Below are 65729 nucleotides of genomic sequence, written 5' to 3' on the forward strand. Positions count from 1 at the left end.
TCCCTCCCCGTACCCTCCCTGTACCCCGCGCAAAGCAGGAGGCTGGCATCATTTGTGACGATTTAGTTTATTTAAAAGAGGGAAAAGAACGAATGAAGTTCCACGCTTTTGGATCGTCATCCACGGAGGTTGGTGCTTTTGGTCTTCATTTATCCCACAAGAAAAATCATACAAACAACGTGATAAACCTGGCAAAAAGAATTATACCAAGAATTTTTTCTCTATTTGGCTACATATATTTTGGGCGATGCATGAAAGTTTCGTTTTTGCGGGAAGTATGAAAGTTGACATAGTAGCAAAGTAAATTGAATGATAGTTAGTGGCAGCGATGTATAAGTGTGATTAGTCATGCAACTAGCATTTTCTTGGTTAAATGGAAATAGAAGACATCCAAAAATATGTGCAATTAACCTTTTCGCGGTGTATAAAGAATTTTAGGTTGGTAAAATTAAAGCTGGTGTTGTTTCATTCATCAAGGTTTCTTCTCCATGGTATTATGAAATATATAAATATATGAAAATAATCGTAGTGCGTATAACAACATCAAGTGAATCTTGCTTGTGAAGTAAATATGTGGGTCATGATCCAGTTTGTTAGATGAGAAAAGCTTAAAATTTTAATCTGTGTTGCTATTATCTAAACATCAATATCTAAAATGTGAAAGAATCATATTTCCAGAACAGTGATTTGGTGTGACCAACTAGAACAATAAAATCATCACTTTCTTATTTGTTAGGATCTCACTTCTTATGGTGCCTCAAACTTGTGTGATGAATAACTAATCAAGTGATAAAGTGCATGATCGTCGCGCTATATAAGAGCTTTTAGAGCTCTTCCAGGAGGTATGATAGGATGCCTCACTATCGTTTAAATATAAGATGTTAGTACTTGAGACATTGGAGATAGCCAAACAATTCAATCACAGACTGCGAATCATGAGGCGTTGGCCTCCATGCATGCCATGGGACGGTGACCCTGCTTGCCGAGAGGCCTTTTGGTGCAAGACATGCCATATATAGTTGGTGGCCTACGTCACTCAATAATGGAAAGATCGAAAGTGAGTCTGTGCGCATGTCGGTGTTTGGTGCGGCACTGGCTACGTTCTGCAGACACAGTCATTGCATCCACGCGGTACTCGCTATGTGCGTGTACCATGCTTCATCGTTCCTTCGTAAGCGGCTGCAATAGAGATGAAAAGGAGGATGAGCAAACCCTTGGCGTAGATAGCGACACTGCCAACGCAACTCACTACAGGAGCTGCCATCGATTCCTGGAATGGGATCCATAACCTACAATCGATCAGCCCTGAACCTTTGGTGGGTTGCGGGCGAAGTAGAACAGAAAACCGTTGGTGTCACCTTCACAATTTAGTGCTATTTTTCCAATAGCGCACCATGATAATGAACTATCTACCGAAAGATTTCACAAATTTCATTATGGTCAGCAATGGCAGCTCCGCCTTGCAAGGACAATGGTTTATGTGCGAGCTCTACAAAAGTGCATGTAGCGTCCTGAATTCGATCCCCGAAAAGCGCCCATGCCAGAGGGTTGATTGGCAATTGGTGCGACAAGTTGCCAGTTGTTTTCTTTTTCGAAGACGGAAAGCCTAACCTCTGCATCAATCGATGCATACGGCATTTTATTACTTTATTCAAGATCTTATAAAGGATTACAGTTTCATAGATCACATATATGGTGTCTCCACCCGAATAACACATCGGAAAACCACTAGAAATATGTAGGGACTTGGCCCTATCATGTCAATCGTCGCTCATCATGCTAGCCATGCCTACTGTAGAAATTCCGTTCTACCATCGCTAAACGGTTGCACCAAAAATTTATGGTCTGGCATTCCTCCACCAGCTGGAGAAATGACATCATATGGATCCAATGTGTAGTCAAATATATAACCTGAAAAAATAAAGAGAAACTTTCTTTTTAAAGATAAAATAATTGCAAACATTTCATATAGCCCAAAATAAATCACACAGACCAACTTGATTGTGTCCTTTATCTTTTTTAGCTACCCCATTTAACCAATTCCAAAACAAATATGTAATATTAGTAGGAGGTGGGATATTGAAAGTCATATAAACAATTATGCATAATTTGTTAGCAAATGGACAAGAGATAAGAGATGTTGTATTGTTTCATCTTAATCACAAAGACAACATTTAGGGCATCCACACCAATTACGTTCAATCAAGTTGTCCTCTGTGAGAATAGCCTTTCTATGAAGGAACCACATAAAGATCTTGATTTTCAGTGGTACCTTCAGCTTTGAAATATATTTCTTAAGATAGATTGTGAGACCATTAAGTCAATCTAGGTACATCTATATCTTCTAAATAGGAGTTCCCCACTAACTCATTTTTTCTAGCTCCTCCTTCATCCACGTCATCTCAAATACACATCAAGTGGAAAACGCACCTGCTAAGAAGAAAAAGGGAAAAGTAAATATATGGTAATCATATCTTTCTTCTCTTCGTCTCCCCTATCGTTTTATTTCCCCTCTACGATCTCCACAAATTCTGAGAACCTCTTCCTTTCTTCCACAATCTCCGGCACGAAGCAATTAATAGGGTGAATGCGAGCAGGCGTTTGTGCTGAAGGACCACATGGAGTAGGAGCAGGGGCGTTCATCAGGTAGATGCTCCGGCTGGCCGGCGATGGAGCCCTGTGGCGTCAGCAAGGCTGCAAGTAGAGTAGTTCTCCACAAATCAGAACTTAGGGAAACCGTACATCATGAATCCCGCCAGATGGGACTAACCGGCCAAAATATTTTGAAATTAGTTATCTCTGATTGTTTCGAACTTAGGTAAAGTAATATGTTTCAGGTTCGTCCAGCCTTACGCAATTTGATTCATTCATGCCTTTTATTTTTGCCAGGATTCCATCCTCGGGAGAGAGATGATCGGCCGGATTTCCTGTTTTGTGCAGGTCCCGCGGAAAGACACCATCTGTCCGTGCCGTCTACGCTCGATCGTCCATATCAACCACTTTTGCTGGTGTGGGAGTTTTGCTCTCTTTCTTGGCTTCTATACAGATTGCATGATTAATCCAAATATGTGTGCTATTGAAATATTATGGTCTCACTACAACATGCTCATTTCAATATGTACGAGTGCATTTTTTCTCTCTCATTTGCACCTGCAGTATATCCAGATTACTGCCATGCCTTCTACTTTTCCTAGACAGCAACTATTAGTTTAGCTAAATTTTCATGTTTCTGAATATATTACTAATTTGATATTTTGGTGCATAACCGTTAAAACAAAGGGAAAACACTCTTTGCAAGTGGGTTTCAGTTTTCCTTAAAGTATCTTTAATTTTCTGTATCTCATATCTATTATTCACATCTTAAAGCATTTCCCATCTTAATTTTTAATTGTGTTTGCATAAAATGCAGTGGTACAAGAAAGGTATAGATCTAGGGTACTCCTCACATTTTTTTTCAGCCTGTTGGTGCTCAGCTTAAGTTCATTGCTTGGTTAAAGGTCACCAAAACATATTTTTTTGCTTTGAATATAAAGAAAAAACTATATATCAAGTTAATTATGTATGCTTCTTAATTAATTGCATTCAACATCTATTGGAATCTTTTATCCCCTCTTTCGGGAGTATCAGACTGACATATGCCACAAGGTCAACATATGTGGTATGCTGCAATGTCCAGTTCCCCTCTGAATAAGGAGGGCGGACCACAATGTGTGAGCCTCGGATACAAGAGCGTGGGAAAGCCATGAATGGCATTTTCAACTTTGATTTGTGTATAAATATAAAAATAGACTATGGTTTATTTCTGTTTGGTTCATTCATGGCTCAACTTTGATTTGTGTATAAAAACATAAAGAATGGATTTTTGTGATTACAAAATATTTCAGAACCATATGCTCATAGGGCAAACTCCACTCCGAGCATGCAATCGGTGACGGCACCCCTTCCGTCGAACGACGAGGGGGTGAGAGGGTCTCCACGGCGGCGTTCCATGGGAGGTGATGAAGCGCCGGTGGAGGAAGCTGGGCAGCACGGCTACTTGGCCGGTGGAGGAAAGCTTCGCCGGCAAATGGAACAGTGCATATTTTGCCTGAAGTTTGCTGGATCGGGTGGTATTCGGTCGCGCGCATCCTTTTTTATTTTGACCATTTGGTTTCGGAAGGAGCGGCGCAAAGCTCTATTCTGTGTTGACATCAGGTGACTTTTTGGTCCATGGTGAAGTCAAAAGAAAGAATATCATGAAGACCGGATTGGTGGACTGGCTAAAGAAGGTTCGAGTCTTCGTGATGCTGAGAGATTTGCTTGGCGTTCCGAGCTCCGCAGCAGTGGTATGCATGTGGGGGAGGCAGCACAGGTGAAGTTCAGAATCTTACATCTCAGGGTGAAAACTCAAGGTCTGGTCTTAACTGGTTGTGCCTGGCAATGACCTTGTTGGAGGCATTATTTTGAGAGTGGAGACTATCTTCAGGGTGAAAACCTAAGACCTTTGGTCGGGCTACGACGGCGCTGGTGCACTGTTTCCTTCTTGGATGCGTCGCTTTTGGAGAGTAGGTCTTTGGTTTTCACCCTGAAGATAGTCTCCACTCTCAAAATAATGCCTCCAACAAGGTCATTCCCAGGCACAACCAGTTAAGACCAGACCTTGGGTTTTCACCCTTGACCTTGTTGGCTACAGCGGGACTGTTATTTCTTAGTTTTCTTTACTCTTTTTTGGTTGTGTACATCTGTACTGCCACTAGGGTGGGCGTTGTTGCAGAGGCTGGATGTAATTAGTATCTTTTGATATTAATATATTCCTTTTATCTAAAAAAAAATATGACATTTGATGCTATGAGTTTCCGCTGCAACGCGCGGGGTATCATCTAGTTGACTTAACAGTGAATAGCCCAAAGGTGTTTAGATTCCACTTGAAAGTATCAACATTATCGGCTGAACCAATATTAGGCGATGAAGAAAGTTGATCCATATGTCCCATTTATTTCCATATAAAGTTTTTCTAAAACCTATGTTCAAAGGATTCGAACTCAGTACATTTGTAAACGGTTATTTTTATGGTAGACAATATTATAGAGACATCAGTACTCCTCGGCTATTGGTTAATCCCCTAGCCAAGTATCTTCCTAACATCTTGTGTACTCCAGCGAATCTTGCTAGAGAATTATATATGTGGGTCATATGTAATCCAGTTTATTTGATGAGAAAATCTTAAAATGTCACAGAATCGTACTTCGGGAACAGTGATTTGGTGAGACCAACTTGAACAATAATATCATCACTTTCTTATTTGTTTGGATCTCACTTCTTATAGCTACCTAGTGCCTCAAAAATGTGTGATGAATAACTAAGTGATAAAGTGCATGATTGTCGCACACTAGTAGAAAAGGGGGGCTTCCGTCTAAGCCTTTAGTACCGGTTCCCTTACGAACCGGTACTAAAGGGTGCATTAGTACCGGTTGTACTGCGTAGGTCTTTAATACCGGTTCGTAAGGACCTTTAGTACCGGTTCATGTCACGAACCGGTACTAAAAGGTTAGCGTCAGCCGGAAAACCTTTAGTACCGGTTCGTGACACGAACCGGTACTAAAGGGTAGACCTTTAGTACCGGTTCGTGTCACGAACCGGTACTAAAGGTTTTCCTGCTCCCCATTCGGTGAAAATGATAGAAATTTTGCTTTTGTAAAATACAAATGAAAATGATAGAAAATTCAAAAAATAAAAGATTTTTAGATTCTTGTATGTTATGCAACCTACTATTCGGTGAAATTAAGAAATTCAAATTTTGACTTTTTTTGCAAAAAAAGTTTGAAAATGGTAAAATCGCATTAATTTTTGCATACGACGTCGGAAAAATGCGTATAATATATCAAAATCATCGTGAGAAAAAGTTACATCCGAATTCACCTGGGTTTACCCGGTTAGCCAATTTTTAGATTCTCAAAATTCCAAATGAAAATATGAAAGCATGAAGATTTTAGTTTTTTTTCCAGAAATTTAGAATTTTATGTTTTTTTTTTATTTTTAAAAATTAAAATTAATAATTATAAGATTTTTTGAGTACTAAAATATTACTATTACTTTTAGCAAATTATAAGATTTTCAAATTTTCAGGTTTTAGGTTTGGCAAAAAAAATTAAAATTTAAAAAATAATTAAAAATAATACAAATTAAAAAATTTAAATTAATTTATTTATTCAACATTATTATTACATCATTACTTTTGTTTATTAAAATAATTATTTGGATTTTAAACAATAAAGAAGTGTGACATCGACCAACATGTTAATAGGATTGATATGATAGTACTATCAACAACATGCGCGCGAAGCACTTGGAAGTGGAACGGGTTGGAACTCGGAAGTTAAGCGTGCTAGTGCGGGAGTAGTGTGAGGATGGGTGACCGACCGGGAAGTTTGACCACGGGTAAGTAATTTGACTAGAGATAAAGTGTAGTTAGAGACTAACGAAAATACTAGAAATTCTGAAAAAATAAAAAAAAAAGGGAGTGAAAAAAATAAAATAAAAGAGAGAGTGAAAAATAATTAGAAAAAAATGGATAAAAAAAATTAAACGAAATAGCCTTTAGTACCGGTTCGTGTTACGAACCGGTACTAAAGGTCTTCAGCCCCGCGGGCTCCTCCGTGCCCACGTGGAGGCACCTTTAGTACCGGTTCGTAAGGAACCGGTACTAAAGATGGGAGGCCTTTAGTACCGGATCTTTAGTACCGGTTCCAAAACCGGTACTAAAGGCCCTTTAGAACCGGTACTAAAGGGGGGTTTCTCTACTAGTGGCACTATATAAAAGCTTGTAGACTTCTCCCAGGAGGTATAATAGGATGTCTCAATATTGTTTAAATATATGATGTTAGTACTTGGGACATTGGAGATAGCCAAACATTTCAGTCACAGCCTTTGAATCATGAGGCGTCAGCCTCCATGCACGCCATGGCACTGCCATCCGATTCTCGAGCGGTTGTTTGGTGTAAGACAGTGCCGTATTTGGTGGCCTACGTCTCTCAACAATGGAAAAATGGAGGCTGGTATGTGCGCATGTCGGTGTCTGGTGCCGTACTCGCTACGTGCTGCAGACACAGTCGACGCATGCTCCCGGCACTCGCTACGTATGTGTACCATCCTTCATGGTTCCTTCGGAAGGGGCTACGGCGGTGATGACAAGGAGGACGAGCAGAAGCTTGGAGCGGACGGTGAGAGTGACACTACCAACGCCGTTCACTACAGGAGCTGCCATCGATTCTTGGATCGGAACACGTGACATATAAATTGATCAGCCGTGAACCTTCAATTCTTGCCAGCTCTATGAAAGTGACTGTAGCGTCCTGAATTCGTTCCCCAGAAGCGCGTGCCCATGCGAAAGAGGCTAGCTGACTGGCAATTGAGATTTGGGAGGTACCAGTTGTGTGATTGTATAAGAACAAGATACTACCGCGTCGTGGTCGGCTTCCATTTCTTCCATATTACTCTGGATGATAAGAACAAGGAGGAAGAATAGGCAGCATAGGCCGGGCTATACTACAAAATGAAACGACAATATGTATAAGTACTCACTACAATCTTGAACTGTTGATCACTGAGAATGTGCATGCACATGGATGTATGAGCTTAAGTGAACAGTTGTGTACTTGTGTCTTGTATGTAAGAATTGCTGCAAAAATGTGACAACCCGAGGCTCGACAACTCTTGGACAACGAATTGCACTTTTTTCACACGTGCGACACATTAGCTTGGTAGATTTAGAAAGAATGGACTAAATGTATGCAATAAACAATCTCATAATCATGCATTAATTTCCAAACGGAGAAGAGGAAGACATAATACAAACAATGTCTTGTCATATGACAGTCAAAACCGGTTTAGTACATCTTTAAAAAAACGGTTTAGTTATTCAGATTACAGACTAAACTGTCAAGGACAAAACCGCTACGATTGGTACACTAACACTTCATTCCTAAATAAACTACAAATAGAGTTCAGATTCAGTGACCACTAATATTGTTGTCATCATTGGTTCCATGTTTTGTGTATCTCACAAAGCACCAATGTCGATGATACTGCAGTTTTGAGCCAACTTGTGACATCTTTTAATGTTACCACCAGGACAGTGTCTTCTTAAAATGTTCATTTTTCCATGTACATCGACATTAGCTACTAGCAAGTAGCAAGTTTATCAATATATGATGGGACCCAACTTTGGTGCTTCTCACCTATTTGTAACTGGTCTCTTCTCCAGCAATCATGGCAAGAAAGCAGAACATAGTTGTGAGAAGCAAAAGAACATGAGATGATCCGGTAAATATATTTTCCTAAGGTCTCTTTGATAAGATACATGGAATATCTGAAACATGTTTCTTCAATACCATGTTCGGAAGTTCTCATTTTTAAAATAAAATTCAGTGTGCCTTGAAAACAAAATCAGTTTGCGCATTACAAATGGCCAAACTAAAGCACAAACTCCTACTCGAATTCACACTTTATCTTTCTTACCAACACCCAGAAATAGGTGGATAACATGGGATGCAGAAGATCACCTACCATCTCCACAATGGCAGCTGTAGTATGTGTGGTGGCGGAATTGTTGGCTCGACCTCTGTCCATGCGGATTGTCCCACTTCTAGCCCTAGCTACGAGTTGGGTATGGCTGCCTGATGATCCACAAGTGGATGACATCAATTGTAGTGCTTTTCAATATAGCAAAGGTTGTCGAGCCCACGAGAAGGTGAAGGTATTGGTTACCGAGTTTGAACAGAAGAATAATAAAAGATGCAACGATTTTGTATTTTTGGGTTTATAGCTTGTTTGAAAGTAAATTGCAAGAAAGTAAATTGCAAAAAAGTAAATGATTTTTTAGAGAAACCACAATAATACTCTATGTAGAAATAGGACAAATTCAAGTGTGTACTTATATGTGACAAACGTTTTAGAGGATGGCGTGGATTTCCGTAGCACATAGATTTATAAAACAACATGGTAAGCATCTTGTAAACTTTTATTCTCGTTGGATAGAGATTAAAATAGGTGCAGCATCCCTAATGATAGACCCTAAGGCCATTTATATGTGCAAACAAAGGATTCATTAAGACATAAAAGTCCAACCATGTTCCCGATCAAAAAACCCTGTAATGCAACTCAAAAGTCTCAGGACGCGGTTTATGTCGTTCTGTCCCTCCCTACTGTCTTCATTACACTAAGGTGCATCCCTATGAGCCCATATAGTTCAAGTAACATGCAGTCGATGTTTGCATATTATCATCATAGAACCACCAAAATAGATTAAAACTTGATCAAATACTCTTGCATACTATATAGAAATCATAGCCAATTCATCCTATGCTCTCAGGAACATGGGAAACTACTCACAACGGTGAAACATAGCATGGATCAGTGCCATATGAATGAAAACATAATCTAAAAGTATAACTTCACTATAAAATAATGACAATTCACCAAGCACAAGCATGCCCACAACACTTAAACAATATTCCAGGGTTCAATCTACCACAAACTATGAGGAGGGTGAAGATGATCTCCAAATGGAGATGGTGTTGATGGTGGTGGTGGTGAAGATGGTATTGTAGACACTGTCCCCTATGCCAAGGAGGAGTTGGTGATGATGATGGCGGTGATTTCCCCTTGGCGGTGGCTATGGGGCAGCAGGATTTGCCCTCTCTCGGGGTGGAAGAAGACTTTTGCCTCTGCCACAGAAAATTATCAGAAAAATATGGCGTAGGTTTTCTCGTGATACTGAGCTTCCCATATAGAGACAGAGGTGGAGGGAAGCTAGCACGAGAGCCAAATGGTCCTATGTGGCGCGACCAGGGTATCAGGCCGCGCCACATGGTCTATCTCGGCTCATGGGTCCAAAGTGCTCAGAGTCTTTGTTTTGATGAAAAACTTTCGTGGTATTTTCACCTGAACTAATTGTGGTCCTAAATATCCCTAAAATATCAAAATACAAAAAGGCAGGTTTTCTGCCTCCCAAATATTGAATACCAAAACAAGGGACTTTGTAGGAAAGTCCCATTAATCATCTAAATAAGTTAAAATAATGAAAGATCAATGCAAATAACAATATAAACTAGTCATATATGCTGCTACTATGATGATACAAAATGCATGTATCACTTCCGGTGAGAACCGAGCTTCGACGAATGATGGAGGCGTCTTTATGTTGTTACCCTGCTAAAGGCACTGTCATTGTAGCCATTATCTAATCGCTCGTGTTGCGCCAGAGAAACACTAGATCTGGGTCTCATGGATCAAACCTCTCCTTCCTTGTGGTATCTTTTTATTGGAGTAGTTCCTCGATGGAGGATACAAGAGGTGGAGCGGTACTGCATCTACCGTGTAAATGACGGCAGGTGATGACCACGTGGCCAGCGGGTCTCGGTGACGGGCTTGACATGGTTCATAAGGTGGGGGCATTGTCTAGCACCGTGGCAAGTCGATGATAAGGCTAGCGAGGACTATGCAGATCTCTGCCCTGAAGATGACTTGACACTTAAGGTCTATTGGTCTAGGTCTCTAGGAGTCTGTATTTGTCTGGATTTACTATCTTTGTACCTAAAGTTGGATGTACTATAGAATATGTCCTTTGGCCACCTGGTAACACAAGTTGATGTTTTCTAACATGATATGAGAGCCCGGTTAGGTCTTTCTGCATGCAACTCTTGTTGTGATTAATTTTTCTTGTTTTACCAATGATTTTCCTTTAGTTATGATTTTTTGCACAATGCTTGATTCTCCTGATGTGCCATCTTTTGAAAACTCACCTCCTCTTTTATGCGATGTGTGTACTTCTGTGACGCGCCATTTGTTGCATTTTTATTGATCTATTGACTTCCTTTTGCCGTTGAGCTTCTATTGTTGTTGGCTTATTGTGCTATGATCTTTTGACCGTCTCTCGGTTTCTATTGAGCTCTTATTTGATTGATTGTGGCTTGACTAAACGGGTTTTGAAGACTCTCCGTGCATCGACAACACTCTTAAGGTGCAGATTTTGATTTTTTTAGTTTCGCCTTTCTTTAAATACAATGCTATTGCATACACTTTGCATTTGAGGAGGCAGTTTTAACAAGTATTAGTATCGGGAGTGAGAGTGGATTTGGTGATTAGGAGGATACGTGAGCACGCCCTAGCCACCGTTAGATCAACATTGAAATTCAATTTCTGGCTCACGGCGACCAAACGGCGTGAATGCCTTTTTTGGCTGTTGTTTGGTACTAGAAACGAGCGCACCCTCCTTTTCGTCACCAACACCGCCCCGATTCATCTCCCCACAAAACCAGCTTCCCGTTTCTGCTCCTTCTCCACCAGTACAGGGCCACGGGCCACCGCACCGTGTCTGCTCTGTCTCTCATGGCGGCCGGGCGCGTGCTAGCACAGGACGGTGTGGCCGTCGACCTCGGCTCTCTCGCGGCGGCTAGGCGTGCGCAAGCAAAGGACCACCTCGCCTTGGTTGGATTCGTCCGGCAGGGGAGCGCCACCCCGATGGTGCGGCCGCCTCGGCGCGCAAGCAAAGGACCACCTCGCCTCGGCTGGATTCGGCCGGCAGGGGAGCGCCGCCCCGATTCGTGTTGCTTCAGCGGCAGCGAATCCGTCGGGATCCAGGGCGGAGTGCTGAAATCGACTAGGGTCGTAGTTGTAGAGGAGGACCAGCTGCAGCAAAACCGTCGGGATCCAGGGGCGGCGCTCTGATTTAGGGTGTGGTCGTCTCCTACCTCCGCCTCCACGCCCATCCACGCTAGGGCAAGCGGTGGCTTGATCCAGAACAAGCAAGCGAGCAAATCGATGCGGATGCGTCTTGACCGTGGGAGGCTACACTCTGCGTTCTCCATCGCCGGGCGACGCAAGGCCTAATGCGGTGGCCTTTGTCCAGGTAAAGCTGGAGCGCGATGGACACGGTGACCTCTGTCTCCACTGCTTGTCATCGCCATCCCAGGCGATCCGCCCCTCCCTCTGCAGCGCTGCTCTGAGATCTGGTGCGACCATGTGAGGCACGGAACGGCCCTCACAGCGCCTCCTTTTTTCTGATTTTTCTGGTTCCCCGCGCGCGGATGGCGCCTCGCTGACCGAGAGTCATGCCGGACACACAGAGGAAGTCTAGGGGCGGTGCCGTCTGTCCTCGAACGACCACCATCCTCATCTACATCTGTGCGTCTCCATCCGGCCTCGCTCGAGCCCCGCCATCTCGGCTAGGTCCAGGCGACCCCCCAGTCGAGGTGATGCTGGTCGAACTGACCTCCGCCTCTCGCGCGCCTCCAAGGGTCGCGCCCGCGACACTAATTCGCCGCCGAAGAGGCCGCCTAGGCTGTCGTCGCGCCGATGATTGAGAGAGAGAGAGAGAGAGAGAGAGAGAGAGAGAGAGGTGAGCAGCTGCACAACGCGTTGGTTGTGTTCAAGATGGAGAAAGTATAGATGGAAGACAAGCGGGATTACTTTCACACATGACCACTTGCGATTTCCCCAGCTTAACGTTTTCCTGAACGGCGTTAGACACGTGTTGAATAGCCACCGCGTGCTCACATATACATGTGATCACCGAGCTTCATTCGGGAGTCTGTATTTGTCTAGATTTAGTATCCTTGTATCTCAAGTCAGATGTACTCTATATTGTGACATTTAACCATTTGGTAATACAAGTTGTTGTTTGTCTAACGGTGACAGCTTCTGGAGCATGTGCATGAGGTGCTTGTTAAGGTTCTGCTTGAACCGGATGTGTGCACCTGGTTTGTCGTAGGGTGACTTGGTGATGTCTGGTACTAGTTGTGTGTACGCGTGCGTTTATGTTTTAGGGCACAAGACACTGATAGCATGATCTTTCCCCCTTGTCAGGTTTATAGGTCCTCATGGTGGCTTAGGTTATTTTGATATATGTTCTTTGTTGGATAAAATATAAATAAAGGCGCATAGGCCAGACCTTTTTCCCCTTTTACAAAAAATCTAGGATCCATCTTGTGCAAGGCATGTACGTGTAACCTAGTAGCTTATATGTTTACACGAGATTATGTATCTTGGTTTTTTTACGTACCTTGTTACCCTTTCATTTGGCCTTTTGACCGCACCGACAAGTTGGGAACTCAGAGACATGCCCAGCGCTCGATCTTGACCGACCAAGCCGGGCATTTGTCCATGGCTCCATGCTGTAAACAAAGTCGCTATGGCGTGTTACGGCCGAGTCCCCGCGTGAGCTCCACGACCTAAAGCTAGTTTAGATCGAATTGACCGCACCTATCTAGTATCGATCGATCTTCTTCCCCAAAATCAACCTCCACTCCACACGCACGCACGTCAAAGACTTTGTACAGAGGAGTGCAAACTTGTGGCCGGCCGACCCGTCCCCAGATAGCAACACGTAAGTACGTTTGCCGAAGTGTCAAAGCCCACTACTGACCATTTCCCAAGTCACCTTACACACGCGTACGTACGTTCAACAAACCGATTGCCAACACGCACCAGCAACGTGCCCTTTCCTTTCATCATCGCCCGACGAACCGACCCAAAAGTATCTCCATGTGGGTTGACTCTATAAATCGAGCTGTTTGATTTTGCTGTCATCTTAGTAGTTGTCAGTGGTGTGTGATTAATTTGATTGTGTTTCTTGAACAAGTTTTCGTGCGTTTTATTATATAAAGAAACTGACCGATATAAGATGGTGAAAACTAAAAAATGTTCTTAGGGCATCTCTAACCGAAGTAAAAAACCGGTTAGAGGAGTAAAAAAACGGTAAGAGACGCACCTAACCGAAGTACAAAACCGTTAGATGAGAAAAAATTAGGAGTATTTTTAGGAGTCGGGCGCCACTTCACATAATTAAAAACTCCCCCCTGCACCCCGTCGCTTCCCGCCCACATTCGTTCTTGCCCGCCCACCTCCTCGCCGGCTCCGATGTCGCCTACGCAAAAGTGACACCAAGGAATCTTGTGGTGGCTGTCCGTGCTTGGAAAGGATCGAGTATGGGAACAGGGGATAGAGAATGGAGACGGGGATGCGCAGTAGGACCAGGTGGCGTGCTTCTGCCGGCAAGCACGAGGAGCTGGGCGGAGTTGGGAGAAGCCAACCCTAGCTTTGCCTCGGTGCCGCCATACGAGAATGACCAAAAGAAAAGATTGCATTGATCGGGATGGGAAGAGAAAAAAATAGAAGAACCAACCGGTACGACTTGGTGGGTATTTTTCTTGTAAAGTTGTCCAAAGCAGCCGAGGCAGGGGTATACCTGCTTTCAAAATAACACTACAACTGCTTTTGTGGAATCTACTACAAAAAATATCCCTTTGGTTAGTGTTTGGCTTTTTGACAGCAGAAATAAGTTGGAAAAGCAGAACCAAACACACCCTAAAAGAAACAACAAACCATGAAGATGGTGATGAACCACGGATTCCAAGTTAAGCAACAAAACTGAAGAAGCACACCAAGCACCACACCAGACTAGCAAGCATGAACGAAATCGCGCGTCCTGAAATTACGTTTGCCCCAACCCCAAGTGTCAAACTCCAATACTGACTACTATACTAGTATTTGCCAAGTCGCATCCACATGTTCCGTTCGAAAATACGGATGTTTTTAGCTGGACGTAGTTGAGTGTGTACATAAATCCGTATCACTATAGAAAGGTACCCATGTTCAAAAAGAAAAGTGGTTGACTCGATGCATAAATCGGTCGAGCTGTTCGATTTGGCCGTCAGCTCTGTACCAGCTGCGAGTCGTGTACGGAGTATGATTTTCTGAGACGATGGAAGGGAGAGTGATGGGTCGAGTATGACAGATGGAGGGCGGACGTCATGTGGCTTCTAGAAGGAATGCCGTGGGTCAACCCTTCTAGAACCACGCTGGGGCTAGTAGCCTCTCTATCTCTATCCGGGCAGACATGGCACGCACACGCCAAGGATTGATGAAAGCACATGGGATTTGTTGGACATCGCGATGCCGATGCCGCTGCGGCTTGGCTTATCCGTCTACAACTTTTCAACCCGCCGTATACCAAGAAGATATACGTACACATTTTGATGTAGACGCCGTACTTTAAAAAGGAATACATCTGTTAGCCGTATTTTGATTCTTCAAAATTCTACAGGCTGCGTTGGAGAGAAGTAGCAGCTAGTTTCCTTCCTTTTATTTCCGGGGAAAATCCTCTCAGTTGAGCCAATTATTTCCTTCCTTCTAGCCTACCCTTTTGGACAATCACCATATTCTTCTGTAATCTAATTTGCATACATATTTGACCAATAGTAGCTTTGTCTAGCTAGATGTTATTAGTTTCTTAAAGAAGAATGCTACCAATTTGTGGAGTTAACAGTCACGGTCTAAAATGCTTATTTAATTAAAATGCAGTTTAATTATGATTACTTTGTGACCACAAGCAAAACAAAAACCCACACTTGTATTTTTTCGATAAAGAGTATATTATTATCACAAAGATACCAATTACATAGGTATTTTTTATGTCTATAAAAATATATAAATAGATATTGTAGATCTTGATATGGTTTTCTATGAAGTAAGTCAAGCTTATAAAAGTTTAATTCACGATGAACTAAAAAACAGAGCACACTTCACATGATTCAAAACCAGTAGGTGGAGTCATTTCTAAAAACCCAGGACACACTGTGGTCGGTCAAGTACATGCACATGTACTCTCAAACCTACTCTGTCAAATTCGATAGAAGTGACTCTTTGAGTGTGCTATGTTAAGCCAAACGTCAAACCTTTCTCTCTCAAAAAAATAGCAAAATTTGAACCACCAACTCATTTAGATATTTAAACTGAAAAATTAACAAAAACAATTATGTATAGACTTAGTCTCGGAAGTAATTGTTTCATACTATTATTCAATGTTAAAGAAATTGTTTATCGGTACGGTTGCCTAGCAATTAGCGATTAATAAGCAAATCGGCCGATTAATTGGTCGATAAATAAGTTAATCGGATGATAAATGAGTTAACCAACTAATCGGCCAGTTAATCGTTGAATCGGCCAATTTTTTGAACAGTGCTATTATTATTAGTTAATTGTCGTTAAACATAATCCATCTATTATAAATGTAAGATATATTAATTTATTGAAAATTCAAAGTGTATTAGGTTCGAACAGAAATATAGAAAAAATAGAAACGTCTAGAATATCAAAACCAAAACTTCAGAAAATTCAAAACCAGAGCAGTATATGTTAACATCAAGATTTAAACCGCAGTTGGTGGGGTCATTTTTTTACAACACTCCACCACACGCACTACCGATGGGTCAAGCACATGCACGTGCACTCTAAAACCTACTCTCTCAAGGTAAACTAAGCTTTGACCAGATACTGATTTAAATATTAAGATTGAAAATTTGATTGTTGTCTTAGGAAGTATTTATTTTTCATATTATGACTTTCTTGGTCTTCAAACATACATTGCACTGAAACCTAGGGCAACAACTACATTTGAATCTTTTATTTTACTTGAACGTGTTCCATGTCTAAAACGTCAAGCTTTTGGGAAAAAAAAGAATTGGAACCCTTTTTGTTTTAACTAGAGGGATATAGCTAGAAACTTGCATGAAATTTAAAGCTAATCTAGAGTTGCTGCCGTGGTAGTCTAAAATTACCACCATCAGATGAACAAAAACGGCTCCCAATTCCTAAAATTACCACCGCTTTCAGAAAAGGTTTAAAAATGTGGTCCAGCGGTGTCCTTAAACGACTCCCAATCCCCGAAAAAAAAGGGAGGGAGAGAAAACACCCCCTTGGCTCCCAAAAATTTGGGAGTGGGAAGGGACTCCCAAAACGCACTTTTCACGTGTGGGAGCCACAAACTGCCAAAGGTGAAACTTCGACGTGATACCACCACGTTCCGTTATCACGGCTCCGCCGCCATCTAGCCAAGTTCGGCCCTCGCTTGCGTTCGCAGTTGTGTCGCCTCCCTCCCGTCGCCATTCCCCACCTCCACCGCCTCTTCTCTATCATGCATCGGGTGTACCACCCCGAGAAGCCACCCCGCCATTGATGCCAGAAGGCTCGATTCACGAGCTCCCCCGCCTTTCCACATCTCTCCAGACGCCAGTAGCGCGTCGCCGCCCTCAAACCTGTCTCCGGCACTCGGGGAGGGCACGTGGCAAGCTCTCTCGCTGCCCATGGTCGACTGGTGCTCTTGGCCGCCCACACCGCCCACGGTCGTTGACCGGTGTTGTTCGCCATCCATAGTCGTGTGTCATACCATAGAAGAGGTGCAGGCGGTCGTTGTTTGTCCGCAAGAGGACCACATGGCTAGGACATCAAGGCCCGCTTAAAGTAGAAGAGCACCAAATTGATTTCGGGAGTGCATTTTGGGGAGTCTACTGCGGCCACAGTTTCTTAAACTACCAAACCCCTCTATCTCCTCTCCCAAAACCCTTTTTGGAGTGAGATTTTAGCAAAGTTTAAAATAGTGGGCTATCTCTTTGCTATAGCATCGCTATAGCGGATTCACAACTCTCCTGCTAAAGATATGACATTTTAGCATTAAATATAGTATCCCAATAATAACTCGCTAAATCGCGCTAAAACGTTAAATAGGGCTAAAAAAATAGCGTCATTTCTCCCGTTAAAGCTCAAATATTTCCATATTTGAATTTGAAAGTTAGATCTGGATATGTAATATGCACTTATGCACTGCTTTTATTACTAGAATCATCATTATTGCTATTTCAAGTTTGTATCATGGAATTTCTTGTCATATTTATGGATGATGTGAATGTTTGATGCCTAACTTTTCTAGGAGTGTAGAAAACGCTAAATGGCTTAGCTTCGCTATTGCTTTAAGTAATCGCAGCTAAGATGCATAACCCGCTATTTAAAACTTTGGATTTTAGGGAAGTTGAGGAGATGCTCTAAAAAGAGTCTAAGGGGAGTACTTATATTATTGGTGATTATTTAACAGAACACATGACCAACTAATCCAATCTGTCCATATAAACAATGCAGAACAAATGTCCATATCTATATCTATATCTATACCTAATAATAAAGGAGCTAAGGTTTCTGCCAAAATTTTCGTCCAACTTTTTTTGGGACCGTTTTACCCTCCCACCAAATTACATATTACAGGTTGTGCCATTGTACCGGTTCATTGTTTATTTTCGTTTCGTCCACAGAAAAATCCCCTCCCATCGGGACACACGACCTCCCACTCGGTCCCGTCCCCCAGTTCCCCCTTTCGCTCACAACGCCGGCGGTCAGACGGTCAGAGGGACTCGTCACATCCACTCGATGGAGTTCGGACGGAATAGAAGAAGACGCGCGCCACCTGTCCCGCCTTGGTCACCCGCAGGCTCCACTAGCCCTCCCGCTTGCCGGCCTCGAGCAAACGCAAGGACGGGAAGCGCGGGTGCCCTCCTGGCCGGTCTTCCCGACCGCTGCCGGCAAGCAGACTGTTGGAGCAGGAGAGCGTGGACAGCAGAGCTCGGTCTCCAGGTTCGGCGCAGACCTCCATGGCGACGAGCTCGGCCTGCTCGGGGAAAGATGGTCCAGGCGACCGCGTGTGGCGCGTCTGCTCGGGGGAGGCGGTCCCGTCGCCAGGTGCGGCTCAGAGCTCCATGGGGAGGATGCAAGAGTAGCCCCTGGCCCAACACTAGATGCGTCGGCGACTGAAGGCCATCAGTTTAATGTTCGATTTTATCCCCTTTCCTCGTCTTGCCAGGAATAATGTATGGGCCTGCTTCTTGTGTTTTTATCCCCCAAACAGATTTTGGGTTAATAGTCCCACCTCGCTCGCGGATGCCGCGTTGTACCGGTTTATATACCTAAAATTTCTGGATTATAACAAGCTGGCTTGGAACAACAAGCATCAGCAAATATATGGAACGCAGAAATTGAACCCTGCTATGGGCCGGATTAAAGAAGGGAATTTAAACAAAGGAAGGATTCAGTCCAGAAAAACTGGAAAAGGAGGCTAATCAAAGGAGCAGATTAAAGAAGGAAATTTCAAGCTAACGGCATGACGAATTTGGGGAAGAGTTTCTTCCCAGAGATCCCGGTGCGAGCGTTGGTGGGCGAGCAGGAAAAGAATGGGCGAAGAGAGAACCCGGAATCGGGGGAGGCGGCTTGTGCGGCCGGCCAGCATCGGTCGGGGTCTTGGCCAGAATCGGAGGATTGATCCTGGAGCTGTAGTCGGGTCGCCTGAGTGCTGGTGCGCGTGCGTGTGGAGGCGGAGTCAGGGAAAGAATCTGAGATAGAGATGAGATTATTAGGGGATCGGGGAGCTCGCGTGCTTTGTGGGTCTTTTCATTTTTCTATTCTTTTTCAAAACTTTTCCTAAAATCAAGTTTCAAAAAATACAGCTTTAGTTAATTAAAACAAAAGTGGAAGAAACTATTATTAAACATAAAATGTTAACACAATCTTATCTTATTTTGAGTTGTTAAGCATATTGGTAGAACTGGTTTTTTTTTAATAGCACAGTATGGTGAAAATTTAATTCGGCTCTTGGGTGCATATGCTCCCTCCATCCAAAAAACATAATTCTAATTGTTAAAAAAAAATTCGCATTTACATCTCGATAATTTATGTGCGTTCGTGCAGTTTCACGAAAACCGATATTTTTTATGATCGATCTAAAAAGACAAAATAAGTCTTACAAAAAGCCTTATTTTCAGCACTATTTTTTGTCTTTTTACACAGCTCAAACTAGAAGTTGATTTTTCATGCAAAGACTTTGTGCGCACTTAGCACGTGAACATGTACACATGAATTTTTCGTTTGGAATTTTTTGACATTTCAAAATGTATCAAAGTCACAGTTCAAACTAAAGGGAGCATATGCATCCAGGAGCCAACACATCACTCCCAGTATAACCGTCTAACATAAACATGGATTAATAAAAATTAGTTTTCACAAAGCTAAGATCCAAAACGACTAATAGTTGTTTTTATGGAAACACGATTACACAAGACTCAATCTCAACAAATGTTTTTTGGTCGCTCCTCCTCAACAAACTGTTTTTAGAAGGAGGTGACACCGGTCCAAGAGGCTGCACCCCCTAAACAAGGAAGCTCGAGATCACACCGCTGGAAGTGGCTAGACTCGGCTGTGTATGGGTGACTAGCACGGACGTGGAGCCAGCGGATTCGCATCTGAGCTCTTCTATGTGGGGGATGACTGCCATGAGGGTCGCGGCTGGTGGCATCAGGCCCCGAGCTTTTCCCTTGAATGGTAACACTGCTACAGGCGTCGGAGCGATCGGTGTTGCGGAGCTTCGCCGTGCTGGATTGGAGACGGTTGTCGTGTGATGTGGGGAGAATCCGCGAACGTGATAGAATGTGACACCTTGCGATGGGATAAAGGTAGCTCCGCAAGTATAAACCAAATGGAGCAGGTCTTAAACCAGTTAAAGTCTTTTATAGCCCAAATGTGTTTTTTCCCTTTGCTTATTCTTTATCAACTTTTAGTAAATCTGAATTTTTTAAAATATATGTAAAATACATTTTGCTAAAACTAAGCGTTAATCCCCAGCATCCAAATAACCACGTAGAGAGAGCCGTTGTATATTTTGGTCAAATATGTTAATAATTAACTAAAGTTCATCCTTAGGTAGGTAAATACATGCAAAAAACTTTTAAATAGTAAAAATTGTTTGTAAAAAATAGACCCGTAGCAACGCACGGGCAAATTTACTAGTAAAAAACCTATTTCATCTGGTTCGTCGTGTCTCTTTTTTCACCCGCGGAATGGAAAACTGTAGTAAAAGTAGGCTAGTACAGCTCAAAAAAAAAAAAAGTAGGCTAGTAGCATCCCGATCGGCGATCGGTCGCACTCCATTTAAAAACGGGTGGTGGCGCGCTATAAATACCGGCGGTCTCCGTCCACCTCGCCGCCGCACACAACAACCGCGCGCGCTCACACATGTGCCCGCCTCCCCGCAGTGCGCCCCCCATGGCCACTGTGCATTACGCGGCGCCGCCGCCGCCGCCGACCACCCACGCGCTCTCGAGACCGCGCGCCGACGCCGCCGCGCTCCTCCCCGACGACGGCAGCGACAGCGAGAGCGTCGCGGAGTCGTCGTGCCCCGGCACGTACTCGCGCCAGTCGGCGTCGAGCGGCTTCCTCGGCGGCCGCGACGAGGACGACGACGACGGGTGCAGCAGCTGCGTCGAGGGAAACGAGCTAGGCGGCGGCTACCACTACCAGGAAGCTGACGACGACGAGGACGACGAGGTCAGCACCGCGACCGTGTGGTGGAAGAAGCGGCTAGCTGCCGGGGACAGCTGCGCGTTCCAGCCGTCGGTGGCTCGCGAGGAGGCGGAGGACCCGGAGCGGGTGGCGGCGCGGCAGGCGGAGGACCGCAAGTTCTGGGAGGACTGCCTCGGCACAGGGTATCCATGAGCTACGGTTAAGCTGCCGCTAGCTCTACGGACGGTCAACACGCAAAGACCATGGCGAAAGAAGCCATGGACACTACGCGCGCTTGATCAACACAAGCGTATGCGCGCCTCCTTCTTTCAGTACTCTTAATTAATTCTTCATTTGTACATATATATTCACAATTGGTTTCGCAAGATTCTTAGAGATTTGTTCTGGTCCATGTTCTCTGGCGATTCCAGGGGCATATGTAGACCATGTTTGGCAATTGCCAGCACACATACTCCCTAGTCTGTATTGCAACAAATTCTCAGAAAATGATTGTTTTTCAAGAGAATTTGATACACCAGTGATTCAAGCATGACACTAATCTCAAACTTATAGATTCTCGACTTGTTTAGCTACACCCTCCGATTCATAATAAAAATCATGGTTTTAGTTAACTAAAATCACCATAATTATTATGAATTGGAGGGGCGGTCTATTTTACCTCTCGTGGCTTCATGAGTAGTGGGGTGCCACTGGCAACAGCCCCAACGATATACACCCGCTAATCGAAACATGGGAGAGTGCCAAGAGGAGATGTGTGGCAGGCAAGGAGATCTCAATCCACTTTCCTCGTCCAATTAAACGGCGCCATAATGTGATGGAGCATCGCATTCCGTCCTTGGCCGTGCGATCACCGGGCCGAACACATGGACTCGTCGCCGGCGAAATGATGCACCAGAGTCCCAACCGAACTGGGGGTTCGTGGGACGAACGAGCGGTCTTCCTTAGCCATGTGGTTAACATGATGATGATGGTCGATCGATGGGGTTTGGCGTGTAAAGCCAAGAGATTAAAGGGGGCAAAGCTGTTTGTTGCTTGTCCACAACAAACAAGGTTCATTAAAAACAGGCGGCTGTTGCTCGGCCTCTTTCCATCACGCTTTCCAGAAAGACACAGCATGAGACACACGCATCTGGCCGGCTACCTGAGCATCCCGTCATCAGAGCATATATGTTGCAGAGTTCATTCTACTGCATATATCTCACGGTAGATTGTACCGTGAGACTATCAAATTGTTCTCCAAGTGCCCCAAGACACGTCCATGCATGAACTTTCCAGGTCTCTTTTCAGTTCCACTTACTCTCAAGTTCCAGGAAACACTTACTCTCAAGTTCCATAGCTCTTTGTTCTCAAGTTCCACACTGGTTTCTCACTGCAGCATTGCTCTAAGCATCGCCTTGGGGCGGTAGTCTGCAAAACAATTGCCCTTCACCAACAAAGCATCCGTCAGGGAATTTATAGCTTTGTCCGTACGGATCTGCATTAATCAACAATAAGACTATCTGTCGGTGGCTTTGCCATGTTGCTGTGCCCATTGCCAGTACAAAGGGGAGAAGTGAAGTCTGAAGCCAACGTAGGCAAGCTGTAGTATAGCACAAGTAGTGTTTGCTGAGAAGGACATGGTGGTCCAGCCATATGCTTATTGCACAGCCAAAATAGTGCAACCTAATAAACTTTAAAGGTTGGTCACTTGTTTTCCTATGAACTGGCATCTGGTACAACCTAAAAATCTACACATATGAACGAGAAAAGGGGAATCATGAAGCAGAGCAGCTGCGTACTTTTACGTTTTAATCTAAACAAACTGGAGGAAACGCAATCGCATCTTCTGAGAGAACCAAGATTCAGAGGTCACGGTTCAGCAAGACTATAAAGGCAGCTTCCTCAGAAGACAAAGTTCGATTAAGCTAAGTCATATCAAGCACCGATGCGGCTTTTATGCCATTACATGTCAGGAAGATGAAACTATGCTATGCTGATCACCAGGAACTCCGTTTCGGCGAGTCACACTTAAGTACTAGAAAAAAATGCAGAAACAAACAAGTGAAAGCGAACCATGGCATGACCGCATTACGCGGTCTACCGAGTATGACGTTCCATCCCAGACCGTGGACTCGTCGGAGACGGAAAGATGCACCAGCAAGAGCAGCTGGGTGTGGCCTCGCGTGCACACGCAGGACCGGGCCGGGTTCGGTGGAAGGAATGGTCTTTCTAAGCCATGTGGTTAACATGATGATGACGGGTGTTTGGTGTGTAAATATAACATATTCAAGGAGCTAATGATGTTGCTTGTCCATGAGAAATTAGGTTTACACTTGTGCTGGGATACAAAACTTTGTTCTGTTACCATTTAGCTAATGGAAACCAACTGTAGAGAAAAAAGAAATATAGCAGGTGTTAGATTACTAATCAATGGCAAATCTAATCACACGAAGACAAGCACATCTAGCAGATCTGCAAGTAGAGCCTTTACAAATCCAACAGAAGGTTCGTCAAAAACCAGCGGCTGGATTGCTCTTGCTCCTTTCCATCACAATATCACGAAGGACGGCATGTGAGGCACACATATGACTATCATCACAAACAGACCATGTGTGGAAGAGTATTACGACAGATTCAGATTCTACCATGAGACCGCCAAGATGTTGTCCAAGTGTCCATGCCTCAACTTTCCTGAACACCTCTCATTTCTTGGCATAGGCGGCTCTATCTTTACATTTCAACAGTTGAAGTACTCTCTCAGACAGAATTCCGGACAGCAGGATATACCATGTCCAGTTCTGAAGTTAGTTCTTTTCTACTGCAACGTTGCCCAGTGTATAACACTTGGACTGTAGTCGGCAACCAAAATAAATACCGCCCGTCAGATCATCCGTCCTAAAATTTATCGACGGACAGCACGGATCTACATTGATGAACATACCTACATTGATGAACAAACGACCATCTGTCGGCACCTCCCGTGGTGCTGTCTCCATTGCCAGGACGTAGGGGAGCACTGAAGCCTGAAGCTAACATAAGTAAGCTATAGTGTAGCACAGGTAGTGTTTGCTGAGAAGGACATTGATGGGCTGATGGCCGTAGCAATGCTTATTGGGGAGGCAAACTGAGTGCAACCTGAACTTAAAAGGTTGCTCAGTTTTTTCCTCTGTGAATTGGAATCTGGTACAACCTAAACCTCGTGTATTTTTTATTAACAACAAAAGGGGGATCATGAAGCAAAGCATCCATGGAAGACCCCACACCGTACTTCTCCCCTTTTTCTCTAGACAAATTTAAATAAAAGGAATCGCATCTTCGGAGAGAACCCAGATTCAGAGGTCACGCTTCAGCAAGACTGTAAAGGCAGCTTTCTAAAGTTGGATTATGTTAAGTGGGAGAAGAAAGCATGCACATTCATATCATGAACTCATGTGGTTGATATACCATTACATGCCAGCAAAATGGAGTATGCACCGATGTAGTTGATATACCATTGCATCAGCATTTCCATTTCGCGCCATTTCACACAAGTTGAAAATATGCAGAAACAAACAGGTGAAAGTGAACCATGGCAGAAAATTTCACCAGCAAAAACCGAGTTCTGATCATTTATTTCACAAGCTGCCTTCATAGAATGGCATTAGGACTTATTATTCTCCGGAGTGTTCAAATGAATCAGTGGGCGCAAACAATTGCTAGCTGAAACAGCACCATCTCAATGGACACGGCAATATATCACCTTATTCTATTTACTTGTAATCATGATCCAGCTCGATGGCCGTTCTTGCGGTATTTTACCTAAGCTTTACCATTCGTGAGCTTCTGTCCACTTCCTCCGGCGGCATCCACTTTCTTGCCAGGATATGACCTCCCACTACTTGTGACAAGTTCCTTGATGGTTGCTTGGATGTCTTTGTCCTCCAACATAGACTCCAGTGGCACATGTAGGCCTAGAAATATTTTTGAGAAGTTAGATCCAAGATACACTTTCTGGGGTTAAATATACAGTGGGAATAAGAATCGCGTCCGGGGCTTCAGATATGTCACTTTAGCTTAGAAAGCTATGCTCTACAGGTTTGTTCTCTGAGATATTATTTATTCATTTGAAGTTGATGTGATAGAATTTTAATGATGTGATGTCCCCAAACATTAAATTCTCTGCTAGAAACCTCTGATGATGTCACAGCACTACAGCTACACATCAAATGGTAAGACAGTAGCAAAAACACAAATGCTAAACTGTGGAAATGTTCAGTAATTTCAACTTCAGCGCCAGTCAAATAGTGGAACGGGTCTATGGTTTTATGTCAATAGTTGTATCAAATTTGCACAAAAAAGAGGTACTGTGCCAGGAATAGTCTTTAGAAAATTGACTTACGGAATCTCCAATAATGCCTTGGGTTTGTGGGGTCGTTGATTGTTTCCTCGACAGCTGGTCTTGTAGTGTACTTGTCTTTCAGTGCGAGCAAGTCCTGGTAAAGACAAAATCCCAAGTATATTCATTTAATTACTTCTGTTGAGTGCGAATACTCCCTCTAGTAATAAAAGGATGACGTTTTGGAAACTGATATTCTCTAAAAGATAATTTTGGACACTAAATTCCACTACAATATTATAAAGCCTACAAATTTGTTATATTATGAGAACACTTTTTCAGACAGATATACACACATCATTTTCACACATCCATGCAAAATATTTTAAAAATTACTGGTTGCCAAGTTTTGAAGTTTAACAAAACCTATGTAGAAAAACGTCATGTTTTTCACTGGAGGGAGCTCATTATCATGATACAGGTTAAAGTCCCGTACCTGCAACGGAAAGATTGCCCACATTGACGGAGCATCAAAATGCTGCTGAACTATGAAGTGCACTACTTCTGGGGTGCAACGAGATGGGGGCTCGTCCTCACTACCAATTACACTCTTGTAGAAGCGACTTCTTCTACCTTCATTTTCTTCCCACCAAGCACGTAATGTGGAGCAATCGTGACATGAGGGAGCACAAACCTGAAAAGTTATCCTACAAAATTTATCATCTGATGTAGCATATACTTTTCCTTATACTGCCAACTGTAATTTGAGAATAAAATAATGTAAATCTTGTTTTAGAAACATGAACATAATACTGTAAATTTTGTGTACAAAAGAGGAGAGCAAAATATTGTTACAAACAGAGAAACATACCGTCATATAGCTATATTGAGATGGAATACCAAATTCACAGTTTGGTTCACTTGGCATTCTCTGGATACGCAATCCAATCAACCCAAGTTCTTGCATAACCTGGATAAACATCTTACGGTTAATTTAAGAACATATACAACATAAACCAATTGTTCCTTTTTAGCATGCACAGGAAAGGTGTCATACAGGGTGAACACAAGCAGGTATAAGACCAAGATCTTCCCCGCATGCTAACATATCCGAACAGTCCAACAGGACAGGCAGAGTCTTCAACGCATTTTGACGCCAAAGACTTTCTTGGCGAGCGAAATAGTAGTCATAGTATAATCTTCTAATGACATTTTTGCTGTAAAATAACGTTGATGAGATGATGAAATAGTCAAAGAAATAGATGTTTCGGTTGGGCGCAACGTTAAAATTAAAAGAGTACTATTAGGTTGCAGATAATTTCAGTTTTTTGATAGCAAACTGCTTACTAAAAATAAAATTCATTTTCTTGAGGAAAATACATATTGCAACGCATAGAATGAAAAGAAAATATTGCAACTAAGCACAACATCACAATGCTCATATGCTGTTAGCCTGTTACGCAAAATTACTTAATCATTACAAACTAGCCTGAGGAAAATTTATATACCAATCAAAAGGACTTATACATGAGAAACAAAAATTACCTATGTTCATCTATGTCCCTAAAACTTGAAGTATCTTCCAGGTTAAAACGAGGATAATACTTTGTAGAGTCTTCTGGATCTCTGATCAGCACTATATTCTGTAGAACAAACGAAGAGATCTATTTTAATATGCTATCAAAAAAATTATCTAAAAATGGATCAAACAGGAGTTGGAAATGTTAGGAGAAACTTTTAACATGAAGATACAACACGTGCATAACAGAAGATCGAATTACCTGTAGTAGATCAAACAGACCACGCCGAATACTGTCTTCTTTCTCCAGCCAGAGTGATTTTTCAGGACTGGTTTTAATCTTTGCAATAATCTTTTTCTCAGTGTTGCAATCCTCTTTGAACTATACACATGAGTCAACCATAAAAGAGGGAAGTTAAAGGAAGCAATACTATGTAAAAGAACTGCAGTAAACAAGTCACATGCCTTAGATCGGAAAATAGATATGCTTGCAATCATCACTAAGCTAATAATAAGCTATTATCCATACTGATTTGATATTCAGTCTTGAATATCACGTATGTTCAACCATTATGAAAGGGTAGCATAACTGACTAAATTACCTCGTAGCATTGCTTCTGATACTCGTTCAGAAAGTTGGCTGCAATAACTGTCCACAAAGATCCAAACTTCTCCTGGAACATAATATAAATGTCACGCTGGCAGTGGCACCCTCATATTTACTGGTTTTTTGGAAAGTTTTTTGAAACATGATTACCTCCAGCAATTCCTGACGAACATATGGGCGGCTCAACCGATCAAAATCCCAGATACCATCCCCTAGAAGCTCCTCCTGAAAGTGAAATTAGGAACAAGTCAGATAAACTATTCTAGAGGTGTACGGTCACTTTGAGTTTGTTTAATAGGTAAGAAACAAACCTGGCTAAGAGGAATTGAAGGTCTAAATTTCCCGACCAAACCTGTAGCAGCATGTTCTGGAAGCTCCCATATCCTAAAGAAACCCAAAATATGGTCTATCCTATATGCTGTGAAGTATTTTGCCAACTGCAACATGCTAATAGCGAATGAGTAAATGACAAGCAAAAGTGACAACCAGAGAGACAAAAAGGCGCCGTTAAATAACCTGTGTCAGACGAGCTCGCCACCACCCATAATTATCCTTTGACATCTCCTCCCAATTATAAGTAGGAAAACCCCAGTTTTGTCCATTTTTGTCAAAATAATCTGGAGGTGCACCAGTAGCTGTATTCATGCGAAATAATGTAGGGTTTACCCATGTATCCACACTATTCCTATCAACACCAATAGGCAAATCTCCTTTCAGAATAACTTTGTTCTTCCTTGCATATGCAGCTGCATCCGATAACTAGTAAGGAGGAAACAATAATAAATGTCAACAAATATATACATATCTAATTCAGTATGCAGTTCCGAATGACAATAGAAAATACTTACTTGCGTATATAGATGATATTGGATATAGTAATGAAAACGTATAATATCATGGTGCAAAGTATCTTCTCCGACAAGCTTATCAAGCTGAAATTTTTTGCATAAAGAAACAACTCTTAGTACTTGTGTATTTTCAGTATGCGCTCTCAGATAGAATTAGACCATATGACAGTTTACTAAATGGACTATTATTAGAAATGCTCATTGAGAATATCGGAATGTTAAAGTAGCATTTCTTTTAAATACCTTCTCCTTGGAGAACTGAGAAAACCGACCCCATTGGCTGTGATCTGATGTCTCAAAGAAATCCCGCAGAAAACAAAATGCAGCATATGGTTTCAACCATTCCTATTGGAAGTATGGAAAGCCATCACATGTAGTTTGAAATAAGTAGAAAAAGAGAATATAGGAAATGCCAGTGAATATACCTCATTTTCAGATAAGAACTTCTTGAATGAAGCAGAATTTAATACTTTGTCCTTCTCTAAATTGAATATTTTTTTTGCAATTTTCAGCTTTGTGGCCAACGATGCCTCATAGTCAACATCCTATTTGAATGTGAAGGAAAAAATGTTAGATTTGCAACAAAAAAAGAGCTCCAAGAACAAAATGAACAGCATAACCAAATCACAATTTTGAAGCTGTTCATATATAGTAAATTATCTGATTTAAATAGCAGCACGGATAAGAAGTGCATCTAGCCCAACGGCAAAATATACTGAGAATTGTACATTTGCATTAATACTAAATAAGTAAATGATACTTTATACACTTGAAAGTGCATTTACCTTTTTGTCCAGCTGCTTCTTTGCATGTAAAATTTCTTCCTGCGAAGCAAAATTGAGTACTGGGTCAGGTGATTCAGAATTGAGGAAATGGGTGAAACGAGAAGCCAAAACAGACAAGCCATATAAGTGTTAATATGAAAGGGGTACAACGGTAGACCTTAATATCCCCTGGAATAGCATCTGAAAGCGCTTGTACTCTCAGGTACAAGGGGTGTAGTGCAAATACAGAGAGTGAGCTGTAAGAAGAACACATGCATGCCATTATTTCGGTTAAATTCATACTTAAGCAAAAGCACAGGGAAAGATATGAAGCAGTGTATCTTAGTGGTACCTATATGGATATGAATCCCACCACATCCCGTTGACAGAAGTATCATTGATAGGAAGGATCTGAACAAGATGAAAACCCGAATTGACTGCCCAGTCAACAAGAAGTTTAAGATCTAGGAACTCTCCAACACCAAGGTCTTCATTTGACCTGATTGAAAATATCGGTACGGCAACACCAGCACCCCTCCATGGTGATTCCTGGTAAAAACAAATAAGAATTAGTCCCACATCTTAGTTTTCTATGATGCATACTACATCCTCAGCATCCTTAAAGCACATGATGTGTAATTGTTCTAGCAAGGACGTGACAGATATAAACTGAATATGATGCATTTCCTAATGCATCATAGCATGGTAATGATTGGGTGAGCTAAATATTAACAATTTGCCAGGAAGATTTCTGGAAAGAAACAAATGCATTATTAGCACATTCTTCGTGGATGACTCATTATGAATGCATAAAATACCCGGAGGGAACCATCAGATAAGAGTATGTATCTGGCTGGTTTGGGTGATGAATAATCCACATCAACTTCTCTGTTTGGACCGAACTCCAATGAAGAGATTCCTGCTTCACTAATTTGACAGTATTTATATGTGGGACGGTATTAAGGACAACACGTTAGTGTTCATACAAGAAATAATACGTAAAAAACACTAAGGAAATAGTCATCTACACAAGGATATTTTATGGGGAACTCCGCCTTTCTCAACACACAGTTTGCCTTCCAAATGGAATCTCCAACATAGTTGAGCTTGAGGCCATCTTGAGCTCGCCAATTTCCTATTGAAGGGTTGCTTCCTGTGACGACGACCTAAAGTTTCGTGATTGGCAATAGTTACGACACCAGAAAGTAAGCCTAACTCATTTGACCACAACAGGATAAGGGTCACTATGGCTAGCTCAGGAGAGGAAACAACACTGCATACTTACAGTAGAGCCAGCTGCTAGTCTAGGACAGCTAATGATAAATTGCACGACAATATCTGTACGGAAAAAATATAGAAGTCAAATTCAAATAATGCTAATAACGTATCTAAACATCAAAACAGAATTAATTCATTTCTTTGTTTACTTTTCAGATACTCCAGGGGGTAAACACTAACTAGAAAATTCCTTTAAATAGTACATATTAACAAGTTCAAGACGTCTAGAGAGTTCTGTATAAACCTAATGAAGTAGGAAGAAACCATGTTTTCATAATATGTACAGTACTATTTAACATGAAAAGAGATTATGCTAGGTATGTTGGTTGACTTCTCATAGGGCAGTCCATTCCATCGGTTTTCAGTTTTTAAATGTTACCTTCAGGGTCCAAACTTTTGCTGAGGGAAGATGACTGCAGCGCTCTTTTCGCATTTTCATTTCCACTGAAAATGACATCCTTGAATGCACTTCGAAGGAAAAGAGCTTCAGAGGCATCCTGAATTCAGACCACGAGTGATCAGAAACCACGACAAATAGGAACAAGTCTCTAGGACTAGTCTGACAAACAACAATGTCAGGTAGCCATAGAAAGCAGCAATATACCAACAACAGATGCAGATCATTCAGCTAAGTTAATAAGCTTAATTTTTGCTGCTAATGTAGCTATTATTTGTACAGCATGCATGCATACACTAACAAGCAAAAGACAGTTTAACAAACACATGAAAATTTTACCTGCCACCAGTCACGGATCTCGACCACGTCTCCGTCCTGCACACCTTCTGGCAGCACTAACTTCTTTTTATTCCCAGACTCCCATCTCAACACATTCTTGTGGTCATCGACCACATAGTAGCTGTACTCAGAGGTGAAGCCAGCAGCGACTGAAACTTGGCCGGACCAGACTAGCGCGTTCCCCTGGTGAACCGGGCTCAGTGCCAACCCTTGCTTGACGTTCCAAGATCCGAGCGCCGGTTCAGAGCCGGCGATGACGAGGCTCTGCCCCCATTGCGTGTAATACGGTAGCTTGAAGATCAAGGTCACCGTATTTAAAGATTTCACCATATCTTCAGAAACAAAAGTGCAGCAAAGTTCAGAAGCTGAATGCATAAATGGATGGAAAAAAAAAAAGACATAAGATTTGCAGGTGTAAAAGTTGATTGAATCCCAAGGTTCCAATTCTAACTATGATGTGGCCACGCCATTTCTCCCTGAAAGCTGAATCACGGGATCCAAAGAACGGGTGGCGCCTTGGAACACGCCCGTGATCCCCACACATTCATTCGTCCTGTTTCCAGGAGATTCGAGAATCTGAAATAGTATGCCTTTTCCGTTTCGCCAGGAAAAGAGGCAGACCACCAGATTCGGAGAATCAAGAAACCTTTGCCCACATTCCATGATTCCATCCTTCCCCCCATCCCCGCGCCGCTAACCAAGTCTACCCAGAACCAGCAGCCAGCAGCTCCAAGAAAGAAACAGAGAAGGGAGCAACGAGCGAGGTTACCTTCGCCGGACACGGACGGCGCCAATGGCGGCCACAAACGAGGAGCGAATCAGCAACGGTGCGGGAAGGAGGGCGGCGAGGAGGAGGATGTGAGGGTGACGTTAACGACGGAGGGCGAAGCGGGCGAGCATGGGAAAGCGGCACCTGTGACTGCAGTGAACGCGATTATTAAAAAAGGAGGCGCCTTTCTCTGGTCCGCTGGCTCTGGATCCGAGCGGAGCGGAGCGCTTCCCCGGAAGGACGGACGCCTAATTTTGCCATTTTCTTTGTGTGGCTGGCAATGGCGCTGCTCCGTATGTAGCTCGGTGACACCGCGACACGTGAAGACGAGAGGAACCGCAGTTGGCCATGCCTGCCATCTCGATGCAGCGGGAACGATCTGCTCTGCAACTTGCCCCATGACGATCGGAGAGAGATTTTTTTTCTCTGGGTGTCCATTAAAGGGAAGGTTGTCGCATCTGGAAAGGATGAGGAGTCCAACAAATCTGGGCTGTACCACCTGATCTCTTCTCAATTTCACGCAGTAATTAAAGTGCTTGTCAGGGCCGTCGGTGTGTGGTTGCTCTGAAGATTAGTCTGAAGATAAGCCTAGTTTTTTGCCGTAAACAGCATGGTGGGATCTGGGGCTGCCGATTCAGGAAAATGTGAGAATGCAAATTAGGGTAGCTGAAATCTTGGTAGCGGGTGAAATAGTTTAGTATGCACAAGTTGCTGGTTTTGTCCGTGCACAAGCACTTCGAGATCTGTGGACAGTCTGGACGTACTTGGCTGTGCCGCGTCACCGTGGCCACGCTGGTCTACCACCGGATGCCATCAACCAGTCAGATCTCGTGATTTTTGACCCATGATAAATTTCATATGGTGTACTTCCAAACTAAAATAGACCGGTCTATCTCAATGCAAATGACTCATGTTCCTTTCCAGATTTAAAGTTCCATGAAAAATCACAATTTATTTTCAGTGCAACCTTTTCACAAAAACTTGCTGGCACATGATTCATTCCAATATTTGCATACCAAATATTTCTACAATTTTGAGCTCAGTTATTGAGTATTCTCAAATAAAAGGGAGGATGCACTCCCGAGTCCCGAGAGCACAAAATCCACCCTGGGCATAATTTGATCAAACTTGCAAACCTTTGACCACCAAGTTCTAAAAGTATTTTGATTGGTTGCACGAAAATTAAGTGCATAGATTGTAATGAATAATATAATCGCAACTTTTTTTTATTAACTAATGCCAAAGTTACAAACGATGTCCAAAACGTCGACATATTTACCAAAAGAAAATATAGCAGTATGTACAAACCAAACATACCTGCAACGCAGTTGCAATCTTTTGCCCGCCAGATTAAGATCCTTCCTCCCTTCATTGACTAATTAGGCATACGTATGCACGTGCATCAAAAAGTTTGGGCAAGTGACACTAGTGCTTCCTTCCACACACACCTGATCCACAAACAAACACACTGTTCTTGGCTGCCACTGTACCACAGCATCACAACTTTTCAGCCTGGTCACCTGGGCCACACAAATTCCCAGCAAAAACAACTGGAAGATAAACAGAAAGAAAGAGGACAGAAGCTTCAAGCTTACCTGGAAACAAACATAGAACAGCAGCATTTTTTTAAGCATCAAGAACAGCAGCAGTGTCAGCGACAACAATGGCAGTAGCTTCTCTTCAGTGCTACCCTCTACTGAACTCACCACCGGTATCCTTTCAGCGCCCTCTCTCCGCAGGAACACCAGTGCGTAGAAGGACAGGACAAGCCACGAGGAGCCGGCTGCGACGATGCTACTGTTCCCAGTCTACCGAAAGGCAGTCACCGGATAGTTCACCACCACAGTTGGAGCGCCTCTTCTCCAATGTCAACCAGGCAACCATGAAGCACGAGCCTGGTAACCATGCTCAGATCATGCAGTCAGCTGCTTCGCTGAATTTTTTTTAGCGGAATTTTGCCTTTGAGATGCATCTAACGGTGGATTGTGTCTCCGTTTTTCACTTGGTTTCCAGGGAGTGTCACTGGGTCCATCTTGCTTGTGGCTGGCACAACGGTAATCTTCCTTACTGTTCACCTCCCACGTTGTAAGGGCTGAAATATTTAATGCGGGATTCATGACGAGTAGCAGGCTGTAGGTAAGGTTCAGCTAAAATGCAATGCGTGAACACCACTGAGATGAGAAATCACATGAAAGCCTGTCAGATAAAAACAATGCCATATGATAAGACCAGAAATTATGAGTCAGATAAAAACAGCTTGAAGCATCAACAGCTTCATGACCAAGTCAAACCATAGTTACCTTACTTCACGCCTGTTAGAAATTACTTGAGATAACCCCTGGAGTAATCATACTTCTAGAATCATACTGAATAAGCAAAGATTCATTACTCTAACATAATACTGAGTAAGCAAATGCTCATTATCCTTAAATAACTGACCTTTCTTTTCACCTATATTGATACTATAGGTAGGGGCAGGCATCCTTGCAATCCCTGCCGTCACACAAGAAGCTGGATTCTTGGCCTCAGCTGTTACATGCATTTTCTGCTGGATGTATATGGTAATAGATTGTCATTGACTGGGTAAACTATCAAACCTGACCTATTAGAGGTGACAGGCAGTCAGAGAAGCCTCTCAAAGGTAAATCCTCTTGTTATTGTGATTTCTTGGAAAAAATATTCTTGTCATAAAGAAAATATTTGTTTGCTGTGTCGCCTTGACATAGGACGGTTTGATAGTTTCAACCAATATTCCATCTAATTTAACCACTTGTTTACATCTGACAGATTCTGTTTGGCATCACTTTGTCCAGGTTGTAACAGGGTTGTTAGTTGCTGAAGTAAATGTCAATACAATGTGTGAACTAGGATCTGGAGGCGTTTCCCTGGTACTTAATGCGTCACTCAGTCATGTTTTCCTTATCAAAATTTATGTTAGAGGCAGTTAAAATGAATGTGCTAACTATAGGCAAGTTAACCCAAACATGCACATGCCTATACTTGATAGAACATAACATCAGTTGCCAGTAGCTTTAGCAGTTGCCAGTAGCTTTACCTGAACACATGGTCCATCTATTAGAACCGACAAAAGATAGATAACGACACTAACTTTAAAAATCACGAACTACGCAGTAACTGGGAATATTATGATATGGATTTTGTTACCTGTATATTTTTAGCATCTTCTGTAGTTTGAAAGAAGCAAAGCATACTCTCTGAAGACTATTTTTACCAGGTTTCGATGACCGAGCGTACTCTAGGGACCTTTGGAGTAAGAACAGCTTGGTATGATAAACTTCATACAACTGCAGTTTATTTACGTATAAGAACTCCAAATCATGATATACATCGAGCTAACCATCATAATGAGGATCTATTTCCTACCTATTAAACATTCACTAACAAGTTTGTACTTGAACTGGAGAAACTCTGACCATGCTTACATGTGCCTGCAGCTTTTCATATTTGTTTATACACTATGCACTTCTTGTCGCGTATGTGGCACGCTCTTCAGATATAATAACAAACTCACTGGGCATTCCACTGTATGACCTCTTCTCTTGATCTTCACTTTCCTAACTAGCTAATATATTTATTTTCTCCATATAATGTTTAACAATGGTTTTGTCCATCATACTGGTGTGATTTCATAATACTCTAGTGTTTATTATATGTTTCATCCTTGTGCTATAACCCTAGGAGAACAAAACGTCAAGGATTGCCATTATGTGATAAGCAACTCATGTGGAACTTGCTCTAGTTTTTTCTAAAATCCACAGAAATATTTTTCCTGCATGTACGTTCTAGTTAGCATACTAGGTGTCCTTAGTCATCACAATTCATTTGAGTGTCATTTACAAGTGTCTTATCTTCAGCCACTGATGATGTTACTATTGATACAGATGGGAGAGTGCTACCCTGTTTTCACTAGCTTTTGGTGGGTTATGTTACTTTGGAAGGTATGTCGAAATGTTATAGTATCATCTCAAATGATACACTTTCTGTAGCAGCAAAAGGATGTTAAAAGTACATGCATATGTCTCTTCTTTTAATACTATTTTAGTTAACTTCAGGGTTCACCACAACGTGTTTCCAAGTTATGTTATGGAAGTTCCTGATTACATTCAATGTAGCTTCTATGGCTTGTTAATTTGTGACTGTCAAGTGTAAACTTTCATTCCCGGTTTTAAGAACAAATATATATACAATTGTGAATGTTACAAAAAAAATCTTATACCAAATTATGTTCTTATTATGTGGTTACTTCAGAACTTTATCATCTAACGTGATATTACCGTAAAGCCGCACAGTAGTTGACTTCCAGATTAGTTGATAAGCACTAAAACTTATTTGAATCGAAAACTGCAGTCAGCGGGTCATTGGTGCCGTGAATGGTTTTTTGGTGTTCAGTATCATTGCGTCCTTCACAACTCTTGTGGTATGTTTCTACACTTCTACTGCTACCAAATATGCATATATTTAGCAGTTGTGGACTTGTGATGTGGAGTTTTACATGAACCTATCATAAATATTTGAAACATTGAGTATTCTAGCAGTTGAAGAAGAGAATAAATATATAGAAAACTTAAGGCGTACTCTTACTTTTGGTTGCAAAACATCCATTAGAGATGAATTTTTCGTCCAAGTATACCCATACAATGAGCAATATGAGTGAAAGTGTGTAGAGTGGATCCTCAACACCTCTGGATAAAAAGGTCCTATTTGAAAGGAAATATGGCATTTTTTTACAAATTCAGTAATGGTTGTAGAGGGAAAATTAAGTATGGTGACAAACAAAACATGAAAGACCACTAAGAAATTTCTTCGGCGCAAGAAGCATCCTAAACAGAGTAAAGATCATGGGTTATGTCTTACAGGTGGTGGCAAGTGGAAACATACAGTGGAGTTCTCTTCTTGAAACAAATTTTGCAGCTGCTCCCCAAAGTATACCAATAATTGCTCTTTCATTTGTATACCAGGTAATCCTGCTTACCATATTCACTTTGAATAAATTAATCTTCTTGGTGCTAGACTGAGTATTTTCCTTATCAGAATGTAGTTCCTGTCCTTTGTACAAATTTGGAGGGAGACCTGTCAAAAGTAAGGTAAGGTCGAGAACATAAATATGTGCACTATACCTGCACAAGTACAATTTTGAGTTATGGAAGCAAAAGGATGTAGACAACATTTTCAATTCCTGCATAAGTACAGAAGGTTTTGAGTTACGAAACCAAAAGGATATTGACAGTATTTTTTGATATATGCCTTGTTTAGAGAAAACAAAATACATAGAACAACAAGCTATGTTGCTCATTAAATAGGGGCACACATATCATGAGTTTTCTGTTAGACTGATCATATTACCAAGTTGGTGACTTCCAGAAGCACATGATATCCTTACCAAATCGTGCAGAAAGGCTATTGTATTAGGTACTGCCATACCCCTTGCTCTGTTTCTCATATGGGATGCTGTCATCCTGGGGACAATTCCGGGGCTTGCAGGGAGTGAGACTATTACTGATCCACTACAACAACTTAGGTCAAGCAACGGTATAGTGGGGGTAAGTATTTTCAAGTTTCTCTTATGATGTGTTATTAATTGGGATTAATTTGAAACTTCTTGTTTGCAGCCTATCGTTGAGGCATTCTCATTTCTTGCAATAGGCACATCATACATTGGATTTGTTCTAGGACTCTCAGACTTCATAGCAGACTGTAAGAGTATCTTCTTCCAGAGCAAATCACATTTTTCAGCTAAGAGGTCTAGGGTAGAACCTCTCCAATTTATGTGAGATATAAATGAAAGCAGCAAAACAATTGCAAATTTTTTGGGACTACTGCTTACTGCTATTGATTCACTGTTTCCTCTTCTATAAAACTTTGCAGTGCTCAAACTACCAAGTGGACAGAACAAACCTTTGACATATCTTGTAACTTTGTTCCCTCCGCTTGTTCTGTCCCTGCTTGATCCAGAGATATTTTTCAAGGCACTGGACTTTGCAGGAACTTATGGAGGTAAGGATCCTTTTACAGTATCTCTAACCCAAAGGAGAAATACTGGACTCATTGCAAGCTGCATCCACGAAATAGTATACTGATAATTCATACATAGAGATGAAGAAATATCATATGGTTTGTGATCATCTACTGCAGTAACTTTTTATGATTAGGAAGTACAGAACATTTGTATGGTTACTCATTGTGCAGATTTGTTACTTTAGTGGAATGAACTGACCCCTTGCATGTATTCTTTTCAGTTCTAGTACTCTTTGGAGTTTTTCCTGCAGCTATGTCTTGGTCAGAGAGATACTCAGATGAACTGGAAGCTCCTATATCCCCTATAGTTCCAGGAGGAAAAGTTACCCTCTCATTTGTTATGGGGGGTGCCTTGCTTGTAATTTTTTCAGAGATCTTCAAAGACATACTGCAGTTACAAGGACTACATTGACAGCTACAAAGTTCCACTAATACTTCTACAGATTTTTGTGCAACGTTGCTAACAAGTGGTATGGACACACCCAAAAGTGACCAATCTAGTACTTCTAGGCTTTTCTTGACCCCCTCCGCAGGTCCATCAAAATACTCAGCCAAATTGAGTTGTGTTGTATGTATTGACCATCTTAATAGCATATATTTATGATTTATCAATAGGGTTCTCCCCTACTGTTCCTTTAGAAACTGGAAGATAACGCTATAGGTTAGTTCTATAACCTAAGTAACATTTTTGCTCAATTCACAATGAAAAACAAAAGTTCCAGAGTTTCAAGAAGCCTGCAATAATAGAACTTCTAGACAAATACCGCTGAAAATATTTCCTTGACATCATTAATATTTTCTCGAACATGTGTGGAAATTAGGAACAGAACTATTTTATTAGTTCATTTTGCAGTTCATGATGTTTCTGAACTAATTCGAGTCTGTTATCAAGTATTATGAGCTTAGAGCTCAGACTACACACATTGACTCAGGCAACTCAAAATAGTCATGTTTTTCTACTAAAAGTAAACAAGAACTAGCAAGTAGAAGGTCATATTGAGAAAAACATACTTTATGCCACTGTGAGAGGGCTTAACTGATACTCTTCTACCAAAAATCATTGCATGAACAAATCCCCCCTCTAAAATGATGAAACCTGGCTCTATCACGAACGACAATTTCCCGATGATAGATCTCGGACACTAGCTTAGCAAACTTGTGGCAATCCATACAAAAGCGAAGATTTTTTACGATTCTGATTGTAGCATCTGGAGGTGCTCCAATGAGTCCGAACGCTATTGCAAGCTTCTCACTGTGATGTCCAAGAGCCTGCTCTTTCTCTTCGTCTTCAATGTCATAGAACACCTCTGCGGTATCTTTGACATAGCCTTGCTGTTGCATCCTTCCACCAATCTCGACCAGCTTTCCATGAATGTCATCATATGATGGATGTGACTTGTCACCTGAAATGAATTCATGGATGGAACCGTCCATCTCAATAGAGCTGCAGCCAGGGACCTTCTCAATCCCCTTGCTTCTCATGGTCCTCCGAACATCTTCAACACCGTTCCATCTCCCTACCGCAGCATAGAGATTTGACAAGAGGACATGGTCGCCACTGCAGGTCGCTTCCATTTCAGTTATGACAGTTTCGGCCATCTTGACATTCCTGTGGAGACGGCATCCACCAAGCAAGGCCCTCCAGACGACAGCATCTGGCTTCATCGGCATTTCTGCAATGAGCTTGCGTGCTTCCTGTAGATGGCCAGACCGGGAAAGGAGATCAACCATGCACGCGTAGTGTTCAAGGATTAGCCGTACGCCATACTTGTTGTAAATCATGCTGAAATGCTCCCTTCCTGCGTCCACGTATCCACCATGGCTGCACGCCAAGAGGACTCCCACAAAGGTGACCTCGTCTGGCGCCACCGCTCCGTCAAGCTCCATTTGGCGAAACAAGTCCAACGCCTTGGCTGAGTAGCCGTTCATGGCCAAGCCGTTGATCATGGCATTCCAGGTACACGTGTTCCTCGCCTTGAGTCTGGTGGTGAACACATCCAGCGCAAGGTCCACAGCGCCACACTTGGCGTACATGTCAACCAGCGCGGTGCCGAGGAACACGTCCCACCGGAGCCTCCTCCTCTCGACGAACGCGTGCACCCACTTCCCCGTCTCCAGCGCGCCGGCGCTCGCGCACGCCGACAAGGCGCTGACGAGCGTCCCACGGTTCGGCGCGAACCCTTCCTCCATCATCCGCCCGAAGAGGCAGAGCGCCTCGACGGGCTGCCGGTTCCCGGCGTGCCCGGATATCATCGCGTTCCAGGAGACCAGGTCCCTCTCCGGCATCTCCTCGAAGACGCGCCTCGCCGACTCGACGTCCCCGGCGCGGCAGAACCCGGTGACCATCGACGTCCATGTGACGGGCGTGGGCGCTGGGACGTGGTCGAACAGGTGGCATGCTGATCGGACGTCGCCGGCCAGCGCGTAGCCGTGGATCATGGAGTTGAATGAGACGGTGTCCGGGCGTGGCATCTCGTCGAACACCCTGCGCGCGTCTGTGACTCGGCCTGTGGCGCAGTATGCCTGGATGAAGCCATTGGTGACGCGGGCGTAGGCGTGGAAGCCGAGCTTGGTGTAGATGGCGTGGAGGCTGGGGAGGCGGCGAGAAGAGGCGGAGGCCGAGGGCGAGACGGCGGCGGCGGCGTTCTTGACAAGGGCGAGGAAGGTGTGCTGGTTCATTCAGGCGGGATAGCTGCATAAGTTTGCTACTCCCTTGCTTCACGACGTCTGTGGCTCTGAGCCAGTATGCCTCTGCGGCCTTGAGATTTTGAAGATTTAAGGTCGTTTGATTACTTTTGAAAAATGCAAGAACATAACCACAAGTAATATGGCCTCGTGTATTCTAGATTCCTACATAAACTAAGACGCATGGAAACTTCAAAATGAGCCAAAAACACAGATACTCTATAAACATCGTTTGCATTCCAGGTTCCCAATGTATGAATAAAAACATATAGAAACTTCGAAAACCTTGCATTTCAAAAGAACTCATATTATCTCGTTTGGTCCAAACAACACTATGTGAATTATCTTTCTGTAGAGATTTAAACCTTATTATAGAACACATTTTCTCTTACAATTTTCAAGCAGTGCCTCTATTTTACAAATGTAGTGGTTTAGGCCTACTGAGAACATGCCCACTTTGTTCTGTAAAAAACAGTGAATTTCATATGTTCCAAACAAGACCATCTGAAAAGTGGGAACCTTCTTGGATGGATCACATTTTTAACTGGACAGTACAATACCTTTTTATATAACAACCCACTGAACCCAGGCTACAGTTTTGCAGTGGACTGTAACAAGACATGAATCGCGAAAGGAAGAATATGGACCAATACTAGCCGTCTGGATAATATTACTGCATTGTTTAAACTAAGTACAGTGTACATCCATGTCAGGATTACAGCAGAATACAGCATTGGCCGATCTACCGGAAACGACAGCCCAATCTACAAAATTTGACCAGATGACGAAGAAAACAGTGATCTTGTGCTTTGAACATTCAGTTTGCCATCCTCCAATCCACCAAGAACTGAAATCAATCATTATGAACCACCAAATACCTGCAGCGCCATGAAGCAGGTCAGTGACTAGTTAAGAAAGTACAGCCAGATAAATTGCCAGAGGAGTAGAGGACTGCACACTTACTCCAGCTAAAATGCTCTTTGAGAGCTTAGGCTTTGTCTTAGGGCCTCTCTCCTCAACTGATCTATTCTGCCGAGGAATTGGACGATCAATTTTTGTTTCTGGGACATCATTGGACTCCTTTCCTTCAGTCTTCTGCTTCTGTTTGAAGGATACATGCAAGTTATATAGAAAATTTAGTACTAAAACTTGCAGTAAACGGCACAGAAAGGGAAAGGCATGCAGTTTGAGATATAGCTGGTAACTGAAATTTTCTTGAGACACAATCAGAGCATGTAGCGTCATCAATGACTGATACTCGTCATAAAGATGGGCCAATAAAACCCAACCATGTATAAGCATGAGATGCCTTATACCGTCCTAGATGTATATTAACAAGAATGCATACCTTTTTTATGCGGTCTCTAATAAATTTCTGTGTACGCGAATTTTCAGCATTAGAGAGATAGTGATCACGTTGTTTCTTTGCAGTCGTTATCTCCAGGTTTAGTTTCTGCTCCCTGATGTGAGTCTTCTGGGCTGCAGTATACCCCAAGGATTAGAAACCTATAAAGCAGTTCACATAATTTGAAAGTTTATAGCTACTTTGCAGTTTTCTGCTGTTGGCATACCTATCTCACCAACCAGATCATCCCATCTGAACTTCCTGAGATACTTTATGTTCCAAATGTCATAATAAAAGGGAGACCTCTTCTTCCCACCTAATAAAATACATCATTAACACAGATGGTCATTAACAATTGTCAGTAAAGAATATTAGAGCTATATAGTACACATAATATGACTGTGGTTCACTGTTGTACATTATTATAGCTCTTCAAACATTTAATACAGATGACATAACAAACCCTCCGAGGACAAGAAAATTAAGGGATTGAGGGTCGACTGATGAAAAAGCAGAATAGCCCATCCACAGTACAGTCTATTAAACCACATCTCAGGTACAACCATAGTAACAGAGAATACAATACAGAATTGAGAACACACCTATTTGTTCACCGTTAAGCAGATTAGCCACCCTCTTGGCAACACTTCTCTTTGCAAACTCGATCCACCTAGAAAGATTTTAGCAACAGTATGAGGATATGCAAGTAAGGAATACGTACAGCAGATTAAAAGAGAACTAGCAAGGCTACCAAAAGTAGTGCATCAGTTAGATTTTTTATAAACATACCCTTCAGAGTAAGCCTTCGCGTGAACATTACTATGCTTGCGATGGCCTTGACCTGGAGGAAATGAGATGACATTATAGTTAGTTTACAACACAAATCAGGGTTCTTTAATGGTCAAATATATAAGATCTAACACTAGGTATCATAAGAGCTTATTGCACAGTTTGCACTGCAGCACATCCAAGCGCGATCTTGCTGCAACATGTACAATCAGCATGCGGAATATGACTATCACGTGACAGAACATTCTGTTCTAACTTTTTGTTCCTCTTGGAGAACATTTTTCATAGATACAAGCAAGACAAACAAACCTAAAACTCCACTAAAAGCACCCAGATACAGCCCAGTCACACTGACAGAGGCATGTGTCATCTGGAGAGCAGAACACTCTGCTCGGAAAGACAGTGGTAGAGTGTCAAGTGGTGCTATTGTGATTAATCGGCCAACATAGGTCGTTGAATTTTCTATCTAACAAGACTGCATTGTGCTGTGCGTATTCTCCCAGAAATAAATTGCAGCTTCCAGCATAGTATTGTGCTACCGTACCCATAAAATTAGAGAGGACAGAACAATCAACTGGGTTCGCGGCGGGGATTATTACCTTCGGGGACGAGGTAGATCCTCTGCACCTCGCCGTACCTGGAGAACATCTGGCGGACGTGCGACGGGTTCATGTTGGGAGGCACGCGGCTGAGGTAGACGACGCCACGCTTGCTCCCCTTGGTCGGCAGCTTCCTCTTCTGGCCGACGTCTGCTTCCTCCTCCTCGCCTTCGCTCCCAGAGCCTGCTTCCGCATCCCCGACCAAGGCTTCCTCTTCGTCGGTGTAGTGCTCGTTCTCGGTGGTCTCCGCCATGGGTGCGGGCGGCGGGTTGACGGTCGTGGAGGGAGCGGTGGAGGCGTCTGTGCGCCTGAAGCGGCGGGCCTGGATGAGAGAGAGTGCGTCCCTGCCGGAGGAGGGGGGGGGGTGGCGGGCTCGAGGCGACAGGGGCGGAGGGCGGGGGCAGGGGGGTTGACGGCGAACCGGCGGCGAAGACGAACGCGAGGTGGCGGCGCTCGCGGGCGGCGACACAACGGAAGGGTTTCTCGCCTCGCTGATGGCGAACCCAATAGCAGGCCAACGCGCACCTATTTCCTTGCCTCGCTTGTGCATTTGGGCCAGCCCATTATTTCCCCTTCACGTTGTTATTGTTAGGTAAATTGATTGAAAATGCAAACGCCGATCCAAATTTATGTCGCGAATGCGTGTGGATGCACCGCGTGTTCACGCCCTGTCGTCACAGGCCCACCTAGCAGCGAGCCTCAGAACGCATTATTTCGGTCTCTTCTCTTCCGCACCTACATGTGCCGTAGCCTTCTGCATTCACCGTCAATGGCACGCATCATCTTCAGCAGGCACCCCAGGTCTAGCGGGCGGTGGCTAGTCTTCTACGCCGCCATCAATGGCACGCGGCTTCGACTCTCACGCTCATCCTTAAAAGGGCACACCTCCCTAGGCTCCATTGCTCCCACCACACTGACACCCATAGCGCTTCGCCGCCTCGCTATGGGGAAGAAGAAGAACGATCACGAGGAATCCTTGTTACGGGTGAAGAAGGGAGAGAACCCTCAGAGGAGGGTCCCCTCCTTGTGAGCGTCACTCGGGTGCTCTATGAGACCTTTGCGATGGCTGGAACGATGTGCACCGGCCGGGCGGGTAGCGCCTTAGCTCCGCACGGGTGCCCATCCTGTCGGTGTCACAGTCCGGCCCGGAGCGGCTCGAAGTGATCCGGCGCAAGCGGGCCCTTCTCTCGCCAGACATCCGTGACGATCCCGTGTACGCCATCAACTCCCACAGGTGGGTTGACTACCGCCAATACAAAAAACGATAACAGACGAAGGGCGGGGTTCCTCGGCGACCAGAACTACAACTTCGGTCCGCCTCCCCCACCCCGGGAAACACAGACGATTTGTCGCCAGCGTCTTCCACGACATCCAGATGGCACTTGGGGAGGGGATGGAAATCAAGCTGCCAAGTGAACTGACCGAGGAGGAGAGGAGGAGGCGACGAGGCTAGGCATCCACATATCAAAGTTGTCGTAGCCGTCGCTGCCTTGGTACTCCATCGACCTCATGCCGCAGGCATCTCGGAGCAAAACGCCTTCGGCGTTGCGGGCCTCGGTGAAAGGACACGGATGTCGCCTAGAGGGGGGTGAATAGGCAGTTTAAAATTTTTACGAGATGGGCTTAACAAATGCGGAATAAAACTAGCGTTTACTTTGTCAAGCCCAAAGCATATATACTATGGTTCACCTATGTGCACCAACAACTTATTCTAAGCAAAGGTTCACCTATGTGCACCAACAACTTATGCTAAGCAACACAAACAACTTATGTGATAGCAAGATATATATAACTTCAAGCACGATGGCTATCATAAGGTTAAGTGCATAAGTAAAGAGCTCGGGTATAGAGATAACCGAGGCACGCGGGAGACGAAGATTTATCCCGAAGTTCACACTCTTGCGAGTGCTAATCTCCGTTGGAGAGGTGCGGTGGCTTAGTGCTCCCGAACGCCACAAGAGGCTCACCTTGAGGTGTGGTTGCTCGATGTGCACTGATACGCGTACATCACGCGTCCGTTGGGAACCCCAAGAGGAAGGTGTGATGCGTACAGGGGCAAGTTTTCCCTCAGTAAGAAACCAAGGTTTATCGAACCAGTAGGAGCCAAGAAGCACGTTGAAGGTTGATGGCAGCGAGATGTAGTGCGGTGCAACAACAGGGATTCCGGCGCCAACGTGGAACCTGCATAACACAACCTAAGTACTTTGCCCCAACGAAACAGTGAGGTTGTCAATCTCACCGGCTTGATGTAACAAAGGATTAGATGTATAGTGTGGATGATGATTGTTTGCAGAAAACAGTAGAACAAGTATTGCAGTAGATTGTATTCGATGTAAAAGAATGGACCGGGGTCCACAGTTCACTAGTGGTGTCTCTCCCATAAGATAAATAGCATGTTGGGTGAACAAATTACAGTTGGGCAATTGACAAATAGAGAGGGCATGACAATGCACATACATGATATGATGAATATTGTGAGATTTAATTGGGCATTACGACAAAGTACATAGACCGCTATCCAGCATGCATCTATGCCTAAAAAGTCCACCTTCAGGTTATCATCCGAACCCCTTCCAGTATTAAGTTGAAATCAACAGACAATTACATTAAGTATGGTGCGTAATGTAATCAATAACTACATCCTCGGACATAGCATCAATGTTTTATCCCTAGTGGCAACAGCACATCCACAACCTTAGAACTTTCTGTCACTGTCCCAGATTTAATGGAGGCATGAACCCACTATCGAGCATAAATACTCCCTCTTGGAGTTAAGAGTAAAAACTTGGCCAGAGCCTCTACTAATAACGGAGAGCATGCAAGATCATAAACAACACATAGGTAATAGATTGATAATCAACATAGCATAGTATTCTATATCCATCGGATCCCAACAAACACAACATATAACATTACAGATAGATGATCTTGATCATGTTAGGCAGCTCACAAGATCCGACAATGAAGCACAATTAGGAGAAGACGACCATCTAGCTACTGCTATGGACCCATAGTCCAGGGGTGAACTACTCACTCATCACTCCGGAGGCGACCATGGCGGTGAAGAGTCCTCCGGGAGATGATTCCCCTCTCCGGTAGGGTGCCGGAGGCGATCTCCTAAATCCCCCGAGATGGGATTGGCGGCGGCGGCGTCTCTGGAAGGTTTTCCGTATCGTGGCTCTCGGTACTGGGGGTTTCGCGACGAAGGCTATAAGTAGGCGGAGGAGATAGGTCAGGGGGGCTGACAGGGGGCCCACACACTAGGCCGGCGCGACCAAGGGCCAGGCCGCGCCGCCCTAGCATCTGGCCACCTCGTGGCCCCACTTCGTGACTCCTTCGGTCTTCTGGAAGCTTCGTGTGAAAATAGGCCCCTGGGTGTTGATTTCGTCCAATTCCGAGAATATTTCCTTACTAGGATTTATGAAACCAAAAACAATGAAAATGACAACTTGCTCTTCGGCATCTCGTTAATAGGTTAGTGCCGGAAAATGCATAAATATGACATAAAGTATGCATAAAACATGTAGATATCATCAATAATGTGGCATGGAACATAAGAAATTATCGATACGTCGGAGACGTATCAGCATCCCCAAGTTTAGTTTCTGCTCGTCCCGAGCAGGTAAACGATAACAAAGATAATTTCTGGAGTGACATGCCATCATAACCTTGATCATACTATTGTAAGCATATGTAATGAATGCAGCGATCAAAGCAATGGTAAATGACATGAGTAAACAAATGAATCATAAAACAAAGACTTTTCATGAATAGTACTTTCAAGACAAGCATCAATAAGTCTTGCATAAGAGTTAACTCATAGAGCAATAATTCAAAGTAAAGGTATTGAAGCAACACAAGGGAAGATTAAGTTTCAGCGGTTGCTTTCAACTTGTAACATGTATATCTCATGGGTATTTGTCAATGCAAAGTAATATAACAAGTGCAATATGCAAGTATGTAGGAATCAATGCACAGTTCACACAAGTGTTTGCTTCTTGAGGTGGAGAGAAATAGGTGAACTGACTCAACATAAAAAGTAAAAGAAAGGCCCTTCGCAGAGGGAAGCATTGATTGCTATATTTGTGCTAGAGCTTTGATTTTGAAAACAAGAAACAATTTTGTCAACGGTAGTAATAAAGCATATGTATCATGTAAATTATATCCTACAAGTTGCAAGCCTCATGCATAGTATACTAATAGTGCCCGCACCTTGTCCTAATTAGCTCGGATTACCTGGATTATCATCGCAATACATATGTTTTAACCAAGTGTCACAAAGGGGTACCTCTATGCCGCCTGTACAAAGGTCTAAGGAGAAAGCTCGCATCGGATTTCTCGCTATTGATTATTCTCAACTTAGACATCCATACCGGGACAACATAGACAACAGATAATGGACTCCTCTTTTATGCATAAGCATTCAACAATTATTAATTTTCTCATATGAGATTGAGGATATTTTTCCAAAACTGAAACTTCCACCATGGATCATGGCTTTAGTTAGCGGCCCAATGTTCTTCTCTAACATTATGCATGCTCTAACCATTCTAGTGGTAAATCTCCCTTACTTCAGACAAGACGGACATGCATAGCAACTCACATGATATTCAACAAAGAGTAGTTGATGGCGTCCCCAGGAACATGGTTATCGCACAACAAGCAACTTAATAAGAGATAAAGTGCATAAGTACATATTCAATACCACAATAGTTTTTAGGCTATTTGTCCCATGAGCTATAAATTGCAAAGGTAGAGGATAGAAATTTTAAAGGTAGCACTCAAGCAATTTACTTTGGAATGGCGGAGAAATACCATATAGTAGGTAGGTATGGTGGACACAAATGGCATAGTGGTTGGCTCAAGGATTTTGGATGCATGAGAAGTATTCCCTCTCGATACAAGGTTTAGGCTAGCAAGGTTTATTTGAAACAAACACAAGGATGAACTGGTGCAGCAAAACTCACATAAAAGACATATTGTAAACATTATAAGACTCTACACCGTCTTCCTTGTTATTCAAACTCTTACTAGAAATTATCTAGACCTTAGAGAGACCAATTATGCAAATCAAATTTTAGCAAGCTCTATGTATTTCTTCATTAATAGGTGCAAAGTATATGATGCAAGAGCTTAAACATGAGCACAACAATTGCCAAGTATCAAATTATCCAAGACATTTTACCAATTACTACATGTAGCATTTTCCGTTTCCAACCATATAACAATTTAACGAAGAAGATTCAACCTTCGCCATGAATACTATGAGTAAAGCCTAAGGAAATATTTGTCCATATGCAACAGCGGAGCGTGTCTCTCTCCCACACAATGAATGCTAGGATCCATTTTATTCAAACAAAAAAAAACAAAAACAAACCGATGCTCCAAGCAAAGTACATAAGATGTGATGGAATAAAAATATAGTTTCACTAGAGGAACCTGATAATGTTGTCGATGAAGAAGGGGATGCCTTGGGCATCCCCAAGCTTAGACGCTTGAGTCTTCTTGATATATGCAGGGGTGAACCACCGGGGCATCCCCAAGCTTAGAGCTTTCACTCTCCTTGATCATATTGTATCATCCTCCTCTCTTGATCCTTGAAAACTTCCTCCACACCAAACTCAGAACAACTCATTAGAGGGTTAGTGCACAATTAAAATTTACATGTTCATAGGTGACACAATCATTCTTAACACTTCTGGATATTGCACAAAGCTACTGAAAGTCAATGGAATAGAAAAATCCATCAAGCATTGCAAAACAGGCAATGCGAAATAAAAGGCAGAATCTGTCAAAACAGAACAGTTCATAAAGACGAATTTTATTGAGGCACCAGACTTGCTCAAATGAAAATGCTCAAATTGAATGAAAGTTGCGTACATATCTGTGGATCACTCACGTAAATTAGCATAATTTTTTGAGTTACCTACAGAGAATTAGACCCAGATTCGTGACAGCAAAGAAATCTGTTTCTGCGCAGTAATCCAAATCTAGTATGAACCTTACTATCAACGACTTTACTTGGCACAACAATGCACAAAACTAAGATAAGGAGAGGTTGCTACAGTAGTAACAACTTCCAAGACCCAAATATAAAATAAAAGTGCAGTAGTAAAATCATGGGTTGTCTCCCATAAGCGCTTTTCTTTAACGCCTTTCAGCTAGGCGCAGAAAGTGTGTATCAAGTATTATCAAGAAGTGATGCATCTACAACAGGGTTTGGAGTTTTCTCAACCATGCATTGTATTTTGGATACATAAGTTTCAGAGGCTCCCTTTTCATTAGTCTTGGGCTTGCTACTCTCATCAAACAAATTTTCAGGAACAAGCCAAGCATAATTATCCAGTATCGAAAACGCAACAAGTGATTCATGCGGAATCCGTTTTCGATGAACTAGAGCTTGCTACGGAAATAATCACAATCTCTAAAACACCACATGGATAAGATACAAATAACAACCAAGAAATATGATGCAAGGATGCAAAGGTTTGAGCTCTCTCCGAACGATACGATCGAGTTACTCACTTGAGAGCTCTCTTGATAGTACGACAACTAAACTATAAACCGGTCTCCAACTACACCATGAGACCGGTGAGAAAGAAACCCTATCAAGATCAAACCTTAATCTTGCGCATTCCACTTGAGCTTGATGATGATGGTCTTGACCGCAACAAGATGGAACGCCTTTCTTGATTGTGCTTGCTTGACGAACTCTTCTGATTGCTCCCCCATAATCCTGTTGGAGATATGCCCAAGAGGTAATAATAAAAGTGGTTATTATATATCTTTATGTTTATGATAAATGTTTATATACCATGCTATAATTGTATTAACCGAAACACTGATACATGTGTGTTATGTAAACAACAATGAGTCCCTAGTAAGCCTCTTAACTAGCTTGTTGATTAATAGATGATTATAGTTTCATAATCATGAACATTGGATGTTATTAATAACAAGGTTATATCATTATATGAATGATGTAATGGACACACCCAATTAAGCGTAGCATAAGATCACGTCTTTAAGTTATTTGCTATAAGCTTTCGATACATAGTTACCTAGTCCTTTCGACCATGAGATCATGTAAATCACTTATACCGGAAAGGTACTTTGATTACATCAAACGCCACTGCGTAAATGGGTGGTTATAAAGGTGTGATTAAGTATCCGGAAAGTATGAGTTGAGGCATATGGATCAACAGTGGGATTTGTCCATCCCGATGACGGATAGATATACTATGGGCCCTCTCGGTGGAATGTCGTCTAAATAGCTTGCAAGCATATGAATAGTTCATAAGAGACCACATACCACGGTACGAGTAAAGAGTACTTGTCAGGAGACGAGGTTAAACAAGGTATAGAGAGATACCGATGATCAAACCTCGGACAAGTAAAATATCGCGTGACAAAGGGAATTGGTATCGTATGTGAATGGTTCATTCGATCACTAAGTCATCGTTGAATATGTGGGAGCCATTATGGATCTCCAGATCCCGCTATTGGTTATTGGTCGGAGAGAGTTCTCAACCATGTCTACATAGTTCGCGAACCGTAGGGTGACACACTTAAAGTTTGATGTCGTATAAGTAGAACTTGAATATGGAATGGAGTTCGAAGTTTTGTTCGAAGTCTCGGATGGGATCCCGGACATCACGAGGAGTTCCGGAATGGTCCGGAGAATAAGATTCATATATAGGAAGTCATTTTATAAGTTTGAAAATGATCAGGTGCATTTATGGAATGTTCTAGAAGGTTCTAGAAAAGTCTGGAAGAAATCACTTTGGAAGGTGGAGTCCCGGAGGGACTCCACCTCCCATGGCCGGCCAACCCTAGAGGGGTGGAGTCCAAGGTGGACTCCACCAAGGGGGCCGGCCACCCCCTGATACGTCTCAAACGTATCTATAATTTCTTATGTTCCATGCTACTTTTATGATGATACTCACATGTTTTATACACACTTTTATGTCATTATTATGCATTTTCCGGCACTAACCTATTGAAAAGATGCCAAAGAGCCAGTTGTTGTTTTCTGCTGTTTTTGGTTTCAGAAATCCTACAAAGGAAATATTCTCGGAATTGGACGAAATCAACGCCCAGGGTCTTATTTTTCCACGAAGCTTCCAGAAGACCGAAGGGGATACGAAGTGGGGCGATGAGGCGCCGCCACCATAGGGCCGCGCGGCCTAAGGGGGGCCTGCGCCGCCCTAGTGTGTGGGCCCCTCGTTAGCCCTCTGACTCTGCCCTTCCGCCTACTTAAAGCCTTCGTCGCGAAAACCCCAGTACCGAGAGCCACGATACGGAAAACCTTCCAGAGACGCCGCCGCCAATCCCATCTCGGGGGATTCAGGAGATCACCTTCGGCACCCTGCCGGAGAGGGGAATCATCTCCCGGAGGACTCTTCACCGCCATGGTCGCCTCCGGAGTGATGTGTGAGTAGTTCACCCTGGACTATGGGTCCATAGCATTAGCTAGATGGTTGTCTTCTCCTCATGTGCTATCATTGTTTGATCTTGTGAGCTGCCTAACATGATCCAGATCATCTATTTGTAATGCTACATGTTGCGTTTGTTGGGATCCGATGAATATAAAATGCTATGTTATGTTGATTATCAATCTATCATCTATGTGTTGTTTATGATCTTGCATGCTCTCCGTTATTAGTAGAGGCTCTGGCCAAGTCATTACTTGTAACTCCAAGAGGGAGTATTTATGCTCGATAGTGGGTTCATGCCTCCATTAAATCTGGGTCAATGACAGAAAATTCTAAGGTTGTGGATGTGCTGTTGCCACTAGGGATAAAACATCAATGCTATATCTAAGGATATTTGTGTTGATTACATTACGCACCATACTTAATGCAATTTTCTGTTGTTTGCAACTTAATACTGAAAGGGGTTCGGATGATAACCTGAAGGTGTACTTTTTAGGCATAGATGCATGCTGGATAGCGGTCTATGTACTTTGTCGTAATGCCCAATTGAATTTCACACTACTCATCATAACATGTATGTGCATTGTCATGCCATCTTTATTTGTCAATTGCCCAACTGTAATTTGTTCACCCAACATGCTATTTCTTATGGGAGAGACACTACTAGTGAACTGTGGACCCCGGTCCATTCTTTACATCGAATACAATCTACTGCAATACTCGTTCTTACTATTTTCTGCAAACATCATCATCCAGACTATACATCCAATCCTTTGTTACAGCAAGCCGGTGGGATTGACAACCTCACTGTCACGTTAGGGCAAAGTAATTTGGTTGTGTTGTGCAGGTTCCACGTTGGCGCCGGAATCCCTGGTGTTGCGCCGCACTATACTCCGCCGTCATCAACCTTCAACGTGCTTCTTGGCTCCTACTGGTTCGATAAACCTTGGTTTCTTACTGAGGGAAAACTTGCTGGTGTACGCATCACACCTTCCTCTTGGGGTTCCCAACGGACGCGTGTTGTACGCGTATCAAGCACATTTTTCTGGCGCCGTTGCCGGGGACGTGAAGGAAAATTACACCACAGAGATTTCTAACTCCCACGTCAACTGCACGCCAGCAAATATTTTTCTGGCGCCGTTGCCGGGGAGATCAAGACACGCTGCAAGGGGAGTCTCCCACTTCCAATCTCTTTACTTTGTTTTTGTCTTGCTTTACTTTATTTTATTTACTACTTTGTTTGCTCTCTATATCAAAAACACAAAAAAAATTAGTTACTTGCTTTACTTTATTTACTATCTTGTTTGCGTTCTCCATATTAAAAATACAAAAACAATTAGTTACTCGCTTTTACTTTATTTAGTTTGCTTCATTTACTACTGCTAAAATGGGTACCCCTGAGAATAATAAGTTATGTGACTTCACTAGCACAAATAATAATGATTTCCTATGCACACCTATTGCTCCACCTGCTGCTACAGCAGAATTTTTTGAAATTAAACCTGCTTTATTAAATCTTGTTATGAGAGAGCAATTTTCTGGTGTTAGTTCTGATGATGCTGCTGCCCATCTTAATAATTTTGTTGAACTTTGTGAAATGCAAAAGTATAAGGATGTAGATGGTGACATTGTAAAATTTAAATTGTTTCCTTTCTCATTAAGAGGAAGAGCTAAAGATTGGTTTGCTATCTTTGCCTAAGAATAGTATTGATTCATGGACTAAATGTAAGGATGCTTTCATTGGTAGATATTATCCTCCTGCTAAAATTATATCTTTGAGAAGTAGCATAATGAATTTTAAGCAATTGGATAATGAGCATGTTGCCCAAGCATGGGAAAGAATGAAATCTTTGGTTAAAAATTGCCCTACTCATGGACTGACTACTTGGATGATCATCCAAACCTTTTATGCAGGATTGAATTTTTCTTCGCGGAACCTATTGGATTCAGCTGCTGGAGGTACTTTTATGTCCATCACTCTAGGCGCCGCAACAAAGCTTCTTGATGATATGATGATTAGTTACTCTGAATGGCACACGGAAAGAGCTCCACAAGGTAAGAAGGTAAATTCTGTTGAAGAAACCTCCTCCTTGAGTGATAAGATTGATGCTATTATGTCTATGCTTGTGAATGGTAGATCTAATATTGATCCTAATAATATTCCTTTAGCTTCATTGGTTGCTCAAGAAGAGCATGTTGATGTGAACTTCATTAAAAATAATAATTTCAACAACAATGCTTATAGGAATAATTCTAGTAACAACTATAGGCCATATCCTTCTAATAATGGTAATGGTTATGGTAATTCTTATGGTAATTCTTACAAAATTAATAGGAATGTACCCCCTGGTCTTGAAGCCATGCTTAAAGAATTTATTAGTACACAAACTGCTTTTAATAAATCTGTTGAAGAAAAGCTTGGTAAAATTGATATTCTTGCTTCTAAAGTTGATAGTCTTGATGCTGATGTTGATCTTTTAAAATTGAAAGTTATGCCTAATAAAATAAAGATATTAAGTCATTTGCTACAGCAAACGCTATCCAAGTTAGAATTAATGAGAATATTAGATTGATGGCTGAATTGCATGCTAGGTGGGAAAAAGAGGAAAAATTTGCTAAAGAGAATAATGTAGCTAAAGTTTGAACTATTACCACCACTAGTAATGTTGATGCTCCACATGTTGCTACACCCCCTACTATTAATGGTAAAATAATTGGTGTTGGCAATGTTTCTACTCCTAATGCAAAGCGTGCAAACCTGCCTGAAACTGCTAAAACTGCTGAAACTGCTTGTGATAAAACTGCTGAAATTTTTCAAAATATTGGGGACAATGATCCCATTGCTGTAGATCATAATGGTTTAGATTTTGATGATTTTCACATCTCTGAAGTTATAAAGTTCTTACAAAAACTTGCTAGAAGTCCCAATGCTAGTGCTATAAATTTGGCCTTTACAAAACATATTACAAATGCTCTCATAAAAGCTAGAGAACAGAAACTAAAACTTGAAACTTCTATTCCTAGGAAGTTAAAAGATGGTTGGGAGCCCATCATTAAGATGAAGATCAATGATTTTGATTGTAATGCTTTATGTGATCTTGGTTCAAGTATTTCCGTTATGCCTAAGAAAATCTATGATATGCTTGACTTGCCACCATTGAAAAATTGTTATTTGGATGTTAATCTTGCTGATAATTCTACAAAGAAACCTTTGGGGAGGATTGATAATGTTCGCATTATGGTTAACAATAACCTTGTCCCCTTTGATTTTGTTGTCTTGGATATTGAATGCAATGCATCTTGTCCCATTATTTTGGGAAGACCTTTTCTTCGAACTGTTGGTGCTATTATTGACATGAAGGAAGGTAATATTAAATATCAATTTCGTCTCAAGAAAGGTATGGAACACTTCCCTAGAAAGAGAATGAAGTTACCTTTTGATTCTATTATTAGAACAAATTATGATGTTGATGCTTCATCTCTTGATAATACTTGATTCACACTTTATGCGCCTAGCTGAAAGGCGTTAAAGAAAAGCGCTTATGGGAGACAACCCATTATTTTACTTCTGCACTTTTGTTTTATATTTGAGTCTTGGAAGTTGTTACTACTGTAGCAACCTCTCCTTATCTTTATTTTATTGCATTGTTGTGCCAAGTAAAGTCTTTGATAGTAGGGTGATACTAGATTTGGATTACTGCGCAGAAACAGATTTCTTACTGTCACGAAATTGAGCCGCCCCATCTGTAGGTAACTCAGAAAAATCTGCCAATTTACGTGCGTGATCCTCAGATATGTACGCAACTTTCATTCGATTTCAGCATTTTCATCTGAGCAAGTTAAGTGCCCCAGAAAAATTCGTCTTTACGGACTGTTCTGTTTTGACAGATTCTGCCTTTTATTTCGCATTGCCTATTTTGCTATGTTTGATGGATTTCTTTGTTCCATTAACTTTCAGTAGCTTTGTGAAATGTCCAGAAGTGTTAAGAATGATTATTTCACCTCCGAATATGTGAATTTTTGATTATGCACTAACCCTCTAATGAGTTTGTTTTGAGCTTGGTGTGGAGGAAGTTTTAAAGGATCAAGAGAGGAGGATGATACAATATGATCAAGAAGAGTGAAAAGTCTAAGCTTGGGGATGCCCCCGTGGTTCATCCCTGCATATTTTAAGAAGACTCAAGCATCTAAGCTTGGGGATGCCCAAGGCATCCCTTCTTCATCGACAACTTATCAGGTCACCTCTAGTGAAACTATATTTTTATTCCATCACATCTTATGTGCTTTACTTGGAGCGTCTGTTTGTTTTTGTTTTTGTTTTTGTTTGAATAAAATCGGATCCTAGCATTCTTTGTGTGGGAGAGAGACACGCTCCGCTGTTGCATATGAACACATGTGTTCTTAGCTTTACTCTTAATGTTCATGGCGAAGATTGAAAGTGCTTCGTTCATTGTTATATGGTTGGAAACAGAAAATGCTACATGTGGTAATTGGTATAATGTCTTGAATAATTTGATACTTGGAAATTGTTGTGCTCAAATAGATCATGTTTAAGCTCTTGCATCATGTACTTTGCACCTATTAATGAAGATATACCGTAGAGCTTGTTGACATTTGGTTTGCATGATTGGTCTCTCTAGAGTCTAGATATTTTCTGGTGAGGTGTTTGAACAACAAGGAAGACAATGTAGAGTCTTATAATGCTTGCAATATGTTCTTATGTAAGTTTTGATGTACCGGTTCATACTTGAGTTTGCTTCAAACAACCTTGCTAGCCTAAGCCTTGTATTGAGAGGGAATACTTCTCGTGCATCCAAAATCCTTGAGCCAAAAACTATGCCATTTGTATCCACCATACATACGTACTACATGGTATTTCTCTGCCATTCCAAAGTAAATTACTTGAGTGCTACCTTTAAAATTCCATTCTTTGTCTTTGCAATATATAGCTCATGGGAAAAATAGCTTAAAAACTATTGTGGTATTGAATATGTACTTATGTATCTTATTTCTTATAAGTTGCTTGTTGAGCGGTAACCATGTTTCTGGGGACGCCATCAACTATTACACTTTGTTGAATATCATGTGAGTTGCTATGCATGTTCGTCTGGTCTGAAGTAAGGGTGATTTATCATGATCGAATGGTTTGAGTATGCATATTGTTAGAGAAGAACATTGGGCCGCTAACTAAAGCTATGATCCATGGTGGAAGTTTCAGTTTGGACAACAATCCTCAATCTCTTATGAGAATATTATCTGTTGTTGAATGCTTATGCATTAAAGAGGAGTCCATTATCTGTTGTCTATGTTGTCCCGGTATGGATGTCTAAGTTGAGAATAATCAAAAGCGAGAAATCCAATGCGAACTTTCTCCTTAGACCTTTGTACAGGCGGCATAGAGGTACCCCTTTGTGACACTTGGTTAAAACATATGTCATGCAATGATAATCCATGTAAATCCAAGCTAATTAGGACAAGGTGCGGGCACTATTGGTAATCTATGCATGAGGCTTGCAACTTATAGGATGTCTTATACATAACACATATGCTTTATTACTACCGTTGACAAAATTGTTTCTATGTTTTCAAAATAAAAGCTCTAGCACAAATATAGTAATCCATACTTCCCTCTGCGAAGGGCCTTTCTTTTACCTTTATGTTGAGTCAGTTTACCTACTTCTTTCTATCTTAGAAGCAAACACTTGTGTCAACTGTGTGCATTGATTCCTACATATTTGCTTATTTGCATTCATCATATTACTTTGTGTTGACAATTATCCATGAGATAAACATGTTGAAGTTGAAAGCAACCGCTGAAACTTATATCTTCCTTTGTGTTGCTTCAAAACTTTCTACTAAGAACCTATTGCTTTATGAGTTAACTCCTATGCAAGTCTTATTGATGCTTGTCTTGAAAGTACTTTTCATGAAAAGTCTTTGCTATATGATTCAGTTGTTTAAATCATTGTCTTTACCATTGCTTCGAATCACTTCATTCATCTCATATGCTTTACAATAGTATTGATCAAGATTATGATAGCATGTCACTTCAGAAATTATCTTTGTTATCGTTTACCTACTCGAGGGCGAGTAGGAACTAAGCTTGGGGATGCTTGATACGTCTCAAACGTATCTATAATTTCTTATGTTTCATGCTACTTTTATGATGATACTCACATGTTTTATACACACTTTTATGTCATTATTATGCATTTTCCGGCACTAACCTATTGACAAGATGCCGAAGAGTTAGTTGTTGTTTTCTGCTATTTTTGGTTTCAGAAATCCTACAAAGGAAATATTCTCGGAATTGGACGAAATCAATGCCCAGGGTCTTATTTTCCACGAAGCTTCCAGGAGACCGAAGGGGATATGAAGTGGGGCGACGAGGCGCCGCCACCATAGGGCCGCGCGGCCTAAGGGGGGCCCGCGCCGCCCTAGTGTGTGGGCCCCTCGTCGGCCCTCCGACTCTTCCCTTCCGCCTACTTAAAGCCTTCGTCGCGAAAACCCCAGTACCGAGAGCCACGATACGGAAAACCTTCCAGAGACGTCGCCGCCAATCCCAGCTCGGGGGATTCAGGAGATCACCTCCGGCACCCTGCCGGAGAGGGGAATCATCTCCCGGAGGACTCTTCACCGCCATGGTCGCCTCCGGAGTGATGTGTGAGTAGTTCACCCCTGGACTATGGGTCCATAGCAGTAGCTAGATGGTTGTCTTCTCCTCATGTCCTATCATTGTTTGATCTTGTGAGCTGCCTAACATGATCAAGATCATCTATTTGTAATGCTACATGTTGCGTTTGTTGGGATTCGATGAATATAGAATGCTATGTTATGTTGATTATCAATCTATCATCTATGTGTTGTTTATGATCTTGCATGCTCTCCGTTATTAGTAGAGGCTCTGGCCAAGTCATTACTTGTAACTCCAAGAGGGATTATTTATGCTCGATAGTGGGTTCATGCCTCCATTAAATCTGGAACAGTGACAGAAAGTTCTAAGGTTGTGGATGTGTTGTTGCCACTAGGGATAAAACATCAATGCTATGTCTAAGGATATTTGTGTTGATTACATTACACACCATACTTAATGCAATTGTCTGTTGTTTGCAACTTAATACTGGAAGGGGTTCGGATGATAACCTGAAGGTGTACTTTTTAGGCATAGATGCATGCTGGATAGCGGTCTATGTACTTTGTCGTAATGCCCAATTGAATTTCACACTACTCATCATAACATGTATGTGCATTGTCATGCCATCTTTATTTGTCAATTGCCCAACTGTAATTTGTTCACCCAGCATGCTATTTCTTATGGGAGAGACACCACTAGTGAACTGTGGACCCCGGTCCATTCTTTACATCGAATACAATCTACTGCAATATTCGTTCTTACTGTTTTCTGCAAACATCATCATCCACTCTATACATCTAATCCTTTGTTACAGCAAGCCGGTGGGATTGACAACCTCACTGTCACGTTGGGGCAAAGTAATTTGGTTGTGTTGTGCAGGTTCCACGTTGGCGCCGGAATCCCTGGTGTTGCGCCGCAGTATAATCCGCCGCCATCAACCTTCAACGTGCTTCTTGGCTCCTACTGGTTCGATAAACCTTGGTTTCTTACTGAGGGAAAACTTGCTGCTGTACGCATCACACCTTCCTCTTGGGGTTCCCAACGGACGCGTGCTATACGCGTATCAAGCACATTTTACTGGCGCCGTTGCCGGGGACGTGAAGGAAAATTACACCACAGAGATTTCTAACTCCCACGTCAACTGCACGCCAGCACCCCCCCCCTCATGGAAGGGTGGGAGTCCCACTTGAGGTGGGAATCCCACCTTGGGTAGGTTTCCCTACACATGGAAGGTTTTGGGTTGGGGTCTTATTCGAAGACTTGTAGTCCAACATTTGGGGGTTCGACCTATATAATGAGGGGCAAGGGGGAGGGGGCCGGCCACACCAAAGCCACCGTGGCCGCACCCCTCATAGTGGCCGGCCACCCCCTCTCTCCCCAAACCCTAGCCGCCTCACTCCTCCACCTCTCCCGCAACACTTAGCGAAGCTCCGCCGGAGATCTCCATCGCCACCGCCACCACGCCGTCGTGCTGCCGGATTCAAGGAGGAGCTACTACTTCCGCTGCCCGCTGGAACGGGGAGAAGGACGTCGTCTTCATCAACACCGAACGTGTGACCGAGTACGGAGGTGCTGCCCGAATGTGGCACCGTCAAGATCTTCTACGTGCTTTTGAAAGCGGCAAGTGATCGTCTACCGCAGCAACAAGAGCCTCATCTTGTAGGATTTGGAAATATTCAAGGGTGAGTCTTGTTCATCAACTCGTTGCTCCCGTCTTCTAGATTACATCTTGGCTTGGATTGCGTTCTCGCGGTAGGAAATTTTTTGTTTTCTATGCAACGAATCCCTACAGTGGTATCAGAGCCGTGTCTATGCATAGATGGTTGCACGAGTAGAACACAATGGTTTTGTGGGCGTTGATGCTTATGTTGTCTTTAGTTTGAGTACTTTGCATCTTTGTGGCATAGTGGGATGAAGCGGCTCGGGCTAACTTTACATGACCGCGTTCATGAGATTTGCTCCACGCTCGACATGCAACTTGTATTGCATATATGGCTTTGCGGGTGTCTGTCTCTCCTACTATAGTGAAGATTCAATTTACTCTTCTGTTGACAACACTAGTATCACCGTTGTGGTTCATGTTCGTAGGTAGATTAGATCTCACTCAAAAACCCTAAACCACGTAAAATATGCAAACCAAATTAGAGACGTCTAACTTGTTTTTGCAGGGTTTGGTGATGTGATATGGCCATAATGTGATGATGAATATGTATGAGATGATAATTATTGTATTGTGGCAACCGGCAGGAGCCTTATGGTTGTCTTTAAATTTCATGTTGAGTAGTATTTCAAAGAAGTTGTAATAGTTGCTACATGGGAGAACAATCATGAAGACGACGCCATTGACCTTGACGCTACGCCAACGATGATGGAGATCATGCCCGTTGATGATGGAGATCATGTCCGTGCTTTGGAGATGAAGATCAAAGGCGCAAAGACAAAAGGGCCATATCATATCACATATGAACTGCATGTGATGTTAATCCTTTTATGCATCTTATTTTGCTTAGATCGCGACGGTAGCATTATAAGATGATCCCTCTCACTAAAATATCAAGATAATAAAGTGTTCATCCTTAGTAGCACCGTTGCCAAGACTTGTCGTTTCGAAGCATCTCGTGATGATCGGGTGTAATAGAATCAACAAGTGCATACAACGGGTGCAAGCCAGTTTTGCACATGCGGATACTAAGGTTGCCTTGACGAGCCTAGCATGTACAGACATGGTCTCGGAACACGTGATACCGAAAGGTAGAGCATGAATCATATGATTGATATGATGAACACTTTGAGTGTTCGCGATTGAAGTTACATCTTGTCTCGTGATGATCAGACTTGGTGTGGTGGATTTGGTTCGTGTGATCACTAAGACAATTCGAGGGATATTGTTTTGAGTGGGAGTTCACCTAGATTTTTTATTTTGTTGAATTAAAATTTGAACTCAATTTGTCAGAAACATTAGTCTAAACTATTACAAATATATGTTGTAGATATGGCGTCCCAAATCAATTTTAACCAGTTCCTAGAGAAAGAAAAGCTTAAGAGCAACAGTAGCAACTTCACCGACTGGTTCCGTCATGTGAGGATTTTCCTTGCTGGTGGAAACCTGCAATATGTGCTTGATGCACCGCTAGGTGACCCTCCTGCAGAAACTGAAATCGATGAAGTAAAGAATGTTTACACGACTCGGAAAACTCGGTACTCTCAAGTTCAGTGTGCCATCCTATGCAGTCTGGAAGCCGATCTTCAAAAACGTTTTGAGCACCACGATCCTCATGAGTTGGTCAATGAGCTGAAAGCTATCTTTGAAACTCATGCGGCCGTGGAATGCTATGAAGCATCGAAACACTTCTTCAGCTGCATGATGGAAGAAGGCAGCTCCGTTAGTGAGCACATGCTCGCCATGACCGGGCATGCGAAGAAACTCAGTGACTTGGGAATAGTGATTCCTAACAGACTGGGGATTAATCGTGTCCTTCAATCACTGCCACCTAGTTACAAGAACTTTGTGATGAACTACAATATGCAGAACATGAACAAAGAGTTACCTGAACTCTTCGCCATGCTAAAATCTGCTGAGATTGAGATCAACAAAGAGCACCAAGTGTTGATGGTCAACAAGACCACCAGTTTCAAGAAACAGGGCAAGTCTAAAGGTAAATTCAAGAAGGGTGGCAAGAAAGCTGCTACGCCTCCTGTGAAACCTAAGAATGGCCCTAAGCCTGATGTTGAGTGCTATTACTGCAAGGAGAAGGGACACTGGAAGCGTAATTGCTCCAAGTATTTGGCTGATCTGAAGAGCGGCCTTGTCAAGAAGAAGAAAGAAGGTATATCTGATATACATGTTATAGATGTTTATCTTACTGGTTCTCGTACTAGTACCTGGGTATTTGATACTGGTTCGGTTGCTCATATTTGTAACTCGAAACAGGAACTAAAGAATAAACAAAGACTATTGAAGGATGAAGTGACGATGCGCGTTGGAAACGGATCCAAAGTCGATGTGATCGCTGTCGGCACACTTCCTCTACATCTACCTTCGGGATTAGTTTTAAACCTCAATAATTGTTATTTTGTACCCGCGTTGAGCATGAACATTATATCTGGATCTTGTTTAATGCAAGACGGTTATTCATTCAAGTCTGAGAATAATGGTTGTTCTATTTTTATGAATAATATCTTTTATGGTCGAGCACCTAAAAAGAATGGTTTATTTCTGTTAGATCTCGATAGTAGTGATACACATATTCATAACATTGATGCTAAGCGAATTAGATTGAATGATAATTCTACTTATATGTGGCACTGTCGTCTTGGTCATTGATACGTCTCCGACGTATCGATAATTTCTTATGTTCCATGCCACATTATTGATGTTATCTACATGTTTTATGCACACTTTATGTCATATTCGTGCATTTTCTGGAACTAACCTATTAACAAGATGCCGAAGTGCCGATTCTTTGTTTTCTGCTGTTTTTGGTTTCAGAAATCCTAGTAAGGAAATATTCTCGGAATTGGACGAAATCAACGCCCAGGGTCCTATTTTGCCACGAAGCTTCCAGAAGACCGAAGAGGAGACGAAGTGGGGCCACGAGGTGGCCACACCCTAGGGCGGCACGGCCCACCCCTTGGCCGCGCGGCCCTGTGGTGTGGGCCCCTCGTGCCGCCTCCTGACCTGCCCTTCCGCCTACTTAAAGCCTCCGTCGCGAAACCCCCAGTACCGAGAGCCACGATACGGAAAACCTTCCAGAGACGCCGCCGCCGCCGATCCCATCTCGGGGGATCCAGGAGATCGCCTCCGGCACCCTGCCGGAGAGGGGATTCATCTCCCGGAGGACTCTACGCCGCCATGGTCGCCTCCGGAGTGATGTGTGAGTAGTCTACCCCTGGACTATGGGTCCATAGCAGTAGCTAGATGGTTGTCTTCTCCCCATTGTGCTTCATTGTCGGATCTTGTGAGCTGCCTAACATGATCAAGATCATCTATCTGTAATTCTATATGTTGCGTTTGTTGGGATCCGATGAATAGAGAATACTTGTTATGTTGATTATCAAAGTTATGTCTATGTGTTGTTTATGATCTTGCATGCTCTCCGTTACTAGTAGATGCTCTGGCCAAGTAGATGCTTGTAACTCCAAGAGGGAGTATTTATGCTCGATAGTGGGTTCATGCCTCCATTGATATCTCGGGACGATGTGAGAAAGTTCTAAGGTTGTGGATGTGCTGTTGCCACTAGGGATAAAACATTGGTGTTATGTTCAAGGATGTAGTTACTGATTACATTACGCGCAATACTTAATGCAATTGTCTGTTGTTAGCAACTTAATACTGGAGGGGGTTCGGATGATAACCTGAAGGTGGACTTTTTAGGCATAGATGCATGCTGGATGGCGGTCTATGTACTTTGTCGTAATGCCCAATTAAATCTCACTATACTCATCATAATATGTATGTGCATGGTCATGCCCTCTTTATTTGTCAATTGCCCAAGCTGTAATTTGTTCACCCAACATCTTGTTTATCTTATGGGAGAGACACCTCTAGTGAACTGTGGACCCCGGTCCAATTCTCTATCTTGAAATACAATCTACTGCAATACTGTTCTACTGTTTTCTGCAAACAATCATCTTCCACACAATACGGTTAATCCTTTGTTACAGCAAGCCGGTGAGATTGACAACCTTACTGTTTCTTTGGGGCAAAGTACTTTGGTTGTGTTGTGCAGGTTCCACGTTGGCGCCGGAATCCCTGGTGTTGCACCGCACTACATCCCGCCGCCATCAACCTTCAACGTGCTTCTTGGCTCCTCCTGGTTCGATAAACCTTGGTTTCTTTCTGAGGGAAAACTTGCTGCTGTGCGCATCATACCTTCCTCTTGGGGTTCCCAACGAACGTGTGAGTTACACGCCATCAAGCTCTTTTTCTGGCGCCGTTGCCGGGGAGATCAAGACACGCTGCAAGGGGAGTCTCCACTTCCCAATCTCTTTACTTTGTTTTTGTCTTGCTTAGTTTTATTTACTACTTTGTTTGCTGCACTAAATCAAAATACAAAAAAATTAGTTGCTAGTTTTACTTTATTTGCTATCTTGTTTGCTATATCAAAAACACAAAAAAATTAGTTACTTGCATTTACTTTATCTAGTTTGCTTTACTTACTGTTGCTAAAATGGCCAACCCTGAAAATACCAAGTTGTGTGACTTCACAACCACAAATAATAATGATTTCTTATGCACACCTATTGCTCCACCTGCTACTACAGCAGAATTCTTTGAAATTAAACCTGTTTTACTGAATCTTGTTATGCGAGAGCAATTTTGCAGTGTTAGTTCTGATGATGCTGCTGCCCATCTTAATAATTTTGTTGAACTATGTGAAATGCAAAAATATAAAGATGTAGATGGTGACATTATAAAATTAAAATTGTTCCCTTTCTCATTAAGAGGAAGAGCTAAAGATTGGTTGCTATCTCTGCCTAAGAATAGTATTGATTCATGGACTAAATGCAAGGATGCTTTTATTGGTAGATATTATCCCCCTGCTAAAATTATATCTTTGAGGAGTAGCATAATGAATTTTAAACAATTAGATACTGAACATGTTGCACAAGCATGGGAAAGAATGAAATCTTTGGTTAAAAATTGCCCAACCCATGGACTGACTACTTGGATGATCATCCAAACCTTCTATGCAGGACTAAATTTTTCTTCGCGGAATTTATTGGATTCAGCTGCTGGAGGTACCTTTATGTCCATCACTCTTGGTGAAGCAACAAAGCTTCTTGATAATATGATGATCAACTACTCTGAATGGCACACGGAAAGAGCTCCACAAGGTAAGAAGGTAAATTCGTCGAAGAAACCTCTTCCTTGAGTGATAAGATTGATGCTATTATGTCTATGCTTGTGAATGATAGGACTAATATTGATCCTAATAATGTTCCGTTAGCTTCATTGGTTGCACAAGAAGAACATGTTGATGTAAACTTCATTAAAAATAATAATTTCAACAACAATGCTTACCGGAACAATTCTAGTAACAACTATAGGCCATATCCTTATAATAATGGCAACGGCTATGGTAATTCTTATGGGAATTCTTACAACAATAATAGGAGTTCACCCCCTGGACTTGAAGTCATGCTTAAAGAATTTATTAGTACACAAACTGCTTTTAACAAATCTGTTGAAGAAAAGCTTGGGAAAATTGATATACTTGCTTCTAAAGTCGATAGTC

At 42.5% G+C, this 65729-nt stretch overlaps 5 protein-coding genes across 5 annotated transcripts; 2 read left to right on the forward strand and 3 right to left on the reverse strand.

Moving 5' to 3' along the window:
* The first annotated feature begins 20819 nt into the window (after nucleotides 1-20819).
* Nucleotides 20820-21682, forward strand: LOC127331732 (uncharacterized). The gene has a single exon (XM_051357916.1). The coding sequence runs from the start codon at nucleotides 20866-20868 to the stop codon at nucleotides 21343-21345; it is 480 nt and encodes a 159-aa protein (XP_051213876.1). The 5' UTR covers nucleotides 20820-20865; the 3' UTR covers nucleotides 21346-21682.
* A 3029-nt stretch (nucleotides 21683-24711) lies between these two features.
* LOC127331733 (4-alpha-glucanotransferase DPE2) lies at nucleotides 24712-32209 on the reverse strand. The gene is made up of 23 exons (XM_051357917.2): nucleotides 31969-32209; nucleotides 31200-31531; nucleotides 30843-30960; nucleotides 30471-30523; nucleotides 30220-30351; nucleotides 30004-30129; nucleotides 29538-29734; nucleotides 29364-29442; nucleotides 29207-29245; nucleotides 28847-28966; nucleotides 28665-28766; nucleotides 28422-28505; nucleotides 28090-28332; nucleotides 27885-28010; nucleotides 27724-27798; nucleotides 27569-27640; nucleotides 27229-27348; nucleotides 26993-27090; nucleotides 26505-26664; nucleotides 26319-26417; nucleotides 25944-26141; nucleotides 25511-25604; nucleotides 24712-25082 (listed from the first exon to the last, which is right to left on the reverse strand). The coding sequence occupies exons 2-23, from the start codon at nucleotides 31527-31529 to the stop codon at nucleotides 24931-24933; spliced, it is 2817 nt and encodes a 938-aa protein (XP_051213877.1). The 5' UTR covers nucleotides 31530-31531; nucleotides 31969-32209; the 3' UTR covers nucleotides 24712-24930.
* Nucleotides 32210-33441: 1232 nt separating this feature from the next.
* Nucleotides 33442-38616, forward strand: LOC127331734 (uncharacterized). The gene is made up of 14 exons (XM_051357918.2): nucleotides 33442-33866; nucleotides 33982-34022; nucleotides 34437-34529; nucleotides 34782-34856; nucleotides 35204-35253; nucleotides 35424-35513; nucleotides 35871-35927; nucleotides 36337-36406; nucleotides 36846-36947; nucleotides 37021-37073; nucleotides 37382-37529; nucleotides 37599-37683; nucleotides 37855-37983; nucleotides 38226-38616. The coding sequence occupies exons 1-14, from the start codon at nucleotides 33632-33634 to the stop codon at nucleotides 38414-38416; spliced, it is 1419 nt and encodes a 472-aa protein (XP_051213878.1). The 5' UTR covers nucleotides 33442-33631; the 3' UTR covers nucleotides 38417-38616.
* Nucleotides 38617-38825: 209 nt separating this feature from the next.
* Nucleotides 38826-40732, reverse strand: LOC127328351 (pentatricopeptide repeat-containing protein At4g21065). The gene has a single exon (XM_071825959.1). The coding sequence runs from the start codon at nucleotides 40681-40683 to the stop codon at nucleotides 39052-39054; it is 1632 nt and encodes a 543-aa protein (XP_071682060.1). The 5' UTR covers nucleotides 40684-40732; the 3' UTR covers nucleotides 38826-39051.
* A 599-nt stretch (nucleotides 40733-41331) lies between these two features.
* On the reverse strand, nucleotides 41332-43924 carry LOC127331735 (uncharacterized). Its single transcript, XM_051357919.2, has 7 exons — nucleotides 43423-43924; nucleotides 42824-42875; nucleotides 42637-42704; nucleotides 42261-42350; nucleotides 42038-42168; nucleotides 41653-41790; nucleotides 41332-41567 (listed from the first exon to the last, which is right to left on the reverse strand). Exons 1-7 carry the CDS (start codon nucleotides 43673-43675, stop codon nucleotides 41550-41552), a joined length of 750 nt encoding a protein of 249 aa, XP_051213879.1. The 5' UTR covers nucleotides 43676-43924; the 3' UTR covers nucleotides 41332-41549.
* Nucleotides 43925-65729: the final 21805 nt, after the last annotated feature.

Source organism: Lolium perenne, chromosome 2, assembly GCF_019359855.2.
Source record: "Lolium perenne isolate Kyuss_39 chromosome 2, Kyuss_2.0, whole genome shotgun sequence".
NCBI classification, from domain to species: Eukaryota; Viridiplantae; Streptophyta; class Magnoliopsida; order Poales; family Poaceae; genus Lolium; species Lolium perenne.

Bases quoted from the DNA above. Each gene is read 5' to 3' on its own strand.
- LOC127331734 (XM_051357918.2), top strand. From the start codon at position 33,632: ATGGCAGTAGCTTCTCTTCAGTGCTACCCTCTACTGAACTCACCACCG. The intron at 34,857-35,203 runs GTACTTAATGCG...TATTTTTACCAG, and splicing joins GATCTGGAGGCGTTTCCCTG to GTTTCGATGACCGAGCGTAC. The intron at 35,928-36,336 runs GTATGTCGAAAT...CGAAAACTGCAG, and splicing joins GGGTTATGTTACTTTGGAAG to TCAGCGGGTCATTGGTGCCG.
- LOC127331732 (XM_051357916.1), top strand. From the start codon at position 20,866: ATGTGCCCGCCTCCCCGCAGTGCGCCCCCCATGGCCACTGTGCATTAC.
- LOC127331735 (XM_051357919.2), bottom strand. From the start codon at position 43,675: ATGGCGGAGACCACCGAGAACGAGCACTACACCGACGAAGAGGAAGCC. The intron at 42,876-43,422 runs GTAATAATCCCC...CATTTCCTCCAG, and splicing joins GATCTACCTCGTCCCCGAAG to GTCAAGGCCATCGCAAGCAT. The intron at 41,791-42,037 runs GTATGCATTCTT...TCCTTCAAACAG, and splicing joins TTAGAGACCGCATAAAAAAG to AAGCAGAAGACTGAAGGAAA.
- LOC127328351 (XM_071825959.1), bottom strand. From the start codon at position 40,683: ATGAACCAGCACACCTTCCTCGCCCTTGTCAAGAACGCCGCCGCCGCC.
- LOC127331733 (XM_051357917.2), bottom strand. From the start codon at position 31,529: ATGGTGAAATCTTTAAATACGGTGACCTTGATCTTCAAGCTACCGTAT. The intron at 28,333-28,421 runs GTAAGTATTTTC...CCTCCTTACTAG, and splicing joins AATATCATCTATATACGCAA to TTATCGGATGCAGCTGCATA. The intron at 27,641-27,723 runs GTAATCATGTTT...ATTATGTTCCAG, and splicing joins TTCGTCAGGAATTGCTGGAG to GAGAAGTTTGGATCTTTGTG.